This window comes from Lonchura striata, chromosome 6 (assembly GCF_046129695.1).
Source record: "Lonchura striata isolate bLonStr1 chromosome 6, bLonStr1.mat, whole genome shotgun sequence".
Taxonomy (NCBI): Eukaryota; Metazoa; Chordata; class Aves; order Passeriformes; family Estrildidae; genus Lonchura; species Lonchura striata.
This window is the reverse complement of record NC_134608.1, coordinates 42983237-43055060: the sequence shown is the minus strand read 5'-3', so window position 1 is coordinate 43055060 and position 71824 is coordinate 42983237. Positions and strand designations below refer to the sequence as shown.

The window sequence follows — 71824 nt, the reverse complement described above, 5'->3', positions numbered from 1 at the left end:
GTGACTTTGGATAATTTGTTTATGGAGTAATACTTGCAACACTTATTCCCAGGCACATTAATCAATGGTCTACTGATAACTGATAAGCACCATATGTTTCCAGTAGGAGGTTTCTAGCTATCATCAGTATGGTCTCATCCAGGCAGAACACATGGAATTATGCTAATGTCTTTTAATTAATACCTATAAAACACGTTCAAAGCTATCAAATGGCTAGACAAGCTGAGGCGATGGGAGAGTCAAGCAGAACTTGTAACTGCAAAAACGAAATTATTTCTTGTCAGCGTCTGCAAGCATGTTGCTTATTTATTTGAGATACAAACTTTCTCTTTTTCTAATAGCAGCAACCTTTCAGACATCCACTCACACCATTTTAAAATGTGAACCTAAAGACTTGAAAGAATTTTTGTTTGAGGCAAAACCAAACAACATTCAGAGATCACTAGACTACCAAGAGCTCCTGACTAGAGCAGAGCAGCCCTTAAGGGGGTTTCTGAACTTTCCAGGTGATCTCTCTTTATTTGCAAAGAATGCTGTCAGGCTTTAATCATATAAGTATTTTCATGCTTGAATGTTACTTAGGAGACTAGATGGTGGCACACTCACAGTTGCATTCATATTTTATCCTATTGAAGCCTGTCAAAACAAATTTAATTTTAGTGAGCAGTGAAAGTATACTGTACTGTATTTAAAAAGATATTCTATGGGTTTTTCCATAACCAAAAAAAACCAAACCCAGGCTAAAATTCCCTGAAACTTTCTTCAGTTTATTAACTTTTAGACAGAATTTGCTGGGAACTGTTCAGAATAACAAATACAAGGAAAGCACTGTTAGTGAGAAGAACAGTACTATTTAACTCTTTACTTTGGCAGTGACTCTGGCTTCTGTTCTCCCTTTGCACACTGAGAACACATTGAGATATGTATTATTCCTTTCTATACCCCTCAGTAGATGAGGGGTACAGAGAATGTAAGATGCTGCCCTAGTGGGGACAAAGTAAACACCCATAAAGCACTTCAAAAAACAGGCAGGGAGAGGTATGGGTGTGAACAAATGTGGTTTCCACAAGGCACAGGCTCCAGGCTACACTTAATTACCATGCACCTCTACAGGCATGAGGCTTGTATGGGGCATTAGTAAAGTGATCTGAGACCCTGGGAAAGCAAACAGTGAATTAAAGACGCATTCTGAAACAACTACATCATTACTCCTTTTCACTCCACCTTACATTTACTTCTGTTTTCTTTTTGAGATGCTTTATACCAGGAAAATCTTAATAGCCAGTTTTCACAATCTGGATCTAAAACTGTTCTTTTTTAACATGTGCTTAGATAATCTGTGCTACTGAGATACAAAAGTTACTCTTGACATAGTAAACTCATGGAAGTTCAGTGGGAGAAGAAAAGAATGCATGTTCACTTCAGGTATTTTTTCATGCTGAACTACTATCAGCATAGGTACCTATTGTGTGTCTTGTCTTTCTAAATACAGTAGCAGTTTTCTAAGACAGAAAGCAGTACTGCAGTGTTACAATACCACAAAACTTAAAAATACACTTATGTCTTGACAAGTTCTCATTCAACAGAGTCTGACTTGAGCTCCATGAATCTTTTACTCATTAGGAAAAGCTGTAGGTAATGTGGGATATACAGAAGAATTATGCCCAGAATGATACCATGAAAATAATCCAAGTGTTTTTATCACCATACTTCTGTGACTTTTTCCCCCGTTCTTGTACTAGAAGGAGAAGTTTTATGGCCTTTTCATTCTATGGGGAAGATAAAGCAGTTTGCTTGCAAGTCATTTAACAGCTGGTGAACACACTGCAAAATTCACCCAGAGCTTCAAATCGATACTTTATTAATCACTCACAGTGGTAGCGAAGACACCACAAATCTAGAGCTGAGGGGCAGCGTGCAGAAGGTGTCAGAGGCAAACATGGGGGACTACTTTCGGGAGCTTTAATGACTAGGTCCAAGGGATATAATTAGAACATTTTCCTCCCACTTACAGCCGAGATTTCCGTTTAAGTACGAAAAGGCTCAGCGCGACCTGAGCCACACGAAATTGATGGAAATTACTACTGAAGTCATAATTTATTACTCGTGTTAATAAAGATACCGTAAATATTAAATACAGTCTCTACTAGAAAAAAGGAGCTACCGGGTTTAGAAACAGCAACCCGTCTTGCAATTTACCCTTTAACGCGTTCCCGAATAATTTCCTGAGTGTCTCTGTTTCACAGCCCGAGTTCAGCTGATGACGCGCGGGAGCACAGCTCCAAGTGCCCGCTGCCCAGGCTCCGGCCGCTGTGCGGTGGCAGGACAGTCCGTCCGGCCAGGCTCCCACCCGCCGGGCCGCCGGGAGCCCCGGGCCGGCCGGGCTCAGCCCCGCTGGTTTCAATTCCGGAGCACGCAGCCCGGCGCGCCCCAGCCCCACCAGCGCCCGGCCCCGGCGCAGGCCGCCCTCCCCGGCACCCGGCCCGGCCCTGCGCCGAGCCCCGAGCGCGGCGGAAGCGGCAGCGGGGCTCCGCGGGGCTCCGCGGGGCAGGGCAGGAGGCGGCTCTGCTCCCCCGCCGGCAGCCCCGCCGCGGGGAACAGCGCTCCGCGCCGGGCGCCGCCGCAAGCCCGCAGCGGCCCGAGCCCGGCCGGGCCCTCGCTGCCCGAGTCCCCCGCAGCCCCCGCCCGGCCGCCGAACTCACCGCGACCCGCGGCCGCTCCCAGCCCGCCGCCGCTTCCGCTTCTGCCGGGGCCGCGCCGGAGCGGCCGCTCGCAGCGGGGCGGCCTCCCGGGCGCGGCGGCCGCTGCAGCGCCCTCTGCCGCCGCGGAGGGGCAGCGCCGGCGGGGCGGGGCCCCGCCGCCCACGGGCCCGTCCCCGCCGGCGGCCGCCTCCTTCACCGGGCCGGGCGCGCTCCGCGCCGCTGGTCCGTCTGTGGAGAGGCATTCGGATGCGCTCTGCTCCTCCTGAGCGCCGCTAAAAGCCGGGCGCTGAGAGCCGGGCCGTGGTGGGGCGGTGTGTGTGCTCTCGGCTTGGGAAAAAAGCCATTTCTCAACGCAAACCAAGTGCTCCCGAGAAGCAATGTCCTCTGCCCGCCCCAGCTGTGCCGCGGGGACTCCCGCAGGCACCGGGGCCGGGGGGATGCGCTGCCTCCCGCGGGGCAGCAGGCAATCGTCAAAGTGAAATACCGGGACAGCTTCATTTCCTTGGGAACGAACGAGGGGAATTTGGTTGGTTGCATTAGGCAGTTTTCTTGGGAAGAAATTCTGATTAACACACATTTAAATCCAACAAACTGTTGCCACTGTTTGGGGGGATATGAGTGGGGGGTGTGTGTTGTTTGCTGGGAGCCACAGTTTTCCAGGGATTTTCGGTGTTTCTGTCTGCATGCCATGCTCCCTGGGAGCTGCAAACCACTGGATTGTTCCATGGCTAGAGTACCTCTCCCTCTGCAGGTGCTGCTCCTGGATGCAAGGCCATGCCAGACCCTAACGCACCCCTCCGAGCATTGCTTGTGCCCAAAACATACCTACATTTTTTTTTTGTTAGGACATGCCAGGAAGCTAAAGAGGGAGAGAAATAGCTGGGCCATCAGATAGGGCTCCAAATAATCACAATAAAGAAATAACAACATTAAGGACAAATAAATAAATTGAATCTTTGTGGACCCACTCCTGGACAACTGGACAAATTTCAGAGCTACCCTTTTTCTCCTGCCAAGTGAACATACTGTATGCTGCTTTCATGAGCTGTAAAATGAGGAAGTTCATCACTGCATGGCTTTGTAAAACAGATAACCTTAGATGGAGGGTTTTATATGTCTGAAAAATCTTTTTTTTTTTTTTTTTTTTTTTTTTTTTTTTTTTTTTTTTTTTTAATCTGCAATCTGTCAAGGGCACTGATGTCCAACCTATTTTAACTGAGAATTCAAGGAATTTATCTGGAGTTTTTATTCCAAGAATAAATGAATTCTTTTATTCAGAAGGATTTCCAAATCTATAAGGCTTAGGCCCGTTATCACATATTAATTTTCATGCTGTAGCAGAAACAAATGCAAAAATACTTTTCTCCACTCGGTGGTGCCAACTGCACAGGGAAAACATTTTCCAGTACTGGATCTGTGCAGCTCAAACTGTTCGGCAATTGTGCTCTTACAGGCACAAAACACATCCAAAGCTGTAGCAATTTGAGATCAATTAAAATCTTTAGCTGCCTGCTCTATCCCTACAAGACAATATTTTTCCAAGGTGATTTCCTGTGTACTTGGAAGAAAAGCACTTGACTAGGCTGTTGTATGCTCATGTGGTTCCTTTGACAAGGAAGCTGGTGCCTGTTGAGTGGGGTTTTGCACAGGAACTCAGGCTCCTGAAGGGATGGGACAGGCAGCCAGCCACCCGAGTGAAGTTTTGAATAAGCACCCCAGAGGGAGATATCTGCTAAACTTCTCAAAGAACCTCAAACTCCTCAATCCTAACAATGCACATTGTGAGAAAACTGTGCCTGCCATTTCAAGATAAGAGAGAAAATCAGTCTGTGACTGCAGAGAGTGATTTTGATTGATATCTGGCATTGCAGCTCAACCTGATTTTTTTTTTTTTTTTGAAGGTCTCTTCAAGTGCTAGGGAGTGAATAGTAAAATAAGTATGTTGTTAAGAAGTTCAGGGAAAACAGCAGAGTAGTGAGCTCAGGCCGTAGCCATCTAATGTTCTCAGATGTCCAGAAATGCCTCAGTCATGACATCCTTGTCCCACACTGCCTTGACCTGGAATGACATCTAGGGCTTCTGATCTACTTTATCCTGAAACTTCCATTCAGATGTTTCTGATTGGGATTTATTTCATATTAGGGTTCTCTGTGTGTCAGCATCTCAGCAAGGATTTCAGCATTTGTCTCTAAAACCTTTTACTTTCTCCATGCATTGCATATTCCTTAAACACTTTGCTTCCTTTCTCCATACATTACTTGCTTTGGCATGAATCTTTACACTGGTTTGCAGGTGCTGTCATGTGGCACAAAGACTCAGGACTAACCACTTCTCCAAGACATCATCTAACAAGAATAGCTTGAGTCAGAATAACTGGAAAAGCACCTGGAGGTGCTGGTTGACAGCTCAAAACCAGCCAGCAGTGCCCAGTGGCAAAGAAGGCAAATTATACCCTGGCCTGAGTCAGCAATAGTGTGGCCTGCAGGACCAGGGAAATGATTGTTGCTCTGTACTGGGCACTGGTGAGGCTGCACCTTGAATCTGGTGTTCAGTTTTGGATCTCCCACTACAAGAAAGACATTGCTAGGGCAATGAAACTGCTGAAGGGTCTAGAAAACAGGTCGTATGAGGAGAAGCTGATGGAGCTGTGGTTGTTTAGCCTGGAGAAAAGGAGTCTCAGGGGAGACCTCACTGCTCTCTTCAACTGCCTTTCCTTCAAGGACATTGTATCAAGGTGGGCTTGGGCTATTTCCCAAGCAACAAGTGATAGGACAAGAGGAAATGGCCTCAAGTTGTACCAGGAGAGGTTTAGATTCGATATTTGGAAAAGTTCTTCACCAAAAGGGTTGAAGATATTGGAACAAACTGGTAACAGAAGTAGTTGAGTCATCATTCCAAGGGGATTTTTAAAACACATGAAGATGTGTCACTTAGGGACAAAATTTAGTGGTGGACTCGGCCATGTTAGGTTTGTTGGTTAGACCTAATGATCTTAAGAGCCTTTTCCAACCTAGAGGCTTCTATGATTCTAAGAACTGAAAGCATTGTAAGATGAGAGTAGATAAAAGAGTATGAGTCCTCTCACCTATTTTAGCTATAGCATACATCAAGTACTACAACTTTTGCTGGTTTTTCTCCTGGCTGACATCAGATGCTGTCAGGTAAGAGGTGCATTAACTGGGAGATCCTGACCACAATGTAAGCACTGTGGCCTCCCTCAGCCACCTTCTCAGGGAAAATCATGCAAGTCAGAAGTGGATTTTGAGTCCTGCAGGATCACAAAGTCTCCAGAAAAAGGGAAATGCTTGAGTGTTTATGCAGTTTTTCTCCTGTTGCAAATCCCTGCTTCTGGAGTGTGAACTTAGGTTCATGTTTGAAAGGACCTGATGGATCACTAGAATTTTTTGCACAATGTTGTGTGTAGAGACTGAAAACTTTCAGGGTGCTGTTATACAACAGCATCTTTCCACTTTGAATCAGTTTTTGAGATAGCTGCTTTGTGGAAACTAAGCATAGGTTTTCCTCTTGGGCTTTCAGGAAAAAGACTCTACTGGCTGCTGTTTGTGCTCACCTATGGGCCATACCTGCTGTAATACATACCAATTACTCAATAAGTAGGTAACTAACTTTTATATTGATGATTTGTCCTACCTGCTCAGGGCATTCAAGACCCTAGATACACATTACTAAAGAGGTAATAGCCATGAAAATTAAATACTGGTATCAGAAGCATGGATATTTTGTGATCCCTGTTGTCATTCACCCAAACTGCAGAAGGTTGGCTGGGGAAGTGAGACATTGGTCTTCAGTGAAATAGTTTTGATGTGGAGCACCAGGGTGACCAAGACTAGGTTTTCCTCTCAGAGAGTTAACAGTGAAGAAAGCAGTTATGAAACTATAAAGAAAAAAGCTAAAGGCAAACTTTGTGTTAAAAAACAGTGCAGGTGCTCCTCAGAGAGAGTCTGCATACTTATCTCAGAGCCCAGAAGTCTCACACAAGACGACCTTGTTTATATGAATTTTGTGGTTAAGCCTCATAAATTGCCAGGTGCCACCTGGATTTGAGAGTTCTGTATTGTGTTCAGTTCAAATAAACTGTGGTTAGCACCAGTGTTGTATGGGGAACTCAGAGGGAGAAGGATAAGTGAGATAAACAGCACTGCAGTGTCTTTAAAAAGCAAAGGGAACACAGAAAGAGTGAGAGCGCGCATAAGAGACAGCAAACAAGCCTGACATTTGGAACAAACTGGGCAGGCTCAGCAGCAGCTCTACAAACTGACAACGAGCTGAAGGTAGGCTAGCAGTATTAATGACAGCATCCTAGATGCTTGTAGGACATCCCAGTGTTGGTTCCTTATCCTGGTTTAATAAGCAGGTCAGTGATTTTATATGTGTTTCCTCACTCCAGAGGTTGTTCTGTTCATTTTGGTGAGCTTTATAAAGCAAAGTCTTCCTTGATGTGAAAAAAAGTATTGCAATCTTGCTTGTCTTCAGAATTGTATGAAATACTGTGATCTGGGGGAAAAAAGGGATTTCTTTTCCCTTTTCAAGAGAAAAAGAGGTGATACTGAACACAGCTGTTTGAGTTGATTAGATAAACATGGCTGGAGATTCATGCCTGGGGATCCCTCTATAAGAATCTGAGAGGAGTAGGCAAAGTGAAAAAAGATTGTTCAGCATGACCCCCAACAAGAATAACAGAACACAGCATTTTTCATGAGTAGCAGGAAATATTCCTAGCACTGGGAAAATTTCTTGCTCTCCCAAGAGAGCTGCTGTAATCTCCACTGCCTAGGAGCTAGACAATTCAACAGCATTTGATGAATAGCCTGTTGGCAACAATTAACCACTGGAAAGGTGAAGGTCTGGTAACCTGAGAAGGCATCCTTGTCATTCATTTCTTCCAGGACATGTTAAATGAAAGAGGAAAAGAAAAAACTGCTTGAACTTTCCTTTAGCATGGGTAAACCATGTCGGATTCATTTGAGCTGGTGATTAGTAGCAAGAGTCAGGTCATGGCTTTGGAGATGAGTGTGGCACTGCAGTGGTACTTACTCAAAGGGTCAGAAGAGCAGAGATAGTATTAAATATTTTGCATTAAATGCAGTCCATGCTGGCTGTTTCTTTACAATGACTTTGATGTCGTCCTGTAGAGACATTACTCATGGTTTAAGAGATTCTGAAAGTGCTGCTGGTGATGGTGAAATTACACAAAATTGCATAGGGTGTTATGTAGAAGAGAAGGATTTGTGGGCAGTATAGGGCAACTAGGTATTCAATTACTCTTCAGGTGGTACAGAACTATTCAGGGGAAATGGGTTACTGGTCAGAGCATAAATCTCACCAAGTCTGTCACAAGATGCAGACAAGAAATTGAGACAGTAGCAATGCTCTGAATACATCTGTGCACAGCTGCACCTCACAGATCTGTGAACAGCAGAATACAAGCATGCTCATTTCCAGGCTGGATCAGCAATGGACAGCAGGGGATTGCAGTGCAGACAGATATTCAGGAGTATAGGCAGCTGGACAGAACAATGTGGGCAGATGGGGACAGTGGTATGGGCAGCCTGTTCTCAGTGGGATGGAGTGAAGAGAAGCTGGGAAGAAAACAAACCTAAATTTTAGTTTCCAAACCTAATGAATGATTTTAAAGTAAAACTCGGCTCTTCAGGAAAGAGCTAATCAGACTGGTATGTTATTTTGGATGTGGAACTTAATTAATGCATGCAGTCCTTTCCCAACAGACTCTGAAGGGCTGTACTGAAATGATGCTTTATTGAAAGGTTATAGATGAAATTATCTCAGAAACCCTGGTCATCATCACTTTGGACCTTGACTTGGATGTATTACCTAATGAAGGAAATCTGAAATAGCAGCAAACAGATTTCTAGCAAGCTATAAGGATTACAAAGTGATGATAACATCAGTAACAGAAATCACAGCTATATAATTTCTAGTTCTAGTGCATTGTCTTAAGGTACAGTCTTCCTCATTTTTTATTACTCACACCTACCAGAGCAGTAAAACCAAAATAAGTCAGAAAACATAACTGAATTTTCTCTATACTGTTTGTTTACCTTGTGCACTTCTCATAGCCAGGTAATGACAAATAGGTTAGTCACTCTTGTTTCTATACAATTTAATTTTCTGGGTCTGATGCAGTAGCAAAAAGTTTCTGTGTTTTAGGTGAAAGTCTTGCATTTCTTTTTATACACACCGTATTTCCATGGAAACCACATTGGTATTACTTTTGGCTGCACCTCTATGAAAGCTAAAATTAGGGTCAAATTTACAGACATTTTCAGATTTCCAGTACCAGCAATCCTTATGGAGAGATCTCAGCAAGATACTTAATGAATGACAATGTATAAATATTCTCTTATTATCAAATCTGAAGCCAGTATGCATTGCTGTATCCCCTTTGGAGTTCAGGGAACTGTAGTGTAGACACACTCCTCCTGCCTTAATGGAGCTACTCATTAAGCACATGCCAATCTGGGGCCTGAATAAAGTCTACACTGGCACTGAGTAGTATGTGCTGCTCTGCCTCTGTGGAATGCCATGTATGAGACACTTCTGACCAGATTCAGAACTAACAAGGAACATGAGAGCAGTGGGTTTGCTGATTTAGATAATATAGCATGAACACACAAAGTTTTACCTTTCAGACACCAACTGAGTTCAGTTTCACATTAAAAAAATCACCAACTCTCAGAATGTAATGCTGTTGCCTATAGTAGCATTGCTTATGGTAAGCTCAATCAAGCAAAAGAAGGAAGGGGCAGATTTGGATGCTTACTACAGGATGAATAATGGCTTCATGTAAGGTGCACAGGTGAACAAATAGACATGTGATGCCTCAGGATCGAAGTCAAAATAAATTTGGAAGTTCATCTCATATATTGCGTAGACAGCCTTTTAATTTGGAAATTAAGCTAACTTACATCTTTCTGTTTCTCAGGTGATCTGGTTTCTGTGAGACTGCAGATGTCAGCAGCATCACAAATGGACCTACCTGAAGAACTTCAGCATACATATACAAAATTTTCTGAATGGAAATTCAAGCTCTTTAAATTGCGATCATTTGAAAAAACACCCTCTGATGACAGCCAGCACATACACAAAGACCAGGCAGAAGAGGCTGTTTCTTCAAACAAAGAAATCATCCTGCATAAAGACGAAGCAGTGCCAAGAGGAGAAAAGACAGAGTTAACAGGCAATAGGCAGGGACTTGAGGAAGATGCCCATGCCATGAAAACACAAGACATTAGAGCTCATCAGAACAATCTGAAACAACTCTGCCGCATCTGTGGGGTTTCATTTAAAACTGATTGTACCAAGAGAACTTACCCAGTGCATGGACCAGTGGATGATGAAACTCTGTGCCTTCTGAGAAAGAAAGAAAAAACTGCGACCTCTTGGCCAGATCTTATTGCTAAGGTTTTCAAGACTGATGTGCGAGGGGATGTCGACACTATCCATCCTACTCGATTTTGTCATAACTGTTGGAGTATTATACACAGAAAATTCAGTAATACTCTGTGTGAAGTGTATTTTCCTAGGAACAGCACAATGGAGTGGCAACCCCATTCCCCAAACTGTGATGTCTGCCATACTACCAGACGAGGAATCAAGAGGAAAAGCCAGCCCCCAAGTGTGCAACGTGGCAAACGTGTCAAAACCACTGTGGAACGTGCTCAGCTAAACAGAGGTGTAAAAAACCAACAACTCAAACAAGCACAGATAAATAACAAAAATTTAATGAAAGAGATTGTCAATTGCAAGGATATACATCTCAGCACCAAGCTGCTTGCAGTTGATTACCCAGTAGATTTCATTAAATCCATTTCTTGCCAAATTTGTGATCATATTTTGGCAGATCCAGTGGAAACAACATGCAGACACTTGTTTTGCAGAACTTGCATCCTTAAATGTATCAGGGTTATGGGCAGCTATTGCCCCTCCTGCTGGTATCCTTGCTTTCCAACTGATCTGGTAACCCCAGTGAAATCCTTCCTGAACATCCTTGATAATCTGAATATAAGATGCCCTGTAAAGGAATGTGATGAAGAGATCTCACATGGAAAATATGGCCAACACCTCTCTGGCCACAAGGAGATGAAAGAAGGAGAGCTCTATAGCTACATCAATAAAGGTGGCCGACCGAGGCAGCACCTCCTGTCCTTGACGAGGAGAGCTCAGAAACATCGTCTGAGGGAACTGAAACGTCAAGTCAAGGCTTTTGCTGAGAAAGAAGAGGGTGGTGACATAAAAGCTGTATGCATGACTTTGTTCCTGCTAGCTTTGAGAGCAAAAAATGAACACAAACAAGCAGATGAACTGGAGGCTATAATGCAAGGGAGGGGATCTGGACTTCATCCTGCTGTTTGTCTGGCCATCCGAATTAACACGTTTCTCAGCTGTAGTCAGTATCATAAAATGTATAGAACAGTGAAAGCTGTCACTGGGAGGCAGATCTTCCAGCCTTTGCATGCTCTTCGCACTGCTGAGAAAGCCCTCCTCCCAGGTTATCACCCATTTGAGTGGAAACCTCCCCTGAAAAATGTATCCACTAACACAGAAGTGGGAATTATAGATGGACTATCAGGACTGCCGCTCTCAATTGATGATTATCCAGTAGACACAATTGCAAAGAGATTCCGATACGATGCAGCCTTGGTTTGTGCCTTAAAGGACATGGAGGAGGAGATCTTGGAAGGCCTGAAAGCAAAAAACCTGGATGACTATTTGAATGGCCCCTTCACTGTGGTAGTAAAAGAGTCCTGTGATGGAATGGGAGATGTCAGTGAGAAGCATGGAAGTGGGCCTGCTGTCCCAGAGAAGGCTGTTCGCTTTTCTTTCACAGTCATGAACATTTCTATAGAACATGGGAATGAAAGCAAGAGGATCTTTGAGGAAGTAAAGCCCAATTCAGAGTTGTGCTGTAAGCCCTTGTGCCTTATGCTGGCTGATGAATCAGATCATGAAACTCTGACAGCAATCCTGAGCCCCCTCATAGCAGAAAGAGAGGCTATGAAAAACAGTGAACTGCTGCTTGAAATGGGAGGCATCCTGAGGACATTTAGATTTATCTTTAGGGGTACGGGATATGATGAGAAACTCTTGCGGGAAGTGGAAGGGCTGGAGGCCTCAGGTTCCACTTACATTTGTACCCTCTGTGATGCAACCCGCTTGGAGGCCTCCCAGAATCTGGTCTTCCACTCCATAACCAGGAGCCATGCTGAAAATCTGGAGCGATATGAAATATGGAGGTCCAACCCATACCACGAGTCTGTTGATGAGCTCCGTGACAGAGTGAAGGGTGTTTCAGCCAAACCTTTTATTGAGACTGTTCCCTCCATAGATGCATTGCACTGTGACATTGGCAATGCTACAGAATTCTACAGGATTTTCCAGATGGAGATTGGTGAACTTTACAAGAATCCTGATGTATCTAAAGAGGAGCGGAAGAGGTGGCAGTTGACTCTGGACAAACATCTCAGGAAGAAGATGAACTTGAAGCCCATGCTGAAGATGAGTGGAAATTTTGCTAGAAAGCTCATGTCCAAAGAGACTGTAGAGGCAGTATGTGAATTAATTAAGTGTGAGGAAAGGCATGAAGCTCTAAAAGAACTAATGGACCTTTATCTGAAGATGAAGCCAGTGTGGCGATCCTCATGCCCTGCCAAAGAGTGTCCTGAATTGCTGTGCCAGTATAGCTACAATTCACAGCGTTTTGCAGAGCTCTTATCTACAAAGTTCAAGTACAGATATGAGGGCAAGATTACAAATTATTTCCACAAAACACTTGCTCATGTTCCTGAAATCATTGAAAGAGATGGGTCCATTGGGGCCTGGGCAAGCGAGGGAAATGAGTCTGGAAACAAGCTGTTTAGGAGGTTCCGAAAAATGAATGCCAGGCAGTCTAAGGTCTATGAGATGGAGGATGTCTTGAAGCACCACTGGCTGTATACTTCCAAGTACCTCCAGAAGTTCATGAATGCTCATAAAACATTAAAAAGCCAGAGCTTCACCATTGATTCAGGGGGTAGTTTAGGTGACTCCTTGCCACTGGAGGTCTTGGAAAACAGTGATACAGCAGAACTCTAAATGTACAGCACCTTTGGTGTTGGGTTTGTGATGGTGTCTCCTTGCAAGGAATCAGATTCTTCAAACCTGTAGAGGTACAGAGAAGTCTGAAATTTTAAGGTGCTGAGAGGAGTTCATTTAATAAACACTGTGTGTGTTGGGCATTCTCCAAGAGGAAATGCACTGGTGCATTTACCAGTTGTTATATGAGATGAAAGCAGAAAAAATTGCAAAGAAGGGTCTTTGTTTTGTTTTGGTCATATTGTTTCTAAGGGATAAAATCAAAGTAAACAAGGTTTTAGAGCAAGTTTTAGTTGGGAGGAAATATGACTGTGGAGAGTTGTGACAGTTGCTGCAAAGGAGAATTGCTGTTTCTTTTGTTTGCATTTCTTGGAATATTTTGTTATTTACTTTTTAAGAGGGCTTGATGTTTTTTGTGATGGTTCTTTAGGTTTTATAAGTAAAGATTCATCAGTGAGACAGTTGGATAATTGTTTTGGATAAAGTTCAGTTATTTTTGTAGAAAATACTTACTAAAGATGCAAACTTTGATGTCACATACTCTACGAATATTATTATTTAACATATATACTGTAATACTGCTTAGGAACAGATGATGGTATCATCATGCTAATTTACTATATGATAGGAAAGGTAGCTGAAGTTTTTAGAAGACATTTTTATCACAGCCTGTTTACTCTGAAAGGCAAACTTGTGCTCCTAAATCAGGATTTACAGTACCTTGTGGTTATCTCATATAAAGTACATTCAAGCTCTGCTGTGTGACTTGTCGCTTCATGAGCATTTACTTCTATGGTAACTTCAGTATATAGTACAATTTGCATTTGTACAGTTTTATTGAATGAATTCCTAGCCTCACTGAAGTCACCAGTAAATCCTCATTAATACCAGTAGGTGCACAGTTTCACCAAGTGACTTTAGTCACAGCAGTCCCATTTCTCAGGAGATGGTTATTACCTTGATCAGATACATGCCAGTAGGATATTTCCCTGACTGCTGCTGCTGTACTCCAGCAGTATCTGGATACCAAACTTTTTCTCACCTGGGATATACCACATGCACAGCTTCATTTTCCAAAACTGCAAAAGAGGGATAATTTTTATTAACCTCAAAGATAGTTGCTTACATAACTAGTTAAAAAGCAATCAACTCTCTTGAGCATTCTGTATGCCATATTTTTCACTATTACAGCAGTGTTTAGTTGGTATTTGTCTTTCTGAAGTGATATGTAGTACATTCATAATTCATAAAATTATGACTTTAATTCACTGACATATTCATGAACATACATAAGTACCTGAGATGCCTCCAAATCATCCAGCCTTTCAGATCTGCATCTGTGGCTAGGGTGTTACTGTGTTTGCAGTAATGTTTCTGAAACAAGATTAAATGCGGAAACAATCAAAGCACGGATCTAAAAGAATCCACTTTTTTTTTTTCATTTTGATGTGGCAGAAGTTGGTTTCTGAGTGTAAGTGAACAATGAATTTAAAAGAATTAATGGTCTGAGGTTTGTTTTGCAGTATCTTGTTCCTGTTGTTTAGTATATCTTTAAGGTCTGGCATTTACCATTTATGGACAATTAAAAATAGAATTAAGAGCTAGTAATTAGTACAAATATTAATGTTATTCTAGTTATGCCTTTCTTTTGGTTTCAGCTAATTAAATCACTATTTTTAAAATAGTCTAATTTAGGATTTTAGTTTAACATGATTTTGTTAAACATAGTTTAACACAATGTCAAAATATGCAGTTGGAAATAATGTCTATTCTGTAAGCAGTCATGAGAGCTACAGAATTTTCTGTATGGTGTATCATGTATATCTGCACTTACTGAGTGTTCATTTCTAGATTAATATTTTTTTTTAATTTCTTTGAAAACAAGTATTTGTTATATAGCATAAAAAATAGTTTTGCATAACTATCATTCTTTACCAATAAATGCAAACCACAAATAGACTGGTTTCCTAGGAAGTATAAATAGCAGGTATAAAGAACATTCTCAGGCAGTTATAGCTTTTCAAATACAGTTTTCATATTTGGTCAGCATATATTCCATTATATAAATAGTTGCACACTTTTATTTTCTTCTGTATGTATATTTAGGATAGATGTTTTACCTTGTGTTGTATTCTTGAGTTTTCTTGAATGAATTAGGGGTTTCTTTAACAATCTTCACTCCTCTCATGGTGATTTTCACTCCATTTAAGTGTTATATATAGTTCTCATTGCCTTTTGCACAGGAGTGGATTTCAAATAATCCAAAGTCATCCATAGCAATGGACTGTTACTGATACGCATTTGTGTCATGGAGTGATGGACCAGACTTTGTTGATTTTGCACATGTAATTTCAGTGACTCTAACTGAAACGTGGTCAAATTCCAAATTGAATTTAACAGACTGCTGATATAACAGTTCTCAGTGTCTATGACTGGGCTGAGTAAGTTTGATCCTTGTATGTATGGTTTCTCTAGACAAGCTTTACATCCTGGGGTAACTCATCAAAATGAACAAAATGTGAGTGGGGACAGAGGAACACAGTGCCATGTGGCAGCATTCTTTTGTGAGATATTTTAAGCTATAAAGTCACATTTCACCCTCTACCAGCTCTGGGCAGGATAGCTGACACAGAGAGGTACTACTATTTTTCCCCCCTTTTCTGTTTTTTGGGTCTTGAATTTAGTTTAACCTTCTATTTCCCCATTATTGACATCTTTCTGTGAATCAGTTGAAAATTTTGAGTTCATTAGAACAAATATTGAAAGGGTAGGTACCTGGAAGTGAAGCTTTTGTAAAAAGGGCTTAAATAATGATGCTGCATGCACACAGCCATGCACTGTAAGGCCAACAAATCCTGGCTGCAGACAGGTGCAGCATTTGGTAATGCAGCCTGTTGTTAAGCTTTCTGACTTGGAAGGGGCTTTAGAAACATGGAGAAACTTCTATTCATGGTACTCTTTCAAACCTTCACATTATCTTTTTTACATTAATAACTGGTACAAATCCTTCAGTAATTACAGTAAATAATTACCACCTTGTTCTGAAAGTGTATTGACTGTAGCTTTCATACAGTCACCTTATGTATCTTGTTTTGTTTGGTTTTGTTTTATTCCAGGGTTTGGTATTGCGAATTGCCTTGTTATAAATGATGTGAACTATGTGAGGAGCCACGATTCTGCTATCATATGTTCTTCTTCCTCACAGGAATAATTATATTGTCTTTACATAAATTAGCTTTGATTTTTAATCAGGTAGCTCAGAAACAAACTCAAGATATTTAAAGGATCCTAATTTCTGACTACACTGAGTTATTTGCTTTATTTCACTGAATGGCTTCATAATTTTACTTTTTCTTAATGTATTACAGTTTCTTATCTCATCAAACCAGTTTAAAATAAAGTCTTATAAATATTTAAGTTTCTGACTTTTTATTTCTTACAGTTTTTCAACGATGCACATAATTTCCTTGTGGTAGGCTTAGTTTTCATTTAAATTGTGGATGCTTTTCACAGTTAGGCTGTTCTAATACCCAGAGGCAGCTGTGATTCCAGCCCTCTTCTGGAAGTCACCAATTTAACACAAATGAAGATTGTGAATCTCAGCAGTCCTTTCAGCACCCTTCCTCACAGGCAACTTTTTGACAGAACACTAAACTGATATAAAAACAGTTTTATTTAGTCTGTAAATGTCTTTTGGTTCATTTGCAAATACCATCACAGATTTTTTTGTAAAATCAGCCTTGCACTGTTATCACTGTACTAATACACTAAGTATATTTTGCATCAAAGTTTGGCTCCTCACTAGAGATTAAGCTGTAAAGATTAGTTCCAATCTACCTTTCAGTCCATTATTTGTAGCTAGCTTCATTCTACTTCAGAAAAACCTTTCTTTCTTCCTTACAATATCTACAGGTTAAGAGATTTATGTGAACCAACTGGTTCAACTGGTTTGAATGGAACTAATGATGAGCAAATCAAGCTATCTGATTTCCTGTGTAATCAGATAACAAGACATCTAATATTTATCTGGACTTTATATCACCAACTCAGCTTTTTCATCTGGCCTCAAGTAAAAAAAATGTTGGATGGAAAAAAACAGAGCCCATATAAAGCAAAAACCTAAGCCTCAGCCAGTTTTCTGGTAAATTAGGATGATATAACTCTTTAACTCCTAAATCTGTAATAACTGACTGAATTTTATTTTCCATGTACTCCTGTGGAGAGAAGATGAAGAATAATGAGGCTTGCCACAGTTCTTCAGAGTACTGCTTTAGGGGACCAAATATGGTGTAATGGTCAAGCAGCTGACCAGCTGCAACTACTAAGTATTTCCTTAAGTGTTTAAGGAGCTTTTGTACATTTTCATCAAGCTTAATATTGTACATGATACAAAAAGACACATTAGAGGGAATTTAATTAGCAGCTTTTCTAGCAGCATCAGGAGAGAGGTCAAGAGGTGCATTTTTAATACTCCCCCTCTGGAGATGAACATTCTGGGCAAGTGGACAAGTAACTACCACCTCTATAAAGGAGGTCCTGCACATCTGTGAAATGGCCAGAGCCCTGTTCTTCCTGTACATGTTTATGTATTGAGAAACTGGAGAGTTTATAAGGTTATCCTCTTGCTTTCTTTTTTTTTCTTTTTTTTTTTTTTTCCAAAGTAAAAATGGACTCTACAGTGTACAGTTTTTGAAGTAGAGACAACAAATTGGGAGTTTGACTTTGAAAGGCTCAAGCCATTCCCAAAAGTTAATCATGTTTGAAATGGAATAAGATAGGAAATCAAATATAGAGGGAGCTGAAGCCACCAATCATGAAAAAAAAGTAAGCCAATCCTTCTGTCTTTAATACACAGGGTTCAGCAGTAAATAACTTAAGAAATTCCATATCAATCTGAATTCAATATTTTCCTTTTGCTTTTGGCTCTCACTTGCATTATTTCCACTCCTTTCAAAGGTCCATTGGTGCAATGAGTCACTCTGAACTAGAACACATACTTTAGTGCTACCAGTAAAGTTTGTGCTGTGCTTTTCCTGTAAATTAATCAGGTACTTCAAGGTCCAAGCACCTTTCAATAGCAGTAAAATCCATATATTCTTCTCATAGAAGCTGATAATAGCAATACAGTTTTACTAAAATGTGTCTGGGAACCATGATGCCTGCTTACTGTGGTTACAAAACACACAGGTCAATTGGATGCAGCTACAATAGAGATTTATTTCTGCACTTAAATCTACTTCATCTTATCTGTTAATTCTAACCTGCCTGAGCAAGAAACATCTTGTATTGATTAGCTGGTTTTGAAGACAATGAATGCTTTTGAAGTACCTGACTCAGGAAATTAGGTGCTTTCTGCTGTCTTGAATGTTATGTCAAGTGTCAGGCTGAAGTTTGTTTATCTCTTTATGTTCAAGTCCTTTCAAATATTTTCTGTTTTACTTACTACTTCTTTTTCCTGCAGTAGCTACAGTCTCTGAGATGTAATTTAATGCTGCTTGTACAGCCTTTCACTATGAAGCAGGGACATGCTTTAACCAAGCAATTTTCCCCTCCTACTCAAATAAAACATACATTTAAAAAAAAACAGTTCAAATGCACAGTACACTTATGTTATGGGCCCAGTGAGGTATAACATAAAGTCTGACTGTGAATTGCTTTTTTTCATAGCCACAGCGTTAAGTAAAGAACAACAGCTCAGGTAAGAACTGGAAGGGACCACAATATGTGCCTGTTCTCCCAGGGATTCAGGGAGTCACTGCAGCTGCAGGAGTCAGTTCTGGAAATTCAGAGTTGCTCCCAACATCCTGCAAGCACACCACCAGTGCCTGAGCCACAAGGCTTTATCTCAGGCTACATATCACTTCTCCCAGGCCAGTGTCAAGATTTCCCATTACAAAATATTTCAATTTTTTTTGTCTGCAATAGCAGACAAATTTGTCATACAGTGTGCTGTCCAAGGAACTTGAGATAATGACAGTAACTGAGAAAGGTAACAGGTAACAACTCAGACTGGGTATTGTTAGGGAATTCAATAATTATGGGCAGCCCAGTAATTGTGAGGAGTCAAAGTGGCAAAAGGGGAGTTTTGTTATGTGAGTATATTGTCCTTTTTTGTTGGTGTTGAGATGATGTGGCTTTAATATAGGTGTGGATTTTTTTAGTTGATGTAAAGAAGTGCATGATGAAGACATACTTTAATGACAATTCAGCTCTCTAAGACCTATGACTAACCTGCAAAAGGGGATATTGACTATTTAATCAGTTTGAAGGGACTTTACATGAACATGATATTAACTTACTCCTTGGAAAAACATACAGCACTATATACTCTGAGCTTACATAAAGTAACATAACAAAGGAAATGGGAAGTTGGCATTGAAATCTATGAATTTATACCCATATGCAGGCTGTAGACAGGGCAGTTAGGGTGATATACTTCTCCTTTAGAAGCTCAATCCAAAATTTAAGCTCCCTCAGCACATGAAAAGTTTGTAAATGGAAACTTTGTATGGTTGCCCTTTACTTTTCTTTGCTGTTCAGTTGGGGTACTAAGGCTTTAAGGGGAGTACTGTGCAGAAACATCTGTGTTGACAGGAATACTGTGCTCCACACACTGCTTTGTAAAGGAGTGGCTGCTCAGGGTCTGCACATAGTGATCAAATAGCTGACAGCTGCTCCTGTTTTTCTTTTTTATTCAGGGATCCAGCATGAGAGTTGGACTGTGAATACTGAGATATTATTGTTGGCTCACAAATGTTGAGCTGCTGGTATTGATTTTCTGAAAAGATGTTTGGAGCAGTAACAAAAATAAAAAATAATGTCAAGAATGATGAGGCTTCACAAATAGCCAATAAGAGAATCTACAAAAATCTTAGTAAACTCTTGGGCTATTCAACCTTGACATTGTCCTTTTCAATCTGAATCCAATCTTCCCGTGTTTTGAGAAGCCAACCGCATTTGTTTTTACCCTCACAGTGCCTCCACTGGCTCAATGAATCACTCTGAGCTGCAGTTTGCACTTCTAAACTTTTGCACTCTACACAGTCACCCTGGGAAAGCAGAGAAAGAAATGGATAGTGGAAGACCTGGAGTAAATGATAAAAGTCCTGTTCATCAGAAGGAATTTCTTCTGAAGTCAATGGGAGCTCACAGCATGGGCGGCTGTCAAGCTAGACGTCTCATCAGGCCTCATATGGACCTCCCAAGAATACGTGCTGTCCTTTTGTAAACTTTAGGATTTACAGTATTTGATTTACCCATGAATACATGAAAAATACTGCAGTCATTTTCATGATAAACTTTATTCTCTTACTACATTTTTAAAAATACAAAGAGCAGTTGATGATCACAGTAGTTTATAAAAAGCAATTAAATTTTTATTATGAGATTATTCTCAACTGTAGCCAAAACTAACATATAATCATTCCATAACTCTCAAAATAAAAAATTAATTATCCAGAATTAAATGCTCCATATGTAAGCTTTCCATAATGGAAGTCTCTGAAGAAAACTGACCCTCAGTATCTGAATATTTCATTATTTCTGACACAAGGGACTTAAAACCACTACTTTTGTTTAAAACCAGATTAGTCTCATTTTATTTCATTACACCAACATAAAACTAGAGTAATGCAGCTATAAATTAGGTCAAATATTTCTAGAACTACTGACTAAGATAAAAAATGTAAATGGGCAATATGTTCTTAATGGACAGATGGTAACAGCACTGACTACATGGGACAATGTCTTACCCTACCAGCAGTTCCGTTAAACATACTGGGGAATAAGTTATAGCCTAAAATTCAGCACACAGTTTACCAGCGTCTGCCTGTGTGTTTGCACAGTGCCCTCTAAGATGTGCTCCCTGTCTGGGTATTACAAAAATACACATAAGAGACAGAAAAAATTAATATGCTTTGAAATGTAACAAAAACATTGAGATAACTGAAATAAAAAATCTCTTCAAGCTTCAATAACCCACTTTGCTTCAAGCATTGTTGCCTTTGCTTGTGATTTCATTTCCTCCCAGGTGAATACAAATCAGCAGTGTAAATCTATTCAAACAGTCTCCGAAGAAAGGACTTTTTCGTCGATGTTGATAACTTCATGGTTTTCTTTTTGCGCAATGGTTTCATGGGTGTCTTTTTCAGGCACATCACTTTTTGGGGAGTTTGTAGCCCTTTATTAAGGTCAATGTGCTCATTGCAGAAATATTTGACATTTGCTTCTGAGAGACGTAGAAGCATGGTCTCTGAGAGATCCATACACTGCGCATGGACCCAGTGGCCAGCCCCACTGGAACACAGGATCATTGCAGGCTTGTTGAGTTCTGTCGAATAGAAAGGGACCCATGTGTTGATGTCAATATTGCAACTGGCACAGCAGGTGATCCAGTAGCCTGTTTCTGATTCATCTTCTTCATCATCTTCATTGTAAGTATCAGCATCGTCAGCATCAAAGCTATTGGCTTCAGCACTAAAAAAAAACTCCTCCGAATCTTCAAATGGAGTGGAGTCTCCAGGGTCTTCACTTGATGTCTGACTGCAAGTTTGTGTTATCAATTCTTCTTCCTTGTCCTCTTCTGCACCTTTGCATCTCAAAATGTAGAAATAGTTTGCATCAGGAATTATTTGTTTGTTGGCCCCTGGAATGCCCAGCAAAACAGACCCTTTACCCATATCACAGCCAAACCACATTCTGCAGTGTTTAATATCTGGTGTCCATTCCGGACCCACACTTTCAACAATCTCTATCTTACTATCTTCCAGAACTATGGTGTTACACGCCAGCCGTTTCTGGTTGTCTGAGTGGTAGCCACCGACAAGGACAAATTCGTTGTCACTGATCTGGGTCACTATAGCACTTGACACTGATATCCCCCCTGGCAGGATGGTGCAGGACACAGCTGGGCTGCCCAGGGGCAGATCAATTTTTAGCCTGTACAAGTTGGGGGACCTGGTGTTATTTTGAAGTGAGTGGCCTCCCAAGATGTAGATTGTATCATCTCTGGCAATCGAAACGTGAAAAGAAAGTCCATCTTGAAGCTCTGGAAGTATGTATGATGTACAGCATCCAAACTCAAAATCAATGAGAAACACAGATGGCAAACAGTCAACTACACTGTTCCATGTTTCCGTGGTTCTTTGTGCAAGAGGAGTATATGACCTCCCTCCAAAAAGCACACTCATGCTTTTTCCCCGGCTATGAACTACATTCATTGAATGCCCATATCTAGCTTCAGGGACATCTCCACCCAGGTCTTTCTCAATGCATTGGAACGTAATTTTCTTGCTAGTTTTGCTTACCAAACTTATAAGATAAATCTTATCAGAAAGGTCATTGTTAGGTGTTTTACCACCATGGATGATATAATGGTACTCATCAGCCCTTGCATCACTTCTGAACGTGCACAGAGCAGGGTAACGGAGAGGGGGAAGGTAACATGAATCTTTAGAGAAGAAGACAGGTTTCATTTTGAGCTCATTCTGCTTTATATCAAGGAGAAAAACACCAGTGGGGCAGGATCTCTTTGGCCATCCTTTCTGACCAAAAAAGAAAACAAGCCCATCAAAATTCAGGAGAGAGAAGCCTGGCTGAAGCAAGGACGAGTTACTGATGGTGGATACCATCTGCAGCGACATTTTGTCTGTTGACTGGGCCATACCGTGGCTGAGAAAATAAAAAAGACAAAACAAACAGATCAATTAGATCCTATCACAATTACTGTGATTAGATCCTATCACAATTATTTAACACAACTTTAACAAACCCTATGGAAGTTGCGCTGCAGTTCACTCTCTGAAACTCACAAAGGCACGCTTTTCTGCGTCTCAATACATGAATCAAGCACGAGGCGCGCACCATTTCCGCGGAATTTTGGGGATTTCGTGCACACCACGAGCTGCCGGCACACGGAGCCTACACAAGGCTGCGCTGCTGCGGCTTCCCGGGGCCCGCGGCCGCTCCCCCGGGCCCGCGGGCTGCTGGGGCCGGTAGTTCTGGCCGGGCGCCCGGCCCGGCCCGGCCCGCGCCTCCTTGGCCGGGCCGCGGGGAGCCGGGACCGGCGGGCTCGGAGAGCCGGCGGCGGTGAGTGCGGCCGCGGGGCCGGGCTGCTGGCTCAGCTCCGGCGCCGGGATTTCCTGCCCGTTTGTCGGCCCGGGGCGGCGGGGATGCCGGGCCGGAGCCCCCCGGCCGCGGCAGGGCCGGGCCCCGCGTCCGGCGGGTCGGGCTCGCCCGGGGCGGCAGGAGGCTCCGGCCGGGAGCCGGCCCAGGGCCCGCAGCCGGCGGGGGGAGCACGGCGTGCTGGGAACTCGAGTGCGCGTTTTGTTTACGAGGAAAACGCCAGCATTTGTTGAGTGCCTTTAGAGGGAGGAGGTGCCCTTGGTCTTTGCAGCCGTGCAGGATCTCAGGACAGCCCAGTCGGGATCTCGGGCTAGAGGGTGCCGTGCCGCGGGGCCTCAGGGAGCGCCCGTCCTTTGTCCGGCATCTCTGCGCTTTGCTCACGCCTTCGTGAGTAGGTTTCAAGGGGTGTCTTTTACTCTCATAAACATGTTTGTTTGAAAGACTGAAAGGAGTTTATGTAATCAGCCTGGATATTGACTGTGAAAGAGCTTTGAAGAGCAAAGACACCGAGGGGGAAATAACTGGCTGATTCATTGGCAGCATCCTTTGGTGACAGTAGGCAGATGCCCTTTAGCAAATACCCTAAGTTTTCTGTCCCAGCCTTTGCCAAATCCCCAGAATTTAAGGGTGTGAACGAAATATTTGAAAAAAAAACAAAACAACAAACCCACTACATTCTATATTTTAAAATGTAATAACTTAAAAATAATTAGGATTCATATTTTCATAGTTGCTGCTTTTCATTTTGCTGTGACAACAAAAACAAGCCACATAGCTGTTCCTTTTTAAGGAAGGATTGGTATCTTCTAATTATGTGATGTTAAAACGTGGGGGGATCTGAACAGCTTCATGTAGAGGAAGAGTTGCTGTAAAAACATAGGAACTGGTGACACTGACTACATCAATTGCTATGTTGCACCATATTGCTGCACTGCCTGCCTGCAAACTGGTATGGGAACTGCTGTGCTAAAATAGGGATCTCCCATGGAATGTTTTTCAAAGGTGAGATGTTTTCAGGCCAGAGCACACAGACAGGGTAGGCGTAGCCATTACTGACTCTATTTGAAAAACAATCCATGGAATGGCTGTCTTAACTTGTGGAATCATCTAAAGATCATGGTTGAGTTCTGTTCACTATATAGCCTAATGTCTCTGCCCTGAAGGTGCTAGTTTTTTCTACATTTGGATTTCTTTTTGAAGTACTGCACTTCTAAAGTTAAGGTTATAAGTTAATTAAATTAGTGAACCCTTTTCTGAGCGTGTCAGTATACACAGCAGGTTGTGTCCTTATTATGCATGGGGAAAGACCTATGAATTTATTTACCTTCAGGTGATATGCTAAACAGGAATCTGCTGCTTGTTTCTTACAAGCATTCAAAAATGGCATCATCAGAGGAGCTTGCACTAAGTTAGGTTTATTGATTAGATGTCATTTGTCTCTTCTTTCGTATTGTCTGGTTACTTAGCTGCTTTGATTTTACAGGATCTTTAGAAAAGTAACATCTTTCATACTGAAGATGCCATAAGAAAATTCCTGTTCTATGTAAGAAAATTAGAGTTCTTTATCTTCTATTTCTCCAGTTCTACATTTGACTGCTGCTTTATATTTGAAGTCTAACAACAGTATTAAAAGTGGCAAACAATTTAATTGGCATATTGGTATGCATCTTACATTTTTACACATACTTAAAGAATCTCCAAATAGGGCAATTATTGGTGTCCACAATATCACAAACTATTTCCCAGATATTGAGCAGTACTCACTTCTGAAGACCTCACTATCTGAAGAGTCTGCAGATACAGAGTGGAGAAAAAAATCAGTGAAAATTTTTTGATTCATAGACACATAGAACATACTGGTTAAGAACACTTAAACACACTTCCTTGTTTCATAATATTTCTTGAACTTTACATAAGCAAACAATTCAGTATGTAATGGAGGGAATGTTTATCTGAGATTTTTGGACAGAAGTAGCTCCTTAGGCACTGGCTGAAATTGCTTTGGCTTTTCACGTATTTTCCTGTTAATTACAGTGTGTCAATACAGTGTGGTTGCTCTTTGGCTATGCTGACCTCCAACTCTAACCTTCCAATACCACTGATTCCTCTGGGCCGTGCCTCATGTAGCCCTGAACAGCTTCAGGGAGCCCAAAAGATCTAACCTTATAAACAAAGAGTTTAAAGTGCTTTTTTGTGGCTTTATGCTCAAAACTGGAGTTGGATTAGCAGTGTAGCTAGTGCAGAGAGAAACAGACAAATGCCTTTGTTGTGGTGCAACACAGGATACCGGGGAAGAGACACTACAAAGAGTAAAGACAAATAAGAAAAGAAGTGGGGAGTTACATAAACAATTTCCAATTATGATGACTTGAGTCATGCTTCATCATATTTCGTGTTTTTTAGAAGGATTATACAAGTAAATGAGAATCTCAGCATTACTTTTATAAGCTCCCTATTTGGGAAGCAGTAGAGACTTGAGCGAGAAACTAAGCTAACAGAAAGAAAAAAACCTGATATTCTCTCTGTCTTTATTTTAAAATCAAACAGTATTTTGAGCAGGTTTTTCAGGTAAGAGTTGGTTATATGGTGAGATTATAAGGAATTCAGGTTTTGATGGATGCATTGGGAGATACATTTATAGAAGGATCAAATGAAGACAGAAGGTATTTTTTAAAAACACTAGTTAATGTAATTTGAAATGTGCTTGCTATGGAAATAGATGGACATAGATACAATTTTGGGTGATGTACCATTTCAGAAACCCTATTAGGTGTTCACAGAGAAGTACAAGATGAACATCTTTTAGAGGCAAGGGGTAGCACTGAAGGACCTAAACAGCAACTGACATTTCATATACCTTTGGATAGTCTTCCTTGTCTTCTAGCTTCTCCTATGGAAGCAAGTCTGTCATTGTTTTATATCCTAGACCCTAGTAAATCTAGGATTTATGAAATGTCACTAGATGACAGTGTGGCACTGAGTCACCCCAAACTGTGTTTAATAGTTACTGTCCTCTTTGACCCTATGAAGAAATGGTTTGTTCACCTATGTGCTTTGCCTGTTACCTGTTAGTTATCCAACAAAAATATTCTAATCAGGAGAACAATGACTAATCAGTGCTGCTGTTTAGTGTGACATCTCATATTTTTCAGCATTGGAAGTATTATTTGTAATAATTTCACAGTAATTTGAATGCTGCAAAATAATGAATGACTAATGAGTTGATCTTATGAACTGTAGCAAACACAAAGAACCTTTTTAATTTACACAAAAATAAGATATTTGAGCTGTACTGATTGGACACTGAGAGAATGAAATGCAGGATACAATGGAGTCTTAGCTGGTAAACACCCATTGCTGACCATTAATTAGTTTGCAGTTATTTTGATGAGAACACAGATACATAGTATAGAATTAAATTGATTTTGCAGTATTGTGTTTTCTTTTCTTTGACAGATCTGTTTTTTCATATCCAAAACAGAAGAGCATACCCCTAAAAGCAAGTGCTGTTTCCATATTACCCACTATCAAAATCATATCCATACACACAGAGAAGTTTGAAGTCCTCCATAAAGAAGCTTAAGGAAGGAAATCTTTTATGTAGCATTTCTCAAAATATTTTCTAAGTGTATCAACCAAGTTTGCTTTGGGCAAAACAGTAATTTAGACATACCTGGCTGATAGCAGTTTTTTGCGTCCTCCGCAATCTTTCTGTGTAATTGGGATTCAAATGTGAGCAATGTGAGGAATCTTCTGTGACAGCCGAGGGGTCTGTGGCAAGGACAGACAGCCTGATAGAGGGGATTCTATATGCTTAATTTGCAGATGTGCTCCTGAGAACTCTATCTGCTGTGGCTAACTGGCTGTGACTGGTTTGTTTTCTTTCCCCTTTTGTCTTTAGATGGCACAACAAGAAACCCACCAGCCTCCAGAAGCTTTAACTCTTTGCTGTGGAAGAAGCTCAGAGTGACAGCAGGTGCCTCTTAGGTTGTAAATATCTACAGCATAAGCTTCTTTATGGTTGAGTTTTTTTACGCTTTTTTCTTTTACACCTATCAACCTTGTGATCATCTTCAGAATTTTTCAGTGCTGTTTTAAAATGTAATTTAAAATAAATTTTGAGTTAAAAAATAATTTCAATAGGTAGTAAAAGAAAACAACTCTTGCTGATTGGCATACTACTTTCCCCAGGAATTCTCTGCTGCAAGTGGGCAATGACATTGAAACAGAGCAAAGGAAATGACAAATGCATGCAGTTCACTGAGTGAGGGCTGACTAAAAAGTCCAACTCCAAGTCCACTGAATTAATTAGAAATGTCTTTTTTTCTCCTTTGGTGGCCTTCTGATCAGACCTTGAAAGACTAATAAAACTTTGCACCCTTCTGTGGCATTTTTCATCAGTTTCACAGTGCTTTTCTCCAACACAAATAAATAATGAGACGCTGGGAAGTCCACTGGGAACATATCCTTTCTACAGCTAGCAGTGCTGGGGCACAGAGGATAAACCACTTGCATAACACAGCACAACAAATAAACAGAAAAACCTGGAAAACAATTACTCTTCATAGCTCTCTGCTTTTGTTTTCCTGGCCCTACTTCACCCACTCCTGAGTTACAACATCTGCTGCACAGTATTTTAGAAATATCTCAACTCCCATTTGAAACTGCTGTGAGAGTAGAAATAGAAAGAACTTGAAATAGAATTTGATTAGTACAGCAAAGCAAACACCAAATGTTTGTGAAAATTGTCTTGAGATGCTGAATAACTGTAATGCAGATAGGATGTGGTGATATTTCTCATCTGAAATACAGCAGTGTTAAGGCACTGTGCCCTGTGGCATCCATATGGGCCTTTTCTACTGAAACAAAGATAAAAGGAAGCTGTAGTGCAGAGCTGAATGCTGAAGGACTTCCCCTGAAGTTAAGGGCATTCAGAACACATTTATTTGTATTTTCAGTAGGGCTTAGATAATACTCAACAGCTTTTTATCAAAGTGTTTGATGTATTCTGACCTTTGTTTGGATCTGTGTCAAAGATCTACTGGCAAAAAAACAAACAAACAAACAAACAAACAAAAAAACCCAACCAAAAAATCCAAGAAATTTAAGTGAAAAATCCAGTCCCCCAGTTGTGTCACTTTAATATTTTACATTAATTTTAGACTTTTTTTTCTACCAGTTGACATGCCTTATCTTTAGAAATTATTTTTCCAATTACTGTAGTTGAGAAGATAGAGAAATTAATTTTTTTTTTGGCAACAGCATGTCATTTTTGGATGAGTACATGGCCTGTCTAAGCTGATCTTTGTCAATGACAAAGTGCTTTGGAGAAGCTGCAGCAAATAGCTTCAGAAAAACCTACATGGTAGGAAAATTATGTTCAAAACTGTCCTGGTCATAGCAAGAAGATCTTAGATTTCCATCCTAAATTTAACTTTATGTGAAAATGAATAGATTTTCCTTCACAATTTCTATTTTAATAACATGGACAGAGCTAGTATGTTTTCAGTGGATTGCTCACTGTTACGGAAATGCTTTATTTCACTTGGTTGTCTTCTTCTACAATTAATTTCTTAAGATAATATATTGTTTGCATCTTCTTCATCCCAAATCATTCGAAATTGCATTGAGATATTTCCAGGCTTTTCAGCATATTTTCTGCCAGTAAAACACAGTCGTCTCTGAGCTGAAATTTAGCTAGCTTCCTGTGGGTTGCAGTAATGCACTCCAGCTCAGCAGGGAAAGAGAAGACTGCCTTACTCATTTGTGTAGGGTTTGCCAGCCAGAATAGAAATATGCTAGATACTTAGCCAGGACCCACAGGCTGAAACCTGTAAAAAAGGGCACAGGGAGTCCAGCATCCTACAGTCTTCAATTTTCTGTCTCATCTGAAACTGACAGTAAATGGTATTTAACTTGTGAGGGAGAGGGCTTGATTTGGAGGGCTTATCAAAAATATCTGATTGAATCCAGCTGTGCTTTGACTATCAGATCCTGGACAATTGCATTCCAGGGGGCAGTGGCTGCAGCAGTTTGGATGAAATGTTACCCTTACCATGGACCTCCAGGCTGTCTTTAAAGGGAGCAGTACTCTTGAAGCCATTGGAAATTCATTAAAAAAAAATTCTGCTCAGGTATGGGACTGGCATAATAGCACTGAAATCCAAAAGGATCAACATGCTTGCTTGCAATTAAAGCCCTCGGATATATCCTTTAAAAGCTTATATGAGCTGGACAAGCGAGGCACATGTTTTTGTCCATCTAAAGGTCAGCTCTCAGGCTCAGTAATGCACTCAGGCAAGCAGATGCAGCTCCCATCCACACAAACTGCTGATGCATTAAGTGTGTGCCCTTAAGGCCTCCTGCTGAAGGCAATGGCAAACATCCAGTTGATTTTAACAGGATTAGCTATCATGGATCACATTTTCATCTCACATGAATTGTGAGATGTTGGAAGGAACCTCATCTGAAAGTTTTTGTCCTTTGTAACTTTTATGTTTTTTCCTCCAGCTGGGTTGATCTGCACCTGCTTGTGGCCAGAACTTGGTGCCTTTGTGTTTGCTCCTGGAGCTCTGCCTCCCTACAGGTGGTGGTAGCAGGGAGGAGGAGGGAGAAAAGCAGGGCAGTACAGTAGAGCAGGGAGAGCTTTCTTCTGTAAGTACACATTTGCAGATGTCTAGACAAGAAGGAGGCAGTTTTCTGTCTGTGGGAAAATGGGCAACTGCTTGACTCAAAATGTTTTATGTCTTTCTGAAGCAGGAATTCCCAGAATCACACCTTTCACCTGGCCTACTTTTAAGGCACCATCCTGGGATGTTTGTTAAGGCAGTAACCACGGCGCATAGCTAACAACAAGCATTTGTTAAGGACAGGCTTGAGTTCCAGCTTTGCCTGCCTCTTTGCACCATGGGGGCTGATGATCTGCACTGCAGGCTCCAGCTCAGCACAGTGGGTGTAGGAGTGCCCTGCTGACATGTGCTTTTGCAGTGTGGAGGAGGCACAGCTTTCTGGACCATTTGTGAGGGTGTTTCTGATGAGGCTGTGCTTTCAGGGTTGCGTAAGCAATTATGACAAGCTGCCAAAAGGGCAATCCTGTATCTTTCCCTTGATCATGCTGCACATTCCCACTGTCCCCTTATATGGGCAATCATGATAATATGGGTGGAAAGGCAGGTTGGAAAATATGTCTTTAATACAGAATAATACATACATTTGCTCTGTTTACTCTCAGGTTTTGTGTTGGTAGTTTATTTTGTCTGCCCAAGAGATGGACTGGAGTGGTAGACCAGGTGGTGTAGAGGAAGTAAAGGTGGTGGTGGCCTTTTTGGGAGCAGCCAGAACCTAGATAGACTTAAATTGATTCTGAGTGCACTTGTCTGCTAAAATCTCATTCTTTTTGCAAAGCTGCTACTTCATTGCTGCAACAATTTTGTTAAAGGTGTAGTTAATGTGATAGCTCTATAGGGAAAAAAGATGGGGCATTGTCCAGTGGTAATAGAGTATATGATTTAAAAATAGTGTATTTATGTTCAATCTGAATTTTGCAGATATAGATTATAAAATCTTGATAACAGGTATACCTAGTGGATATTTTCCATGAACCTATGGGCGAACTATTAAAAAAACCCATTTATTAATCAGCCTTTTTTAAAATTTGAGAATGACTTCTAGGAGAGAAAATAGTGTGAAAACCTGACTTGAACGTATGCTAGAAATGCTAGTAATTTTTTTTTTCACCAAAAAATTAAATTACGTAAGATTTTATTGAGACAATTAGCTTTACTGCTCTTTCCTTAAAAAATTCATAATCTTGACTTTTCTTTCATTGCCTCCATTGTATTTTAAAGAAACATAAAGCACTTAAAAATGCAACATAAACCAGGAAGTTTATATTCCACCACGTTTTGTGTTGTTTAATAGAATTAATCACTGTATAATTGAAATCATACTAATACTCACTTGACCTGCCTTTGTGATTCAATGCAGAGACTTCTGATTTGTCTTAAACTGCTTGGAAGAAGACTGTGTTTTAAGAAAGAAAATTGATTTTGCACAATCTGCTGATGATCAGCAAGGCTTAATGAGTGATTGCCTCAAGAAATCTCATTAAAGTAATTTGGATGGATGAGCAGGAGTGAATTGCAAAAAGAAGAAAGCATAGTTGCTGCTTGAATGCATCACTTACTGATATTTGACTCCTGAAGTATCCAAAGCCAGCAAAAGGAAAGGATCAGACACCCCTGCTTTACTTTCCTTGACACTTCCAAGTTAGTTTGATTCCTTTGGGGAAAAATGAAGATAAGTTTTTGATTTTAGTAGTATCTATTCTTTACCAAAACACTGCAGTAATTTCATTCCTTAAAGTGTATTTTTTCATTTTTTGGGGGATAATTTAAAGAGGTCATTTCCTTGAGGCTGTGAATTGGGTGAAGCATTTTATTTATGTAGAATCTACTGGTTAGCTTCTTAGCAAAGGTGAGAGTCTTCTGGTCAGCCTGGTTTCAGCTGTTCACCTCACAAAACTTCTGTGGCTGACGCAGTGTGGTGGTCATTTAAGAGAGACTCTGGAATAAAGTAGTGGGAAGCAGCAGAAAACAAAGTAGAATGAAAATGAAAAAAATACCAAAGCCTTGATGGATTGAGATAAATTTTGAACAGCCTTCTTGTTCCATCCATCCTAAGCACATGTTCAGTTTCAGGGGCAGTAGATATTGCCCACATACCATCATCTGCACTTGCTGTTATTTAGGGCCATGCTACCAGGCAGTTCTTGAAAATTGTTGCAAGCAGGGAACAGGCAATTCTGGTTGCCAGTCTCTCCTCTGTTGTTTGAAAGGGTGGCTGTTTTTCTGACAGAACCTAGGCTTTCATTAGGGCCTTGCTGATTTTTCCTCTCCATGAGGAGATGATTCTGTAAACCTCAATAACAGCTGTGCAGGGGAATATCTGAAGTGAAGTTTCCCACATTCTGTGGGAAGTAGAAGCTGCACAGCAGAGTAAGAATTGAAATACATGATTTTGGTACCACCTGGTCTGGGTGCTGAGTCTCGGGCTCATGATCTCATGGCTGTGATGGCTGTAGAGTATGGTTTTCACAGAGAAAGCTGTCATGCAGATGGTTAAGAATATGATTATGCCCCCAAAATGCATATTAACTTTCTAATTTAATCTAGAGCATTTTAGAGTGAATTAGTGTAAGACTGGCTGTCAGCCCTCCACTAACCTGTTTTTAAATAATTTTAATTCTTGGTGACTCATTTTTTTAATCTGCTATTTGGAATAGTATTTATTTTCCTTATGGGAATGTTTTTAAGTTTATTATGTTAGTGTTTGTAAAGGAGTTGGAGATCCTAGACACCAGACTTCAAAGAAAAAGTTAATAACTTTTTCTTGATTAGATATATATATTTGTTCTTTTACAGTAGCCTTACACATCACAGCGCTATTTCAAGTAATGGTTTTAATAACAATAATGAGGAATAGAAGGTACTGCTTGACTCTCAAAGCCCTGTAATAGACATAAACAACTCTGAGAGTCTGTTGAGTTACATTCTGCTTTGTCAGTCTACAGAGAGATTAGTAATGGTTGGATTTTTGTAAAATATTAGAAAACTTAAACTTTAGGTCATGTGGGTGTTCATGTATTTTGATATCTTCAGAACATTAGTCTTCCTTGGAAGCAGGCAATGCAATAAAATTAGAGCTTTATGTTAGAAGTCATGCTTTATTTTCTTTCTGGTCTCCAAACAATTCTTTGATCTTACTTAACTTCAGTATCAGGTTGGCAACCTTTCCTTAGTATTATTGAAGTTTTGGTGAGGAATTAAGCTTTCATTCCCAAAACCCACTTCTTAGTGTTGTGCTAAATTAGGAAAGGAAACAGAGGAACACATGCAAATCAAGGACTTCATGTATTATGTGTTCCTGCATCTCGGTTAGGTTTGTGTATGCAAACCAATTCTATTGGTGTGGACCTATGTGTATGAAAAAAAAGTAATATTTAAGTGTTTAGCATCATGCAGCTGTTAACATGCATTTAAACAGATTTTATGAGTTTGGGAGCAAGGTTAACTTCAGCAGGCTTCACCAAGGGCTGTGCAGGACCCGTAGATGAAGGTTAAGTGATGAAGGTGGGCTGCAGAGCTGTTGCTGTGTGGTTGGAGAGTGGAGCTTCCTTCCTTCAGCTCTTAGGATTTTTTCCCTTCTCAAGAATGGTCCTTGCTTTCCTGCATGGCTGTCCAGCTCCAGCATGCTCTCTCTGTCCTGTGTGGTGCCTCAGCATACCCACAGACACACTGGGATTTAACGTGTGGTCCAAAAGCTGGGTTTGTGGCTTTGATGGTACAGTGAGCGGTGCACCTGGAGATGATGGATTCATTCCAAAATTTGAATGTACAGTTGTGTCCTGGTTGTTAAATACAGCATGCTGATGTGGGGTGTCACTGTTTCTGGAAAGAAGGCAGGGTTTGAAAGACTGAACAACTTAAGGGAATTAACAACACCAAAAGAAGCTGGCACTTCTGTGGCCCATTATGACCCAAGGTCATAAATTTCAAGCATAAATGATCACAGTTTCTCCTTTTGTACTTAAAATTTCTATGTCCATGTGAATTTTGGGAGACATGTTTACTTGAGTAAAGTTCCACTGATGAGATCAGAACTTCACAATGAGAGAAGAAAAATTATACTTTCCAGTGCCCGTCTACGTGAACTAGGGATTTCTCTGTTGACTTGTTTTCTGTTGACTTGTCTTCTGCCTGCAGGTAAATATAGCTCTTCTCTTTCTATTGCAGAAGCAGCCTACAAAAACAGATATACCTAGTCGACTCTCAAGGTGTAGATGATCATGGGAGAACAACTGTTAAAGAACAGCATCCTTGATCAATTTATTAATAGCCATGAGCAGTCATATGAGGAATTTCTAAATACATTCACATATCTTTTGAAAGGTATGTAATTTCCCAAACCTCCTGTTAGATACCACAGACAGAAGGAAAGATAAAAGAGTGGTATTTAGTGTCATTGTGCTACTCACCTGCTTTGTGTCTTCGGGCAAATCTTTGTGATGCTTTTGTTTTTCCACTCAGCAGTGGGAGTCCTAAGGACAACTTTCTACAGATTGTTTCCCAGGCTGCTCTGTCTCTACAGGTGGTTAGCCATTTATGCTTGCTTTAGGGAGGCAGGGGAACATGCACTGTTCGGAAGCATAGATGTTTCCTAAGGACATCTTGCATTGTTTTGCTTGAGAAGTCTCCATAAAAGAAGAGCCTAAGGAAAGTGCTTAATAGTGTGAGATGGCCTGAGATTAGTGTGCAATTCGGGTACTTTTACAGCTTTACTAACACTAGCCCACTGTGCTCTGCCTGTGTATGTGCCTTCTACAAAGTGATTGTCTTCTATGATGAAACAGCTACCTGCAGGGATGTGGATGTTGTCTAAATTGATTTCAGCAAGGAAGGCTTTCAACACTGTCCTTCACAAAATCCTTGTAGGCAAACTCAGGAATTGAGAGCTGGATTAATGGACAGTGAAGTGGGTTGAGAGCTGGCTGAGTGGCAGATCTCTGAAGGTCATGATCAGCAGCACAGGGTCTGGTTGGAGCCCTGTCACTGGTGGTGTCCCCCAGGGTTCAATACTGGGCCCAGTCTGGTTTACCTAATTCATCAATGACTTGGAGGAAGGGGCAGAGTTCCCTGCCAACACAAAGCCAGGAGGAGTGGCCCACACCCCAGAGTGCTGTGCCACCCTTCAGAAGGGCCTTGACAGACTGGAGAGATGTGCAGAAAGGGACCTGCTGAAATTCAACCACGGCAGGTGCAGGTTCTGCTCCTGGGGAGGAATAACCCCCTGCACCTGCACAGGCTGGGGCTGAGCTCTTGGAAAGCAGCTCTGTGGAGAAGGACCTGGAGGTCCTGGTGGAAAACAAGGTGTCCATGGGCAGCAGTGGCCAAGGAGGCCAATGGGATCCTGGGGTGCATTTGGAACAGCACTGCCAGCAGGTTGAGGGAAAAGATCCTGTCCCTCTACTCAGCCCTGGTGAGGCACATCTGGAGTTCTGTGTCCAGTTCTGGGCTCCTCAGGACTAGAGAGACTTGGAGCTCCTGGAGCAGGTCCAGCAGAGGGCTACAGGGATTATTAAGGAACTCTCATTTAGGAGCATCTCACTTAGGAGGAAAGGCTGAGGCAGTCTGGTCTGTTCAGCTCCAGAAGAGATGAATGAGAGGGGACCTTATCAATGTCTATAGATATGTGACAGGAGGGTGTCAGAGGATGGAGCCAGGCCTTTCTCAGTGGTGCCAGCAATAGGACAGGAGGCAATGGGCAGAAACTGATGCACAGAAGTTCCACCTGAACATGAGAAAGAACTTCTTTACTGTGAGGGTAAATGAGCACTGGAACAGGCTGCCCAGAGAGGGTGTGGAGTCTCCTCACTGGAGATACTCAAGATCTCTCTGGATACAATCCTGTGCAAGGTGCTCTAGGATGACCCTGCTTGACCAGGGAGATAAGACCACTGTGGTCACTTCCAACCTGGCCCATCCTGGGCCAAGCTAACAGGTAACTTGGATGAAGGTACAGCAGGACATCAGATAGATGATTAGGCTGAAAAGATCTCATGCTCTGCAGATGAAATTAAAAGTGGAGCTTAACCTTGATCTGAGCATTGCTGAATTACAGAAGTCCAATTCTGTAGCTCAGGTTCACATTTTTTAACCATGTTCAGACAGGTGTCATAAAAATAAGTGCAAGCTATATATTACTCACAATTCTCTTTACCACTGCTTTACACTAGAAGTGATGTCCTCATACTATTGCAGAAGCACTGTATTTTTCAATTACAGCATGTGGCATGCCCCATTGATTGGTACTCAGAAGTCTGTTCTGTCCTTATCCTTCAGGCAGAACTAAGTGTCAGTCACAAGCATTGAGCAGAAAACCAATGGGGGAGCTGAAGCTGCCACAGAAATAATCTTGTGGCAACTTTCTGTCTCTCCTGGCTATAAAATATAGAAGAGAAAGGAGACACTGGGGGATGAGATAAGAGGATTGAAAATCTGGTTCTGGTCTTATGTATGATTGATACACTGGGGATAGCTCCTATCATAGAGGCATGCTGCATGTCATGATGCTACTTGCAAAAAGCCTCAGCGTGTATTTCAGTCACTTTCACTGTCACTGTAGGCATTTGCCACTAAAATAATATAAAAGGTAGAGCTTTACCTGAATCAAATGCTTAGAAATGCACTTGTTTTCCTCCTACTTTCATTTTTCTTTAAAAATACCCAACATGCTGGTCTGCATTGTAAACTAGTAACCTGTAAAAAATCTACTTAAAGCATAAAACATACATTGTCATCTAATAGATTTTTGTCTGTCATAACATTGGAAACAGAAAACACACAAAACTAATTGGATCCCATTGATTTCCCAGAATAACATATTTACAGAAGGTCATTTTCACTTTTGCATGAATTTGTACTAGGTATAGCATTGCAAGGCTATTTTCAGCTGAAGTTTCCATGTTATTCTTGAAAGCATTTCATAAGTGATTTATAAATTTTTATTCATATGCTAAATTTACACACAGTGAAGCTGTAAAGAATATACCTAGAGTAGAAAGACCCAAGCATCCTTGGTTGTTCTGGCCTAGCTAAAAAGAGCCTTTTGAGGCTATATATAGCCTGGAGTGACCCCCTGTGAATACATTAGGACCTTCTGCTGAGAGTATAGTTTAATTCTTAAAAATGTGGGAAACAAGATTAATGAATTTTTACATTCCTGACTTCAATTTGGCTTTTTACGAATTGCTAATATCCCAATCAAGAAAATCACATTTTTAGAATGTTGTCTTTTTATTGTGTCTGAATGTGTGATATTACCTTCTACTACTTCTATTCTTCCTGTGCTATTTGGAAAGATACTCTCTTAGTTCACATACAACAAGATCTGGAATGAAAATAAGTCCTTCTAAATTCTTTGTAATTGGTTTAATTATGTGTGTTGGGTTTAACTAGCACAGAGATGTGTTATAATTTAGCTGGACCATAAAATTACATCTTTGATATGGGTTTTTAATCTTCCAGATTTTAGTATTCCTGAAAATCCCAGTGGTTCTGTTTTTTAAAATGTGCTTAGTGCAGTGAGAAAATGAGAGTTCATAGACTAATTGACAAGTAAATCCTATAGTAAGACTATTATTTAATGTCTACAGATCTGATGGAGAATGGATAAACATACGTAAATATATTTTTAAAACTCTGATCTCAGCATATAAAACATGAACATGACCTATACAACTTAAATAAATACTATTTTAAAATTGTAGGAGTACTTGCTCTGTAATGGAATTTTTTTAAAACCCTTTTTATTGATTCTGTAATGAATGGGCATTTGATAGCTAGGTTAAGATTCTAGTTAAGTCTCTTTATTTTTCCTATTTAGAGCATCCAAAGTGTGTTTTTTTGTCATAGGGATAATAGGAACTAGATGAATATATGGGCAGAAGGGCTGGTGACCCCATGGGAATCTAATTTAGTAAATTAGAGCATGAGTGCAAGAAGATGACATCTTCCATACTCGCTGTAAAGCTTTGCAGTTGAAGGAGCCTCAGAAGAGCTGAATTTACAAAGGAGCGGGTGATACAGATTTCTGCAGATGAGGTCAATGAGTGGTGTGTTCAGAACTACACACTTTCTAGAAAAACTTTGGACAAAATCTCATAGAAATCCATCCAACTCTGCTTTTGAAAATATTGCCACAGAGGACAAAAGCCTCTTTCAAATCTTAAGGAGAGTGTTTGAAATCTGGTGCAGAGCTATGATGCTCAAAATCAGAAGGCAACATCTGCTCAATTTTAAAACTCAGAGGAAGAACGGGAAATTCACTGGAGCATAAAATATCTCATTTGACCTTGTTAAAAAATACAGAAAAAAACCCACCAAATGGTCCAAGCTTCAAAATTTTCATATAGAAAATTTTAAATTACTCCTCTCCCACTTCTAAAAGTACAGGATTAGGGATTGTTCAGCTGGATAGGAAAATGCTACCATGGACAAAATTCTTACCCAAATCCAAGTTAAGATTTGCATTTTTTTTCATGATTCTGGGCATTTGACTGCTAGGATTAAATGAATTCCATTCATGCTGTTAGTTTTGCTGTATTTCATATACCTCCCACTGCTTGGGAGTTTGATGAAGTCCAGGGACCTTATTTAGACCCATCTAAGCAAGCCACAGCTTGGATTGAAACTTCTTAGCCTTGGTGCTGTTGTTTTGATGCCTCTGCTGAACAAACTGTCAAGTGGAGGAAGTTTGGAAGTGACTGATCACTTCTGTGCTTACAGGTGGCATGCCAGGGCCATATTCTGTGTTGTGCTCAGATTAACTAAATTCCCCAGTGAAAGCTGGGCAAGGTATTCAGTTCACAGTCCATTTGACTGTAGCTGTCTGCTTCCTTTTTACATTAACCACATTTAGGAAAAACAACAACCTTAAGCTTCCCATATAAGTGTCAGTGGGGGCACTTTACAAATGTCAGTCTTCACAGCAGAAAGCATACCAGAGAACTATATGAGAAGTGACAGTGAATGTGCTTTTATTTAAAAATGGACCAGTAGGACAATGCTAACCCCAAGAGAAATTTCAACCTATGAGTAGATTTGCCAATAAAAGCAACTAGACAGTTCAGTAAAATGAATTAAATTAATCTGTCATCCCCAGGGAACTTAAACAGGGCATGAAATAGGGAAACAGCGTCAATTCAGAGCTTTTTATTGATGTGTTGTGCTGGATCATTTGAAAGAATTGGTTGGGAGACAAAATTTGCAATTTTCTATTGATCATAAATTCAGTAGCTATCTCTTTGTAGCCTTTATTCAATATAGTATAAAATCAAATGCCATACAGAGCCCCTAAATGTAAAAAAAAATCCCAGACATAGAAATGTAAACTTAATAGATTATTTTTGCAATAATAACTGATCTGTTTTATGGATATTTGTTGTCCTGGTATTTGCTCTGCAACATACTTCATCTCAATTGTATAGACAGATAAAAACAGGCTGAAAGAAGGGAAATGACTTGTGCATTTGCAGAGTAGCTCAGTGCCAGCACCAGATAAGTATAGAGTCACTCAGCCTCCTGAAACTGGAACAGCCTTTGAACAGTAGTGCTTCCCTGATAGCAATTATTTGTTTTCTGTGATGCCTTTATTACTAAACAATTTCTGAAGAGTATTTCAGATTTAAAAAACCCATGTATTTTCATTCTCTTACATAACTGAGATTCTTTAGAACATCAAAAGGGAAATATTTAGTAATTTTCTTGTTGATCCTTTGCTAGAAGTTCTATCCTACAGGGGCATATTGGTAGTGATTGAACTCTGATAATATAAAAAGTAGTAACACCAAGTGAATTTTGCTGTACTTCATTACCTTGTCTAGAAAAGCATCAAAGTGCACTAAATGCAGCTCTTGGCTTAGTTTCGTGTATTGCAGTGAGCTGAGGAAGCCTTTCCACATGTGGGAAGGACACAAAGTAAATAATGTCAGAGATCAAAGTTATGTATAAATGACTCAACAGGACAATCAGAAAGAGAAGTACCAATTTAGTGCTGAACTCTTTGTAGAATTAGGTACTTTTCAGTGTTCAGTATAAAATTAAATAGAAATGCCTAATTTCAAGAAAGTAGGCACTTGCCTTTAAAAAAATGGTAAGTCAGGTCTTTTAGGGATGCCTTAATGTTGTGATTATAATGTCCAAATTCTAGCATTTTCAAAAGTCTTGGGCTTTCTGACAGTAAATTTTATTCCCACCTGCTGTCATCTTTTTTACATTACTTGTTAAGAAAGGAATACTTTGTATGAAGATGTCAGATGCTTTTCATTATATGCAATTTGCTTGTTTCTTACAGCGCTTACTTACTTGCCTCTTAGTGCTGAATTCTTCTAGGATGCAAGCGCACAGAAAGTCTTCAAGATTGATTCTGCCCTGATTTATTAGTACATCACATGCTCTTTTAAAGTGCTCCCAACATATGTATTTAATGTCGTTTCTTTGTGCTGAGGAGGTCTTTAAGCAAATTTGCAGTTTCTTTGACTGTAAAAAGAAAAATCAAAAAGCCAAGCATTTAAGACATAAACTCAAAAGGTTCAAAGTATGGCTTAGTATAACCCAAACTCAGAAAGAAGTCCGGAGTTCTTGTACATCTGTTGAAACAAGATTTTGCTTGTACAAGCTACTGAAATGATAAAGTGCACATTTGCCTTGCTATTTAATTCACAGCATTAGTATTCAAATGGAGAAGGTATCCAGCAGCAGCACTGCTGAGCTGTGAAAGAATTATATGATTTTTTAAATGATCAGATGGAATGAACGAGGAATAAACAGGAAATACCACCCCTTTTCTAACACTGAGACTATCAAAAGCATGACAGAGACATAGATATGGATACATATAAACACTACATAAAACCAGAACACATATGTTCTATTAAGTACAAAAGGAGAGATACTGGTACAATAAAAAAAACCCTAAATTTTTGAAAATAAGGAGCTCAGTTAATTTTAGAGAAGTATTGCTCTACATTAACCTAGAGCAGGTCTGTGAGAGTGGCTGAAATATACTTGAAGGAGCAGTCATTCACCATTCCCCTGAAGGAGCACATAAAAAAATCCTTTCCTATCTTATTTTTAAAACATACTACAATAATTATCCAAAAATGGCAGTCAAAAGTAACTATTCGGACTTAAGAGTTTACCCTTTTAGGTTACAGTTAGTCCCACTGAAATTACTTGTCCCAGTCCATGGAATAGGTATTTATCCTGGCTGAGGAGATAATACAGTGAAATTTCCTTAAGAATTGGGTAAATTTAAATTAAAAAATCAAGCCCATATTACTGATTATAGTAAAACTTGACCTTCCCTGAAGGGGAAAAAAGAAAAGCTAAACAATACTTTGTGCTGATTGTTATTTAATCAGGCTAAGATCAAAGACATTAGGGGAAATGGCTGCACCAGCTGAATTTTTGTGTTACAAATATTAATTTGCACACAGAAGTAAATGTTTTAGGCAAGTTATTTGCTGTAAAGGAGTTCTGCTTGCTTAGTACTACTCTGAGATCACTGCCATTGAAATTAGTGTCGATTTTGATGGAGTAAGATTGGAATGTACCTTACAGGAGTTCAGATAGTAATGGGATAGACAATGCAGATGCTGAGTGTGGGCAGATATGGTACAATATCTGGAAAACATCCACTGCCTTTTTGGCTGACATCAGGAGGCTGAGCACTTAGACTCTCAAAATATAGCTACATGATGAAATTTAGGTGCCTGAATTACACCTGAATCACTCTTAATTTTGGACAGGCATGGAGGATTCTTATACTGAAATCCTCCAGGTACATACTATATGGAATAGTTCTTGTGTTGAAAAGTCAAACTTCATTGATATACAGCAATTTATACATAGAAATATATGGAAACAGAAAGGTATCTGGTTGACATAAATCAAAATGTCTTTTTTAGGCGTTTAGGCTAAGTAACTTTAAAACACTATGTATTGTATGTTGTATTCCCAGCAGGACAATATACAAGCATAGGGAGGCTGCAAGTTTTGTTAGGGTCACTGTGTCATAGAGTTACTGCAGAAAATGTGGGAGCTGCTTTGAGTTAACAAAAATTAAGAAAAGGTTCTAAAAAATATCTTCTCAGAAAACTGGATTTTTAGCCTTGAAATTTCTTGTTTTCCTCTTACAGCTTGTAATTTAGGGTAAATGAATGCAGTGCTGTACAATGGTTAACATAGTCGCAAATAGTTAAATACAGGTAGTTCTAGAGTGTGTTACCACCTGTGAACATGTCAAAGTGGTATTTTATGGAAACATTTCAGTGACAGCCTTTTCTTGTTTTAAAATGTTTGCTGATGGTGTGTTTGAAGAATGGAGAAAGTGAATGAACATGACATTTGTATTTGTTATCTCTGCTCAAGACAGTTATTATCGTACTGTAATTTTTTTTTTTTTTCTGTTCAGGAGTTCTGCAGAAAGACACTGTAATATTTGAATTCCAGGTTTTCAATCAAAGCATAATTTGGAAGAGATTTAAGGGATTCATAGGCCTTCTGCTGGCCCTCAGTCCAGGATTTGAGGACAAAAAAAGTAAACTGGAACTTAAAATAGTAGCTTTGTTCTATGTTGTTTTTTTTTTTTAATAACTAAAGGGGCCTGTTTCTAAATCTCAACAAGTTTGTTTTTGAAAAGAATTAATCCAATTGAAAAAAGTGGGAAGTACTTGTTAGTTTGAATTGTTTTGTCCAGTGTATTATCCAAGCCAGGTATTCTATGGTATGTGATTGATTGCTGTGTCTGGTCTGGCTCTGAAATGCTTCAGGCCATGAGAATTTTATCATTCTTCTGGGGCTACTATGTCATCTGAGAGATTTCACTGACAGTAAGTTTTTCCTGATAATACAGGTAGCTCTCTTCTCTGGTTTTGTGATAAGTGACTCCATTACTCTTTGAAATATGTGGGTAATCACTAGACATTCTCAAAAAATTCCTGTCCAGATTGGAAGACAAAGAGAATTTTAGGCAATATATAGAACAGATAGCAGGAGAGAAAATAATTTATCAAGTTGGATATCCTTTTTGATTGAAACATGTTTCTGAAGTCTGCACCATACTTGTAGTGACACTCAATTATGATGGATACTGCCCTTGAGAGACTCAGATGTACTTTTCTAGAGATCTAAGTTGGCTTGTTATTTCATTTTTAAGATACTGACAGTGAAATGACTAAAAAGTGAGACAGAATCTGTCTGCAGAATAAATATGTGAATCTTTATATCATTTCAGCTTTCTTCCTCTGCTATATTTTGTTGTGTTTGTATCCCTTATTTTTGATTTTTATCACATATTGTGAAGACCAGTGTTCTACAACAGGATCCTGGCAGGTTGAGAGCTGTGACTGTGAATAATTAGTCAATTATCACTTAGTCAGGAGAAAGGCAGAGTGATCCTCTTGCTGGCTTGAATGTGAGCCTTACTTCTTCCCTTTCTCTTCAAAAAGTAAGGACAGAAATGGTTGAAATTCAGAACACTATCACAGAAATACACCTGTGATGCTTGTCTTCAGATTGTAGTTTCTTTAACTTCAAAACAGCTTTTGTGTGGCTTTTTAAAGAATATTTTTTAACTTCATGACTGTTACTGCTTCAAAGAGGCCAGTTATGTGGTGCATGCATTGAGAGACTGTAGGTGTCAGGAGTTGCTTTGGGCAGCTGAAGTTGGCTCTTACTGGTCCTGTGCTCAAGGCTGGCAACAAAATGTTTAAATCACCTGCCCCCCTTTAATTTATATGGCATGGCCTCATTATGCACATGGTTGCATAGCTGACATTCTGTCCAGAGAATTGCATTTAACAGCTGCTTTGGGTTGCTTAGACATTTTTCTTCTCAATTTTTCTTCACAAGCAGTCATGAATCTAGTATCACATTGCAGTGCTGAATGTTTCATTGAATGTATTGTTTAATATTCTCTAGCCCTATAACTTTGCAATGGTCTTAACTAGAAAGAGGTTTCTGTCAAAAGTTTATGACTGATCTCTTAGGAAAAGGGATAGTGCTTCTAAGCTGTAGTCTGGGGTTGGTAAATGGCACATAAATACTCTGAATGCACTTGATTTCTTACTAGCTCATTTAATCTATCTAGCGTTTTAGCTGTGACAATAGCTCAGGTGTCCAGAAAATCCATAACCTAATAAAGCAAGTTTGTCAGCTCGTATGTGTGCCTAATTATAACTGCCCAACTACATGTCATAGGTCTTTTGATGCTAAACGTGGTATTATTTTCTCTGGAGAATTCAGAACCTATATTTTTGAGAAGGATGATCCAATTTATAGCCCAGAAGAATGACCACAGCGGTATACAAGAAAAACATGGGCTAGTGCAGGAATATCATGTTTACTCAGAGTATTTAGCTCTATGAATTATGCTTCTGATCATTCCAGTGATGATTTCTTTTATATCTCTGTTGGTCTGGTGAGAAAAGTGTTTGGCTTCCAGAATTTTTTTATCCCTTCTCATACGGAAATGCTCCTGATGTGCACAGGGAGGACCCTGGGTTGGTTCTCAGACCCTGTTGGCACTCTGATGGTCTGCAGATGTTCAGCTGCATTATTTGCCAATACACATTTGCCCCGAAATACATTAATACTCTTTTGTGGCTTATCAATCTTTATGATAAAGCTTGCAAGTTCTTAGGGTAAAACAGGAAGCCCATCATGTTTTACTGCTAAAGTAAAAAAAGATGGAAGTCTTTTGAGCTAGCCATCTAGTTCTTCCTGTAGAGTAGGATGACAATAAAATTATTTTCAAATAGTGCTTGACCATTTTACCGGTCAAGAATTTAAAAGAGAGTTTCATGTCTAATATTGCCTAATTTCCATGGCTTAAAAAGAGAGTAGGTTGGGAAAAAGTGATGGCTCATATATAGTGCTGTATCCAAATACTGTTTTAGGAAAGTACTTGCAAAAGACTCAGGGAGAAGCAAGATGTTACAGAGACCTGGGACTTAGGAATTATGCAGAGGATCCATCTGTTATCTGAGCACTGAAACCTGTTTGCTGGATTGCTTTGGTGTGGTGCAGTTTGCTTTCTATGAACCCTGACTCTTGTAAGTGTGGACTTCAGGTTGTGCCCAGCCTGCCAGCCCTTACTGCGTGTCACAGTAACTGCAGCACAGAGCTGTACCAGGGGATTAATAATTCTTTGCTGTATGGCTCAACATAGCAACCCCAAAGGCATCATTAAAACTCTCCACAAGAGTTACTTCAATGCTTATAATACATAATTATGCTTTAGAAATGCAGTGCAGTGTTTCTTATTGTTGCAAAATAAATTTTTCAAACTAAACCCAAAAAGCTTAATTAAGGGAGCATTTATTTTTCATTAAGAACATGTAGTGTGAAGTTCATTTTAATTGATTGACCTATAACTGCTCCTTATTTCATAATGGGGCTTTTAAAATAAAAAGTACTGCATTTTTATTTTGGCTATGATTATTTTTTGCCAGGTTGAAGGAAAAAACCCCAACTATTCAGTGTGGTTTTGGCAATCCATACTTCCAGGTGCATAGCAGTCAGCTTCTAGATGCAATAAGGCGTAACCTTACTGTCCTGCTTTTTGGGATATTTATATTCTTGGTTGATTTTATGAAGTTTTTTGTATCTTGCATAAGCTTTTGTGATAATGAATTCTTCAGTACTGAGGAATAGGTGGGACTCTGTGCAATTGAAATTCAACCTGCATTTTCAGTTTTATGGTAAAGTCTGGTAAGGTTTTATGCTAAAGTTTTATTTTATACTTAAAATAAATATATATGTTGTACAAGGAAGCTTTCATGGGAGGAAAAGTGAATGTGTAAAAGTATTAAATTTAATTAGATACATGCTTTTCTTTTTCTTGAACTGTGCATTATGTTATCTGATCTGGTGTGATTCTGCTTGCAGAGAAAGAAGGAAAGACAGTTCAGGGAAGTAAAGTGGACTCCTTAAGAAAAAAGAGTTTTACTTCTGAATTACCAAACAGAAATAAACAGAATGGCTCATCTGAAAGAAGCAAAGAAATGTGGGTGTCATTTCCAGCAGAGATGCCAAATGAGAAAGAGGTAATGAGTTAACATTTGTCCATGTGGACAAGCACTACATTTAAACAGATGAAAATACAGAGAGGTACACTGTCCAAATGTTAGAGGCTAGTGGTATTTATCCTATGTGAGGCAAATATTTAAAATACTACCTAAGTGTTAAATACTCTAAAGAGGCACCTGCAGAGATCATGTTTGGCAGTGGCATTTGCCCTGCTGAAAAGCTGCCATAATTTGACTAACAAATAAGGCACCCTGCAATGAGCTAAGTAATGCTTTCACTGAAGACTGCAGTTTGTGGTAGAGGTTGGCAAAATGGAAAAAAAAAAAATCCTGAAAGTATGGATGCCACCAGCATGGACAGATTTATTTGTTTCTTGTAGATTTTAGGAAGTACGGAGTTCTATGTTCCTGAAACTATGTTACTGCCTGAAATAAACAGTAGGCAGGCCAGAGGCATTTTTTATCTTCTGAAACATAAGGCATTAGGGATTTAATGTGTAGGGACAAGAAAAAAACAGACATCATCTGGAAGGGAGGGAGATGGAAATCTGAGTCAACTTGTTAAGAATTTCTGCCTTCCTGTCTGAATAACAAATAATTAGGCTGTGATCTAGTCTGTACTCAAAACTGCCCTTCATTAAAGTTTTATTAAAAAAAGAAGTAGCAGGTCCTTTTGTGAAATACACGGAGCAATACACCGAAGTACTTTCAAATTATGAGCCTGCCAGGCCTCAGAGCACAAGCTGCCACTTTCCTCCTTGCTAGGACATGTCTTTGAGGTAGAATCAAGCAAGGCTTTTAAAAAAATTATGTTCTGTCAGTTTATTGTGTAATAATAATGACAATATTTTTTGCCATATTTTTTCATAAGAAGTATTGTTTCCTCATGGGTATTAATTTGTCTTTGTGTCTCTTACTTTAGCCACATCAAATGGTCTTTCTGTCACATAAAGCAACATACAACTTCCATTATGTTTTATGTAATGGAACTTCCATAAACCTTTATGTATGTTTTTGTTTCTAAAGAAGAAAAAGCTTCAGACATGCCTGCACATTTTTGTCACATTAGCAGTTTAAGAAACAAATACAATAACACTAGAATGCTGCAGAAAATTGCAGTGTAGTAACAGGAAGAGGCCGTGATGCATTAAGTTGACTGCTGTAACCTGCCCTGAGAAAGGAAAAGGGGGAAAACACTGCTGTTGAAAGCAGTGCTACTATTCTAAATGTTGCTTTTTAAGCATGCTATGATTACTTGCACTGTTGTTCCAATTGAATCAGTCTGGTCCCGTGTAGGTTTTCAGAGTATTACCTGTACCTGTTCTGCTTCCAGGATCATTCCATTAACTTCTTAAACATTTTTATATACAACATCTATAGAGCTGAGTAATGTGTTCTAGGGGACCCTTCTTGAGCAGGGACAAGGTGACCTGCAGTGGTGCCTTACAACCTTACCCATTCTGTGATTCTTTGAACTAGGTATAAATCAGTAGGAGCTTTGGTTGTGATTTTGATTCTGTTTCATGCATGTAAGTATTTCTTCCCATCTATCTACAGACAGTGATGAGTGAGAGCTCAGCAGCTGGTGTTTCTGATGCAGATAATCTCAGTTTGTCTGAAAGAGTGAAGGTGAGGTTTTTTTTGATTTTCTTCAAAGTGGGGATTATGAGCAGAACATTACTGACTTCTCCTGTATTAATTTACAAATTACTTGCAATTTGTTTATGTATTTCCCATCTGTGGGAAAGAAGAATGAGAGCAGTCCGAATTTTTTTATAATGTTTTGTACTTTTAAAGTGTAAAGGTTATTTTCAAATCAGGTTGGAAAAAATTATCTGAGAGCATCTTTAATTACTTAATGAAAACACAGAAGAAAATCCAGGGCATGTAGTCAATCCTCCATGGTAACACTATTTGCAGATAGGCTGGGAAAAGCCTTTCATTGTCACTCTGTGCATCCATTCAGAGTGACACCTGAAATGAGAAATGTCTTGTCTTTGAGTATGGTTTAAATAGTTTAGATTGTTCAAGGGACATCAGCCTGAGAAAACAGTTGAGTAAAGCCCCAGGTGAAGTACTAGAAATGAAATAATTCTTAGTTTTTTTTTTCCTAATCAGTTCACCATTAGTCTCAAAACAGAAGGATCAAGCTCTAGTTTGCCTACAGCATGTATTCTCTTTGTGCCATATGAAATGAGCTTTCAAAATTGCATAGTAACTTATGCATCATTTTCCTGTGAAAATATTTTACTTCTACATCTTCCCACTAACTTCCTGAGAAAGTTACTGTACAGCTTGAGCTTTCTTTCCATCACTTAAGTTGATACATGGTAATTTTGGCAGTAAATCTCTGACTGTACCTAAAAGTATTTCCTTTGGGTTACACATTTCAAAGAAAACTCATATGCTTTCTTGGAAAAATGCAGGGGAATATGGAGAAGATGAAGTAGACAATTTAATTCATTTTCGCTATGCTGTAGATTGTACTATAAGGAATGGAACTGATATATTTTTATCTATTTTCTGATTTGGGTTTTCATGGCAGGTGGACAAGTACTTAGACTTGGAAGATGTAGACACAGATGAAGAGACTTGCAATGGTAGGTTTCCCCCCTTCGTATTCACCATCGTTTTCTGTCTTTGAATGTATGTGAACATTCATTAAAGAACTGCTTCTCCCCTAAAAGAGATGATCTTGCTCAGTTCTTCTATTGCTAGAAAATTCCCCACATTGCCCCAGTTCTCCAGCTGAAGTACTCATTTCCCCACTCTTAAGAGGTAATGAAACAATAAATTAAGGGGAATATTTATTGTACTTTTTCCTGGTGAAGTTTTTTTTTCAAGCTTTTCTAAAAGTGCGGAGAGCTTCTTTTTAGCAACATCTCTCTATATTAATGCATTTCTATTTTATATTGAAATTACTGTCATTACAAATTTTTTTTTTTTTTTTTGTAATGTGGGTGCTAAGAGACAGTGCTGTAATGTGGAAATATTTAATGAAAATGCTGTCCCTACCTATTAAAACAGCTTCATCCTGAGCTTAAAATAGATTAGTCTAATTCTGAATTCACGGTGAACTTCTTTAAAAATTCCAATTAGAAGCATTTTGAGTCATGTTGAACTGTTCTGTACATCTATAATAATTTTAACTCTTCCACCTCCAAAAAGTAAATGGAATGCTAATGTCTATAATTATCTGTCTATCATAGGTCCTTGTATGGTCTTTATTACAACCAAAAGTGACAACCTTTTAGTGTTTAAATTCATTTTCTTCATCTGTACCTGTGACTGTACAAGGTATCAGCCCACCCAGATGAAGGGATTTACCTGAGGTCACAGACAGAAGCTGCAGGGCTTTGATGCTTGTTTTCTTAGTTATTGCCACTTGATTGATCTCTCCACAGTAAAATTTTGATTAGTCATTCCTTTCCGAGTGTCCTGAATTCCTGTGAGGTCTGAGGGCTTAGAGACTTCCCGTATCTCACAAGAAAATAATAAACCAACATAAGTCAGGTTTGTGGCAAATATTCTTTCTCCAACCTTTCAGAAAGGAGGGAGTAAAACAGCAGTCCCAGATCAGGTACAGGTATCAAAGATTTTTTTTTTTTGAGTGCAATGTTCAAATGTGCCCATTTTTCCCTTTGGAGGGCATTGTTCTGTGTTTATGTCTTTAATTCTGGCATTACCTATTAAAAAGCCCCTGGAGTTTACTGGTGGAAGCACAAACCCACATTTTACTTGTGTCATAATGAAAGGAGAAATGCTTATATCCAGTTCATTAAAATATTGTTAGATATCTTTAGTTCCAAACAGGCCTCAAATTGGTTGATGAGAATAAAGACCAACGCTAAAATACCAAGCAGGACAGTGAGGAAAAAGAACTCTGCTTAAGCTTGGGGATAATTTAGTGCATTCAGTACTGTGACAGACCCTTGCCTCTCTCCAGCTTTTGGGCCATTTCTGTATATTTGTGTCCAAGAGTAAATGTTAATCACATACATATGGAAAACCCTGGCAAAACACACTTCATTTGAGGTAGACTGCCTCAGTGAAGAATGAGACTATATCAGCAATGCTTACTAACAACCTTAGGCTTTTAGATTGTATTTTCTAGCATTGAAACACTGCCTAGCCAGAAGTTAATTTTTCCTTCTAAATGCTGCAAGGAAAGTGAACAGCAAACAAATTTATACCTGGGAAACCCACAGCCTGCGTCTTTGAAGATAGTGGTTGAGTCAGGCTAAAAAATTTCTCCTTGACTCCTAAGTGCAGAAAATAGCACTTATGGTTTGATAGCTGTCTTACATGTCAAAATTCACTCAATAGCTTCATACTAGGAGAGGTAAAATCTTAGTCCTGTAGAAACCTTAGCAACAAAATGCAATTTAAAATATGAAATTATGTCACTTCTGTTGCTTGTAATGTTAAAGTAATATAGAATAATATCACTAGTGAATATGTTAATGAAAGATTAATTTTGAAGAATTCTAGTTAGTTTATAAATGAGGTAAATTGTGGCACAAATTAGAGACATTCTGTTGTTGACCTTTTTAAATGCTGCCACGTTATGTCAGAACAAATGATTGATTTAAGACTTTGTATTGTCAAAACAAGCGTAAAAGTATTGTTTATTTTACCCAGTAAAAAATACCTTGCTAGTAAATTGCAACAAGCCTTTATCTCTCCTTGTTACTGGCAGCATTTCAATATGTCTGTGCTTCACGTAGCTCTAAAGGGCAGATCAGTTAGCTGAGTTAGCAACTGTACATTAATACAATAAATATTCACACTTAAGGGCAACTGACTCAAAGCTGACAGTATGAGAAGTATGACAGAAAATAGGTGTTAAAACTTCCTATCCAACCAGTGCTGTTTGGCAGATGTCCTGGGTCATTCTAGTCAAGTTTTGTGGTTTGTTTTTTTTTTTTTTTTTTTTGGGTTTTTTTTTTTGTTTTGTTTTGGTTTGGTTTTTTTTTTTTTTTTTGGTTGGTTGGTTGGTTGGTTGGTTGGTTGTTTTTTTTTTTTTTCCCAATTAATCTGGCAAGTTCAGTGTCTTTTAGGGTGTGAATGAATGTCACTGCTTCTTAGGAGTAGGAAAAGCAGCCCACAGATTTGGCCAGTATGCAAATTCATTGTAGCTGCTTTTGTTTGTCAGCACTGGGCTGAAAGCTTGAAACAGGGGCAATGCTTTGCATGGTGGGACTGTAGCACTGTAAACCATGATTGGCGAAGTGGAATTGCTGCCCTAAACCACAGCCTTAATGCATCGTGTAGAGACAGCATAGGCATGGTGTACTGTAATCACTCTTTCTCCCTGAATTTAATCTCTGACTGTAAGGAGCTTAAGGCAACAATAGAGATGATCAGGCTTTCTCCAGGGATGGATGGATGCTGCCTAGTGCCTATGTGTTGGCAACAGGATTTTCCAGGATTGCTTACAAATTTCTTACAGCAGGGCTTGAGGGGTAACTTAGTAATAATAGGTAATATTTGAGTAAAGTATCAAATATGTTAAATAATGTCTGGAGATCTTGAGTGTGCAATTGTTTAAATACAAGAGAAAATGAAAACAGGACTAATTAAATGTGTGTGTGAGGCTTCATAGGCAAGGATATAACTGTCTCATCCTAATCCAGCATGGAGCACTGAAGCACTGCAAACTTGTCTTTTCAAGGTCCCAGCTGTCTGTAAGCCCCCAGAGGCTGAGGAGAACCTGATTGATTCAGTTACTTTGAAGCTGAGGCCAAGCATAATGTTTGATTATTTAAATAATTTTTTGGCAAATTATATCACCATCTGTTATTTTTCTTAATCTATGCCTCTCCATTTATATTTTGATCCTGTCCTTATAGCCAGAAAAACCGTGTTGAGGAAGAGGATTCAGAGTTAAATGAGGTGGAATTTTTAAAGTTTGGGACTCTCCCCCAGCTGGTGAATCCCTTTCTTGTTTTTCTTCTCTAGTCTCTGCAATCCATTTAACACTGCCTTGAGATGATTTCACACTAGGCAGCTCTTTGGGACTAACAGCCTGAAGCATGAGAGTTAGGGGAGACTGCAAAATTTAGCTTTTAAGCTTTTTTTGTTATCACTCTCTTCTCAACTCCCCATCAACAGCATTTTTGTGAAATGTAGTGTCTGAAAGTGGTAAAACCTGTGTCAGTGTATATATAGCTGTCAGTGTATATATAGCTGGGCATCATTTGGCTACAGTAAAGTTATAGACAAAACTTTGAACTTCCTCACTCTTGAAAGTTAAAAGCAGACTTGTGCCAGTAGATTATTTTTTCTGTACTCAAAATTGATGTCTGTGGTACACAATAAGCAAAAAACTCCAACTCAGCAGTGTTGACAGATTTAGTAATCACTTTCTGGGATGTGTTAGGGAGGGACTAAAGAGTGTTGTTCACTTTCCAAATATGCTGTTATTAAAGTATGCTGGACTTGAGTAAAATTGTCAGCCATATCATCCAGGGAGTTGATTCTTCATGGTGTGAGAGGTGCATTTCAAAATGTCTTCTCAGTCTTTTTGGTATCACTGGCTGCTCAGTTATCTCTATATATGGTGCTGTTGGCAGTATCCAAGGCTTTCCTGTTGCTAATTAATCACCTCCACAGAGAACATAATTAGCAGCTTAATTAGGATCATCATCCAGTAGTGCTGTAGCAGCAGCTTAAACAAGCTGTGAGGTGCTGGCTAGAACTTACAATGGCCTGGAGTTCCTTTGGGTGCCCCCACTGAGAAGGATGACTGTCAAAACTCTCTAATTTTTTCTCACTGAAGGGGTTTCTTTATTAAACATTATCAGGGAAAGCAGTGTTTACCAATTAGACTTTCATATGCTGTCACACAGCCAGCATAGAGAGAGACAAAGCTCATTTCTGGCATGTCTACTGGCAAACAAAGGTTGATTACATTCTTACAGGGTGATTGAAGGGAATTTGAAACACTGTTTGCATTACTAACAAGCCTTAAAAAGTGGAATTGACGTTCTGAGTATGACAAGCACTTCTTGCTAAAAGCAAAAATAAATTTCCTTCTGTTGTCCTAATTCTTAAAAGTTATCTTTCTGAGCCATTGCCAGGTTGTTGCATAACAGTGCTTCCTCCTCATCTTGTCTCTGCAGATTGGTCTGTTGAGGGGGAGAAGCTCTTATTGCAGAAATAATCAGTGTTTATATCAGTAGGTGATAAAAATCTCTTGATGTCCAGACTTGCCTTACTTTAGTAAGGATGTAGATCTAGGTTGCAAATTTGAAACAGTAGTGGAAGATGCCATTGTCTTTAAATGAGCATTCATATCTTCATTCTGTCCTATAAATACTTTTGGCCCAAATGATGAAAAAAGCAGCTGCAGAGCATGTGTAGACATAGCCTAGATACCTGTGGACTGTACTGTCCTATTCAGAAAGTTTTCTCATATAACTGGTGCAGAATCTGAACAGATGCTAATGCTGAGAACAAGGACTGAAAGCACTTACATGGCTGGAGATAGAAGCAACCAAGAGAACAGGGATGAAAACAAACCCACTTATCATGAAACAAGAGACAAAAACCCAGAAATTAAATACTCAAGGGAACTAATTCAACTCTTTTAAAAAGAACATTCTACTTTGCAATTCAAAGCCCTGCTGGCTTTTAAATAGTATACTATTCCCAGAAGAAAACGAAATGAAGAATTTGATCATGGATTTTTTATGAAGATCTAGCTAGGAAATCTTTATTTCCAAATGTAGGTTCACAGGGGAATGAGAGGTCCATAACTCCACTACTGTGGTAAAATTGTGCAGGTAGAGATAAATAGACACTGCCATTTCACCCTGGATATATGTACTGTTTTGTTGCTTCCATTAAGTAACATTGAAGCAGTGCTTTGAAAATTTATTCTGAGATTATAAGATAAATGTAAATGTAGTATAAAACTGTAAAGAAACTTGTGTATCAGCTGAAAAAAAATAGTAGGTAGATTTACATAATTTTTTGACTAAATTGCAAGACATATGGTCCCCTTAAGTTCTTTCATAAAAACATTACTGAGACTCAATGGACACATCTGTGCTGTGGCAGAGCTGAGATTGATTCATGTTAGAAGATATTTCTAAACCTAAGGCATATCCTTCTGATCTGTCACAGAATGCAAACCCACTGGTCCCCGTATGAATGTTTTGCTGAAGTTTGTAAAAGAAAAGTGATTCAGAAAAGCTGTTCATTTGTGATCTGTGGAACAAATCCTGGCTGTATGGAAAGGTTACATGTCACTCCATCCCAGACAGGGGGAAGTCCTCTCAAGTACCTCTTCTTGGAAAGCTCAGGGAGAAACAAACATTTGTGAAATACCCTTAGACAAGAGATTCATCTCGCACTGCAGTGGGGAATATTAGTCATTCTACCAGGTATTTTTACTTAATGTTTTGTGAGAGTCATACTAAGATGTTTTGCAATGATTCTTTATGCCCCATGTACAGGTGGTGAAGCTCTAGCTAAAGAGAAATGAATGAGCCTGCTCAGCTCATCAGTGGCAGACATGGTGTTTTATAACTTCTACTGCAGACATCTCTGCGAGGACCTTCCATCTTTGTTCTGAAAGAAAGGAATGTAATCCCAGGTGCTCTCTGAGTTTAAGAGCATCTGCATCCAGATTTAATTCAGTACCTTTAAGAAAGAAGAGCTACCAGACAAGTTTGATTTTTCCTTAGTGCAGTATTACTACCTAGATTTTATCTCAGGACAGTGTGGATCTGTTTTAATGATGGCTTATGCAACAATAACCACATCACATTCTAACAAGCTACTGCCCATGTCTGAGCACTACAGGATTTTAGCAGGATTTTGCTAATTTATGCATTGAGTGGAAGGTTAATGTTGACTTCTTTTTATTCAGCAGGATCATTAGTTCTTCCAGGAGAGGTGGAAGAGACAGTGGCTTGCTGTACACCCTTCTTTGATAAGCCTATTCAGCCAAAGTTCAGAGCCTGGTCAGATCCCCAGCCATCAGATGGCAAAGCCCAAGAGGTATGAGGTCAGATGTATTCATTCAAACTTTGGGGGTTTGGCGTATTGTTATTTTTCCTGTTGGCTTCTACTGCTATTTCCACAAAAACAGAGGGATATAGATATAGTATGTTGTGAGTTAACAAGTCATATTATTAATTTTTAAATGCATAATGAATTCTTAAATATGTTAAGAATTGAAATAAACACTCTATTTTATCTTGCACACTGTTGCTATATAATCTTACATTTTCAAAATGTGCATTTCAATACTTCAAGTGGTATGTGGGCTTTTTAATATTTAATTTGTGTAATTCGCAGAATATTCAAGTAAGCCTTTGCCCTTTAAGCGTTTTAGCTACCCTTGCTTATGTAGAATGATGGACCATTTAATTTTCCAGTGATCTCATGATCTTGTGTCATACTCATTGGCTTAGTATAGGAGCCATTTTTTGCAGCAGTGAGGTAGTGAATGATCCCTTTAACATGATGCTTCAAAGAAAAAAAAAGAGATTTTAGAATATATTGTGGTCAGAATTAAGATCTGGTCCCTTGGAAATGAGTAGTAGCAAGATGCTGCTGAGAAACTGCATTGTCAAGGTCTGATGTGGAGAGGTTTGCTTTATGGCCTCTGAGCATTTCAATCAGACACAGTCAGTGCAAGCTTTAATTTAGAATTGCTGTCTTCCTTCAGAAATTCAGTTCATCTCAAACTGCAGCAGAAGGTGTGGATCGCTTACAGGCTTATTTTAAGTCATTAAGCTTCCTATCCAAACAGTCTGTGTGAGCATTAACTTTGGGGGTGTTTCTATTGCAGAGGATTCTTCATTGCTCTTTTCCCCTGCCTGATCATTGCAATAGAAGCTGAAGTTAGCTTCCAGCTAAAGTGGGCCAGTTTTGATAGTTTCATATGCTTATTGATGTTCCCATGAGGCTTAAATCAAGTTTATAAATGACGCGTGACCAATGGAGGTTTGGTGTTATAGCACTGCATATGGTGCCTCCTTTCCTGGGCTCAGTTGTGTTTAGTTCCTTGCAATAAACTCTTTACTATAAGGAACAAGTCTGCTTTGGGAAAAAGTAGATGTTCTAAAATGACCTTTCAAGCATTAATACCTACCATTCTGTGAAAAAAAATACTCACTCTTTTCCCTAAGGATTGACATAATTCAAGGTTTTGCCTTTAGATGTATCCATTGGACACAAAACAACACCCAAAAAACTAGAATGAGGCTTTATAGCTTTCTAATTTCATAACTTCTGTAGAGAAGAAGGAGGGTTGTAGCAGCCTGCAATGTTCATAAAGGACTGCATATGATTCTTTAAACTATAGTTCATGAAAAATAGATAAAGATCCAACTGCATGCAAAATTCATTTCCATTTGAGGGAAATTTGGGTTATGAAAGAAACTGAGTATTATTACATTGTCTATGAGTTGCTGCATTTTTCAAGAAGAAAGACAATTTCCACAACCATTTGGTTGGTGCCAGGCTACTTAAAATGAAGGCTTTCATTTTAAATTATAAACATATTTTTGCCTTCATTTAGATAATATAACTGTGGCCTGATTTTTAGAACCGTCAAGACTGAACAGGTCCAATTTAAAGTCCCTCAGTGCTTCAAATTGTCATTGCCTTGAAAATTAAGTCTTGCATTGCTTATGGCAGGACTAGTTTAGAAAGAGAAAAAGATTTTCCCTGGAGACATCTCTGCTTTAAAATGAGACTGTTCTCTGTCCATCGAAACAAATCTGTTAGGGAAGGGCAACATAATGTGGCTGCCTAATTGGTTTTCTTAGAGAATGGAAGACCATTCTGTATGAGAAACAGCAGGATGAGAAATGTCTATGCTATGGAAACACTTGTGAAGCACTTTAGGGTAAATTGTGTGTCTCTCAACATATTGCTAGGGAAAGTTAAAAAAAGAAGCTCTGCTAAGACCCAGTTTATAACTTGGATAATTGTTGAAGAACAACTTGTCTCCCTGAAAATGTTTTTCTATCAAAAGGTGTTAGGAAGTGGCTTAGTGAATGACACAGCAAATTATTTGTGTTGTCCACCAGTGTTGCTTCATCTTTCTTTCCTCCCTTTAAACATAAATGTATTTCAGGATTTCACTATTGACAGTGGAGCATACATAACTCCCACAGGCCACTGCAAATTGAACCAGCATTCATTTTATGTTTGAAGTACATTATCAAAGAATATTTCCATCTTCTACCCAGAAATTTATTTTCTCCTTTATTTCTACTTAATATATTTTTTCATAAAAGATACCATAGTATTTTTATGTCTTAATTTCTGCTTCTTTGTGTCTTTATTCATTCTTACTTCCTTCTCTGTGTACACATGAGTGTAGTTGATGCATAGTTTTCATACACTTGCTACAATCATGCATTCAAAGTGGGATTCATCTCACCTAACTTGGGCTTTAAATGTAGTTTTAGTCCTCCAGTCACCAAGAGGCAGAAATAATCCAGAAAGTGATTAATCCAAATTGCTGTAGGAATTTGTTGTAAAATGTAATATATCTCCATCCACAAGCTCAGGCTGGGCTGTTTTTGGCTAATTGACTATCTTAGTCTAGAAACTTAATTTTTGTATGGCTCAGATTAGGAAAGAAGAAATCTGCCCTTTTATTCTCCTTTATTTGTCTATAGTTTCAGCATTCAAAAAAGTACTTAGCATATCCATAATTTTATTTTAACCTGTGGCATGGCAGTATTTATCCCCTAAAATACAACTTCCATTGAGTTCCTTTGGTTAAAGTTTTACTGCTAGGCATCACCTGAGGTTTGTTTCTGCTACATGCTATGCATAAATGCAACAAGAACACAGAAGAATTTAAAGACAGCTAAGTCAAAGAAGATGGAAAAGTTATATCTTCTCAGAGGCCAGTAAAGACACAGAGATTGAATGACTTGTCCAGAATGATGAAGCAGAAGTGGAAAATTGGCCAAGATTTATTGACTTCTAGTCCAGTGCCCCAAGCTCAAACAAGCTTTTTTTCTCCCAGGTACTCCAGGATATACTAAGCTTATATGAGATCATAGCATATATGCCTTCCCCCCACTTCTTTTTTTTATTTTATTTATTGTTAGTGAACTAGTAAGTTTTCCCTTGAGCATGTAATGAAATCACTGGTGAGTGTATGTGCAAGCTTTACATAACTTGAACAAGTGAATTGTAGAGTGCCATAATTACACAGAAATACAAGTTTTAGAAGGGTAGAGACAAGCTGTTCAGCTAAGTGTAACTCCTCACAGATTAATAAAAGAACCTCAGATTAATAAAAGAATCCTCACAGATTAATAAAAGTAGCCAATTATTAATAGACTTCTGAAAACATCAACTTTAAGGCATTTTATTTACAATATTACTTGGTAGAACAACCTCTAGCAAAATATTTCATTTCAGAATATTGCATTCTTTCCCTCCTTTAATTTGGACATGCAGGAACTGTAAATGAAAGTGATTTCTTTTCTTCAGAGGGTAAATCACAGAAGCAATCTTAAGCAAACTGGCAGTTTTCTAATAGAGCAGGATTCTATTCCCAGAGAGTTCTCAAAAAGATTTCAATTAGATGTTAAATTAGACACCTGAAATTTACATATTTCTCTCAGCTCCTTAGGCAAAAATAACAAGATAATAACTTGATCAGCTCAGAGAATTCAGTGCTCTATTGTAAAATGTCTTCCTTTTGACATAGAATAAAATTGCAGTTTGCAGTATATAAGTTTTAGATTGCTTGTCTTCATGGAAGTTTCAAGTCAGTGGCTTCTTGGAAGAAGAAGAAAAAAGGAATCTCTAATGTTTTGAATATTCATTTGAGAGATGAAGCACACTGATAAATATGCGGTGTATATAAACTTTTCAAATGTGCAATGAGTGGGTAGCAGAGAAATTATTAATAGAGTGAAGTTGGGTATGTTTTATTTTGGCATCATATTTCAGTTAGCACTGTGGGGTCAAGTTTTGCAAACAAAAGTTTATCCAGTATTTTGCTGTGTCTGCATAAAATGTTCATGGAATGATATGAAGGCCAAGATAAGGTCAGAGTGAATGTGTGTATACTTTTTGTAACTCTACTGAGAGAGGAAAATAGATTTGCTTTTGTAAAATCCCTATAAAGGCTTAGTGTAGTTTGAACTCTTAGCTCAGTTACCTTAGGTGTGTGTCGTGGTTTAACCCTGGGCAGACACCAAGCCCCACAGCCACTCACTCGCTCTCCACCAGCAGGACTGGGAGAGAATCATAAGGGTAAACTGGAAAACTCATGGGTTGAGATAAAGACAGTTTAATAGGGAAAGTAAAAGCCTCACACATAAGCAAAGCAAACCAAGGAGTTAATTCATTGCTTCCCACAGGTGAGCAGGTGCTCACCACCTCCAGGAGAGCAGGGCCCCGCCACACGTGACAGTCACTTGGGAAGGCAAAGAATATCACTCCAAGCTTCCCTTTTCTCCTTCCTCCTCCCACATTATGCACTGATGATTCCACCCACATGTGGTGTGGAATGTCCCTTTGGTCAGCTGGGGTCACCTGTCCCAGCTGTGTCTCCTCCCCTGCACTCTCAGCTCCCTCACCACTGTGGCTGTTCAAGAAGCAGAAAAAGCCTTGGCCCTGTGTGAGCCCTGCTCAGCAATAGCAAAAACATCCCTGTATTATCAACCCTGTGTTCAGCACAAATCCAAAACACAGCCCCATACCAGCCACTGTGAAGGAAATTAACTCTACTCTGGCCAAAACCAGCACAATGTTGTAAAAAATATTGTTACAACCAAAATAACTGAAAAATATTCATGCATTGAATTGTATTTTAGAAGAGTGCTTTGGATTTCTGCAAATGAAAGACAGGTAGTAGAACCCTGGTTGCTGCTACCATTTGTTACACAGTTGCTGGTAATCATACTGACAAGGAATTCTACAAGCTAAGCCTGTGGAAAATATGGAAATGAATGTGAATATGCTGAGGAGGTCAAGGAGTTGGCTTTATCTCTAATAGTGCAAGCTTTATCTCTTGTAACATCTTTCAAGTGGGCTTGAAAACCACCAGGTTAAGGGTGGTTTACCTGAAGTAGTCTATGGACATAAGCAAGATAATCTTTGTGAGCAGAATGAATAGTTTTTTCTAGACCAGCTCTATCTACAAAGTTTTTCCCATTTATAAATGCCCATGGTCTACTCATCTGCACCCAGGATTATTTGGCAGCTCCAACATGTGAGCCAGTTCTCTAGAAAACTGAGCAATATAGATGATTCATAAAATTATATAACCCCATAAAAATTATTTCCTGATTATTCGTGCAAATTACAGTTTATTAATAAAGGATGTAGATACTACCCAGATGCTCTCTGCCATGTCTATTGAGTACTTGGTCACCAGAGAGGAATCCAGTTACTAATTCTCTGACTTACTAGGTGGCATTAACTGTGTCAGTGCTTCTTCTTACCAAAATGTCACATCAAATTGTGCAGGATTGTGCCTTCAAAACTGAGCAGTGATCATAGGATGCTGAGTTTTCTTCCTGCTTTTCAGCAAGTACATGTATTCATAATTTCATATACATCAGTATTCATGGGCTTCATCAAAGACTTGTCAAAGGCTTGAAAAAAATAAGCATGTGTTTAAACATTTTGCTGATTTGGTGGTGAAGTACTTAAATCTTTGAAACACATTTCTAGACAATTTATATTAACTTCTGAAGGGATAGGGAGCATTCCTACACAGTTTTAATATTGAAGATATGTCTCCTGTGTTGTCCCGGAATTCATTTTATGTAACTGTTTACCATAAACCTTTCTTGTTGTGGCCCCCTGCAGTTTCTTATCAGCATGGAGTCTGCCGTTGTTATTTGTTTCCATTGGTTTATTTTATAGGCAGAGTGGTTATTCTAAGATATTCCAACCAGAAGCAATGCAGAAATGCTATACAGGATGTCAGCAAAGCACATATTGGCAAATGCAGTAAGATTCTTATGTTCATCATGCAAGAAATGCAAACTAGCCAATTCAATGTCTCTGAGATGGTGAAGAAAAATTATTGGAGTCTGAAAATTGATTATGTGCCATTTTGCTCATTGCAGGCCTTTTCTTCGCTGAAACTGTGTTCAGCGAAGCATGTTACATTAGTATCAGATGCATGTATGCTGCAGCTTTATGTAATACTAACCCAAATTTTGATGATATGGAATGTCTTTGAAATTTAACATAGCTGCATACAATAAGTCCATATCCCCACAGCCTTGCTGCTACAAGTGTCAGGAATATAATAGATGTGTGCAAGGGAGTTTTTTAGGTTCCTTGCCTTGAGCAAAATTAGTTAATGATATTCATTCAGATACAGTACAGTACAAATGGGGCACATTAAATGGCTTAAATTAGGTCAAATTGAATAATTGAATTTATTCTTTTACTTAAAAAGAGCTTAATCAGCTGAGAATGTTAGAGTCAGAAAAAATAGTTTAATTAAATATTAATTAGAAGTTTATATTTTGAGCTTCCTTGTTATCACTTGCAGCGCTATTATTTATGTATCTGTTTTTCCTCATTACAGCTACAGGGCGATGATGTTCAACCATTCTCACTTGATGAAGAATTTGATTATGACAATGTGGCACTGACCCCGAAGTTCTCTGAAGCTGAGCTGAAGGCCATTATAGAGTTGTCTAAAGAGAAAATGGGTACAGATGTCAAATCAGCACAAGCTGAAGACTGAGTCAGAGGTGTTCTGTGCAGGGCTGTTGGAATGACCTTTTTATGGGAGGAATGTAGCTCCTTGTTGTACCCTTATTTAGTGTTCTTATCTGTGTGGCCAGTAAATGGCATCCCTGAGATTTGTCATTTTTTCTGTCAAGGTGCCTTGGATCCTGTACTGGCTCAAGGTAGGTCTGCTGGAGTAAATTTTCCATAGGAGCAAAACAAGCTGGTGGATTTCAGAATAGCATTGTGGCTGCGCTTGCTTATATCTGGTACTCACTTGGTTCCTGAGTAGTACAAAGCTGGTCCTAAAGCTGCCTTCTACCTTGTTCTTTCAGTAATGCAGTTAAGAGCTTTTTTACAGTAGACAAAACAGTCCATGAACTCTTTAAATGCATAGAGATATATGAGTGAATAAATCTGGGAATATGTTTTTTTTTCTCTGTCTTTTGAGTTACTTCAGTTCTGCAAAAAATAAACATTCCTGTTTCCAGCAAACTTTTTGTGTTGATCAAAATTGACATGGTACAACTCCTAAAATTAAAACAGTAACTGCTCAAACCACTCCCCCCCCACCTTCCACACAGAGGAAAAAATAGCAATCTTATCCATTAAAGGAATTGGCATTGAAGGGCTGTCAGATTTTAGATTTTTTTCACAGGAGATTATTCCAAATAACAGTTTATAGTTTACACTCTGCATCACTGAAATACAGCAAGCTGGAGTTGAGTAAAGGTCAGCTATCTGGGTAGTAGAGAAGAGTGTGGCACCTCTGACACAAGGTAGTATGTACTCCTTTTCTGAAGAGTTCAGAATCCTTTGTTTTCAGTAACTGTAGAAGCTTTGTCAGTTGAGGCTTGGTTTAACATCACAATGCTGCATTGTATTTTTGTTTGCTTTCTGATATAACTGCATTCACTAAAGCTTACTGACCGGCATCTTGTCCTTGACCTCTATTATTTCTGAAGTGGGTGATTAGCATGATAAATATGGGAAGAGTGCCCAAGCAGACCGACAGGGCACCAAACCATAGGTTTGTTTAAAGGCTGTGGGTGAATTTTCTGTGGCTAGTGGGCTGCTTCATTGTCAGTAATTTATAAAAACAAAGAAAGGTCTTCTGATGTTCCAGAGAAGATTTTATGGATTAGTGATTTTGTAAACCATAATCATGCTCCACTGAAATCTGAGTAGCATTGGTTTTGAGGAATGGTATTTACCTTGATTAGGGGATATAATTTAAGAGTGAGATTCCACAAAAAAACCAAAAAAACAACAAACCAAAAACACCAGAAAAGAAAGAGCTCTCACAGAAGATATTTAAGGAGACTGATAGAAAATTACAAGTATGTTGTAAAAACTGATTTGTACAGGACCTTGCTGGTAGAAGGTAATGAGAATTTTTTTTAACATTCGCACTCAAAAAAATGTCTGTGGCATAGTTTGAAATGTTGGTGTTTTTTTTTTTTTTTTTTTAATGTAATTGGCTATGTAGCAGATTCTGGTGGGTTTTCTGCAACTTTTTTAAAATGTGAATTTATTTTAATTCAATAAAGTGTTTTGTTGGACCCAAGGTATTTTAAATTAAATGGTTTAGCTACAACTAGAGTTTTCCACTGAAACCTTAAAGTTAAAAATTTCTGAACAGATCCAATTATTAATTCATCTTCTGAAGGATACAGATAATGTGTATAAATCAGAAGGATAAGAAGTAAGTTCTGGAAGAGCTCCATAACAAATCTGGGAAAAAGAAATGGAGAAGTGCTGTATAATGATAGCAAGGTCAGCCTTTGAAAGCCTCAACAGAAAAATAAGGGAGACCTCATTAACATATGTATGTATAGGAAAGATAAAGTAAGGAACCTTCTGGCTGAGAGGCCTCTCTGGACAGAGTTTGCTACCCTGCAGACAAGGAATCAGCCATAAATGTGAACATTTGTGGCTTTGTGGAATGGTGAATTAGTTGCTTCTTGCATGTGGTTTTTTAGAAAGGTGTGAGTCACACAAACAAGAGATCAGTCCTGTGGGAATCCTCTTGCCTGTAGAGTCGATGAGAAAACTTATTGAGTGGTTTATAATATTCTTCAGGCCACATCAGCTCTGGAATCTCTTAAGTGCCTTTTCTATTCATTTCATTATCAATTTTTCACTGTACATTAGGGATACATCCAGCCATTCAGTTCCTTCTCTCATAAGCAGATGATTCTTACCAAATGTTCGGGGTACCTACTGTGCTCCATAAGTGTCATTCAGTATAGTCATTATATGGTTTCCTTTGATATAAAGAAACACTTTGCTGCAGAATACCCAGCAAAATTGGAACTCTTTAGTGACATTCATCTTACACAGAGAAATGGGAATAATTCACTTACATTTATACCACTCAGGAGTTAGATTTTTACTCTTTGTTAACAGGCATGAATTTCGCAGTGAAGATTAGGCAATATAGGCTACATTTTCTGTACATGACATTTTATTGGCCTGCCCCTGTGGTTGTTTTTGGCTTGTACCTTTCATTTGATTGCCTTTCACAGAGGAGGCATATTTTCCTCTTAGCCATTACCAGGTTGTCATTTTTAAGAACATACTTTATGTGCATGTTAAATTTTATACTTGCTCATGGAGTTACTTACCTGGAATTGTTTTAGTGTTTGTGAGATAGTTTGGAGTCTGAATAATATATATTTTTTTTCCTCTTGTAGCTTGTATTCTGTTTAATATTTAATATTTTCAGCAAGGGTTGGCAAGGGACATTAATCTTTTCTATTTATGGCCTTTTCTAAACATTTTTCCTGGTTTATGAAATAATTAAAGACAAAACTCTCACATGGAACAGGAATTTGGAGTGCTACTTGGGATCGAATTATGGACTGCTGCTGTAGGGAACAGCTTTCTCCCTACCACACTGACGAGGATTTTGAACTGCAAAATCTCTGACACTGAGTGAATCCCTGGGAAGTGAAGGCTGTGTGATGCATCTCCCAGTCCCTTTGTACAAATGATTTCATTGATGTCTAAAGTGCAGCAGAGATGTGCATCCTTATCAGTCAGTGAGTTTATCTGTTGAACTTGTGACTGCCTTTGGTGTTGCCAGATGGATACTGTTTCCCTCCACAGTCTTGATGGATCCTTAGTTATGGGAAGGGACTATTTGTTTTAGGAACTCTTTGAATTTTATGAGGAGTAAAATAATTCTTCCACTGGGGATGGAAACTGAAGAGTTGTTTCCTTGGCTGGCTGAGGTGAAAGCTTGGATATTGCTAATGTTCAGGGTTAATGTTCACTTCTCATGACTGTAAAGGGAACCGTAATTATTTGTTGAGATAATGGTTGTGGAAGAATGAGATAAAGACTGAAGAAATGAAAAGATATGCAGGCAAATCTGACTCAGACAGTTATGGGTATATTTCTATTAATGCACAGAGGTATCCTGGTATACACTTGTGTACACACAATGCTGCTGAAGGAAAATAATTTTATGGAGGATACCCACCAGATAATTCAGAATCTTGGGAAGAAGATGGTGTGGAAACAAATCCCTGCTCCTATGGAAAAGACTGATCCTCTGGCCTTCATTTTCTGCTGCTATAAACTGGCAGAACTCCACTGAGGCCATTTGTATGCATACAGAGCAGACAGGAGTCTGGTATTTACAGTCTTAACTGAAAGAATATGGAGCCAAATCAATTCCTGATTTAACTTCACTGAATATATAGTTATGTATATGACCCATTATCATTATGGGAAAAGATTTAAATGAAGAGCCAATGCAAATGAAATGGAAAAAAGGGTATCTTGTAACTGTTCAAATACTGCACAGATTCTTTTGAAGTTTCTGTGGTTGTGTGTGCTTAGAACATTGCTTTTTGCTTTAACAAAAATATATATTTTCAAGTCCTGTGCAAATCATGAACTTGTTTACATACCTAACTACTAAAGATTCTGATCTACATTAGTGTGTTTTTTTTTCCCCTCTGCATATTGACAAGGATTGGAAGTGGACTTTGCTTTATCTTGGAATTGTTTTTAAAATATCTGATGTCTTTTGTAAAAATATACAATTTCTTATAAAGGTAGATTCTCAGTTAGTGATTCTACTCTAAATGCAGAAGTAAAAATAGGACCAAATTCTTGGTTGCTCAGCAACTTCATTTACATCATACTGTGGGTAAACAGACATTTGGTGTAAAAGTCTTGGATAGCAGGCTGATTTATATCCTGTTGTCCTCCACCTTGAATTTTCCTTGGGAGTCTAAGCAGTAGCTCGGTCCCACCAGGATCTGAGTGTTCGCAGCCCTGCAAGGAGACGGCGAGACAATGCAGTGACACTGACCAAAGCAGCTGAAGCAGCAGCCTTGTGCTGGGGCTCCCGCTGCAGTTTAGCCAAGTGTGGCCGTTCAACTGTGTTCGGCGGAGATTTGTGTTCTGCAGCAGTGAATGTGCTGCTCCTGAGGACAAGGCTTGGTGCAGAGCTTCCTTGGGCTCCCTTTCGGCAGCTCACTGCCCTCATCCCGGGCTGCAGCTCAGCCCCTGTCATTCCGAGCTCCCAAGTAAAGCTGAACCCCCTGCCCAGGGTCCTGCTGGCCTCAGGAAGCAGCTCCTTGCCCGCAGGGCCCAGCGCTGCTGCCAGCCCAGGGCATTCCCACCGTGCAGCGGTTTCATGTGGCAGCTGTCAGTTAGCACAGCTGGGCCCCAGCGCCACATCTGGCCCGGGCTCCTCTGGCTGGGAGCCGGCTGCCTTCGCCAGTCCCGGGCATACGCAGCTCTCCCAGGTGCTGGATGTCTGCGCATCCCTTGGGAAAACCAGGCAGACAGTTTTCTCTGCCGTGGTGTTCTGTTGGAGAACATCTCAAAAGGTGATGAGTTTGGTACGTTTGTGATTGCTGGCTGTTGGAGGTGGCAAAACCTGGCTGTTTTGCTGGCAAGATACTGAAAGCCAACGTTGCAGGTGTATGGGCTGTGAAATACCACAGATTTGACCAAGAATGGTTTTAGTGCTTGTCTGTGACAAGTTTCTAAGAAGAACAGCAAGTGCTAAAAGGTACTGTCATTTTTATAGACAAGCTACTTTATTTGCAATTGCAGTGCCCCACAGTTAAAATGGAAATCAATTTTAATGCCTTATGAAAATGTAGAAATATTTGTCTCATTTACAGCACTTCCAGAAAGGACAGATAATAAAATTACCCTGATTTATGATCTATGATTTTATATACTCTGTGGTATCTTGTTCAGTACATCTCTCCACATAAACATTCCAAAAGAATGAGGAAAGATAGATCTGAACAACATTCCTGAATCTAACTTCACACTGAATTTCAGATTGTAGAAACTCTCTCCCTATATATTCAAAGCTCTCTTTGATCTGAATATTCCCAAATTTGGGGGAAGTAGATGCTTAACTTTAAAAATCACTAATCAAACATTTCTCTAGCAACCACATAGTACCGATCTGGACTAAAAAGCCCAAAGTAGTAAGGGACCTGCCTGTATAAAAAGAATCTATGAAATTTGAAAATTGGCATAATGCACTCTATATGAAGATAGTGGATAAAAGGACTCCAAAGATAGTAGAATTAAATGAAAAATGTTATTTTTCTGGAGAGTGAACCATACTCAAATATTCTGTTAACTTCATGCAATTCTTGGAAGCCTTTGAATAGCCAACTGAAAAATTAGTGTAATCATTTTGTAATTCATGTGGATATACAGCATAGTTATTTCTTGAGCCATTAAAACAAGATTAAAATTTGTGTGAGATTCTTCAGTATATTTTGTGGCAGTGCTGACACCATAAATAAAGGCTTTAGCCTCATTCTATCATATGTTACAACAAAGTTTGTTCTTCCGTGGCTGTTGTGGTTGAGGATTCTTGTGGCAGTTTCTGGAGAGCAGGTGTGAACTTGTAGCAAGTAAGCTCTAAGTTTTTTTGAATACATCTGCTTTTATGTCCAGGTGTGTAAAAACTTGAAAGGTGCAAGATGATGTGCATATTTCTTAGGAAGAAGCAAGTGTCATTTATGATGTTGCTTATGCTACTCAGAATAACTTAGCAAGAGGAAAAATTCTACTGATTACCTAAAGTCTTGATTCTGCCACTTAGATTTGCTGCAGATTGTACATTTGGTGTTTGAGAGAGAAATGCTGGAGTGCATTTTTCATCCTTTTTTCCTTATATTTGATTTTGTCTTTCCTATGTCAGTTTTGCAACTAGCTTTCCAGAAGATGACACTACATTAATCGAATGGGCTACTTTCCTGCTGGATAAAATTTTCAAGGAAAAAAGATGGAAGGCTGGTGTGTGGGCCAGGAAGCATCAAAGCATGGTTAGCATTTCATGCTCGAGCTTAGCTGTCAAAACAATCAGGAAGATACAAATAATGGTCAGCCTACTTGTTGAATGAAAATTTAATTCCAAATTGCCTTTGTTCAAATCAGCTACTTAGACTTTGTCTCCTCTGCTCACCAAGGATTCTGTTAACTAACATTTTTCAAAACCCAGACTGCCAAAAATCCTGATGGCTTTCATTAGCTGAACAACATTTCCCACAACAAAATTGTGATCCATTTAAGGCTCTTTGCTTCAGGTTGTGACACATTGCCTGAATTCCATATATTTATTCCCCATTCATGAACATTGGTGATGTAAGCTGCACAAACCCCCAGTGGCTCAGTGGATACCCTTCTGCTGACAGCAGGAAGAAGAGATGTGGTAGGAACAGAGATTGGCTGAGCAGCCAAATGTTGCTTGTGCTCCGAATGCGATGCTTCATATTTTGCTTTTGATTCTTCTGCAATGTGTGTGTGAGAAGCTTGGTTGTCAAAAGCCAGCTGAATAACACTCCTCCCCACTGCACCCCCAAGCTCCCCTGTATGAAGGTGCTGGCAGGCAAGCTAACCAAATTCAGCTGGCTACTGTTTCAAGGGTGATAGGGTTACATGCATGAACAGGGTGTGTTTTACAAGGTGCTGGCAACCAGTAGCATTTCCTAACTATCAGCACTGGGCTCTGCTCACAAGTGTGCAAATGAGTGTTTATCTGGCACTGCTTGTAATCCTATGCTTCCCAAAACATAATTTTTGAAATGTATATTCTTTTGATACTTTTGACTCACTGATCCAGAATCAACAAATCAAGGACATTCTTCAAAGATAATGAGTTTGAGTGCTCTGAAGTGATGAAATTAAGAATGAAATAAAATTAGGTAATATTAAACTTAGGAAAAACATCATGCTGAAATTCAGATTCACTAGACTCTGTAAGTACTACAAAGAGAAATTGATGGAGCTGTTTTGCTAAGGTAAATTAAAAGAAATCTGGAAATAAATATTGGAGAATATGCTGTAGGGACACAGTAGCACATCATCCAGGAGCTGGATTTCATTAATATTTTTCCTCTAAGATTAAAGTACATGAGAATGAATGGTTGAGGTTTGAAGAATTTTGCTTGTTAAGGTTGTCTTGAGTTCCAATTCCTGTAATGGAAGAAAGGATGGTTCAGTTTAGTGAAGCAGGTTCAGTCTGATGGTTTTATTTCTGGAGCATCTCTACCAACTCTTGATTTGTACACAGGCTGGCAGCCCATTTGTGAAGCATCACTGGCAGCATTTGCAAAAATGAGCAATGATATATTATTTAAATATTATGCTTTTTTTGAACAGTCTCACTGCATTACAATTGCACAGTAAGATAGGATAAATGGCGCTTTTTTTTTTTTTATGTTCTTAAAAGGCAACTTAGAATAGAATTTAGAAGTGGAATGTTGGATCAGAACGCCATCAGGGCTTTGTGAAAACCTGTGTCTATATGTATGTCTTTGGTTCATGACTGCATGGCTCAGCTTTGAGCTCTTTGCCAAAGTAAATTACATCACATTTGATCTTGCTTTGGAATAAGGGAAGTAATTTTTTTTTTCAGAATCTGAAATGTCTGTCAGATCTATATTTGCAGGGCATTCTTCTTTTACTGTTTTCTCTACTTGCCTTTATTGGTCTCAGTTGCTACTATAGAGAAATCAGTATAATATAGGGTACAGAGAACAAGCCAAGGCATTGCTACATTTTTCAATAAGAAAAGGGAATCTTCTCCATATTGAGAGCTGAAGAAACTTTTGAAACCCTTTGGCTGACCATCTTTAAATTTAAATAGATGCACATTGGAGTAAGCTGGTATTTTTGTGAAGCATTTGTTCTGCCCAAATCAGGGAGGTGCTGCTGGTTGAAATAATTTAGAGCAAAACTCAGGTCAGTCAACTTCAAAATTGTCTTTTGGTCATTACAAATTTCTCTTGATACTCCCATTTCACTCTATCAGAATCCATACAGCAAACACATGGACACTCCCTGTCTTTTTCAGTTGGGCTATTGTATAATGCTACCAATTCCCTGGGACACTTCCAGGGAGCTGCAGCTTATCAAGACACTCCCCAGAGGAGCATGGAGTTTTTATTTATTTTCTGTTTCAAAAAAGCCTCCATGCAATCCTTCCTCACCCTGCCCTCCCTGAAGGAATGACTAGGGGAGAATACCAACATCTAGATTGATTACTACTTTTTGGTGTAACAGTGTTCAATTTTGCTTTTCAGTTCACCTTCCTCAACCTTTCCTTTTCAGATGGAATTTTTCCTCTGGTGCCAAGTACTGAGGAAATAAAAATGTGTGTTTCTTCAAACCACCCCTATATTATTAAGATTCAAAAATATGTTTCCTGATGTATTCAACAGGAGAGGAAACTGATTGCTCCCTCACAGTAAAGTTTCTCTGTTATAAATGTTAATTGTTTAAAGCACTCTGGAGTTTTCTGTAACCTCTAGGCAATTTTTTTTCAATGATTGTTGATACAATCTCTCAGAAGAAGGAGAGAAAAGAAGTGCTTTGCTGGCCTAGTTTCAGGTAAGCTCTAAAAATTCAAGTGGACCAATTACACATAAAAGAGCAACAACTTTTTTACAAAGCTTCGTTTGAATCCCAAAGGGGAAAAATGATAGAAAATCAATTAAATTTCCACATGAAAAAATAGCTCATATTGCAAAGCTTTCCTTGCATAGCTTTCTGATTATGTTTGGAAGCAAATTACTTGATTATACCTTTGACGGGAAGGAAAGTCTTTTAATTAATTTAATACATGCTATAGAAGTACTAAATTGTATCATGGAACAATTAAGTGGGTCTACACTGATATTTTTTGCCCTGTTGAAAATGGATATTGCTCACTTAGTGAGTCATGCTCTTGCTGGGTTGACGCAATTATCCATTCATCGTAGAGCATGTGACCAAAAAGTTATTAGGACCTTTTATATAGGAGAGAGGCTGAATGGAGTAAACAAAAAGCCCATTTCAGTGAAGAGTCAGTGAAAGTTCAGAGCCTGTGCCCCTACTGGAGGCTGAACCCAAACCCTCAAGCCCTAAGACAACCCCTACTTTGAGAATATTCAAGCTTCAGATGTATTTTCTGTCTTGGACTGAAATGAGGAGTAGAAGTGATTGTAAAGTACTGACATGATCCTCAAAATCATGTGCAGCTAAGAACAATTGATACCAAATTTGTAGTAGCATCTAGAGTAGTTGCTGCACTAGCTGCTTCTGAAACCAAGTTTTAGCTCAAGCTAAAAAACATTACATTTGTTGTGTTTGCTGAGAATAGGATTTTTAAATGACAATTTTAATTTAAATGTTCTAAATGTGACATGAAACAACAGTTGATTTTTTTTTTTGCAAATCCTGCATGTTCTTATAATGAAGTTACATGATGCTGTTGAAAGAAAATAACATTAGGAATCTTCTTGATATGTCTGTTTGATATTGGACACGTTCTTGTCTTGCTGAACTAGTATATATGTGTCACATCACTTTCCCTGATGGATCTTGTCTGCTGGAAATGTATTTGCCTGCATCCTGCTTTTCATGCTCAGGTGGGCTAGGTCTTTTCTGGTGAGCTGTAGAATCAAATATCCAAGAGCTGATTAATAAAGGAAAGACTCCATCACCAAAGAATATCTCATGAATTAACTCATAACTGTCTAAACTCAGATAAAATATTAAAATATTATTACAGATTTTTATAATGTCTCATGGCCATAAACAATGAAAAATAAAAAGCTGTACAAAAGAGGAACAGTACTGTCATTGCATGCTCTCTGATCTTTCTGTGTTCTTAGAGAAGGGCCAGCTGATGAGGGATTTGTTTATAAAAGGAAGCTAGTAACAATGGTTATGGAAAGACTTGGGATAAGAGGATTTCTAGCAGCAGTACTTGAAATGAATTTCAGAGGTGCAAAACTGTGGCTGTGAGCACTGTACCACAGGACTGTTAAGTTCTGATGTAGTATATTCTTCATTATTTAGTGATTTAATTTGATTATAAGTCTTAGATTTCATAATTAACATTTTGAATTGTGACAGAATTGGGCTGGAAAGCAACAGTAAGCAAGGAGTGCCGTCAGATTCGCTTTCTAGTCTTGTGTACCAATAAAAATATTTAGTGTTGACCAGAATGGCAAAGCCAGGAACCACTATGGCTGCATGACATGCTTGGCATTAGGTAGAGAGGTGCAAT

At 39.1% G+C, this 71824-nt stretch overlaps 4 protein-coding genes across 15 annotated transcripts in view; 2 read left to right on the top strand and 2 right to left on the bottom strand.

Annotated features, from left to right (window-relative positions):
- The window catches only part of TRAF6 (TNF receptor associated factor 6), a 21679-nt gene extending 18901 nt beyond the window's left edge, over positions 1-2778 (bottom strand). Inside the window, exon 1 of the mRNA XM_021555077.2 lies at positions 2703-2778. The gene's annotated coding sequence lies outside the window, so the exon portion shown is untranslated. The remainder of the gene's footprint in view (positions 1-2702) is intronic.
- Positions 2779-9692: 6914 nt separating this feature from the next.
- Positions 9693-12815, top strand: RAG1 (recombination activating 1). Its single transcript, XM_021555100.2, has one exon. The coding sequence runs from the start codon at positions 9693-9695 to the stop codon at positions 12813-12815; it is 3123 nt and encodes a 1040-aa protein (XP_021410775.2).
- A 7998-nt stretch (positions 12816-20813) lies between these two features.
- Positions 20814-22816, bottom strand: RAG2 (recombination activating 2). Its single transcript, XM_021555118.2, has 2 exons — positions 22625-22816; positions 20814-22484 (listed from the first exon to the last, which is right to left on the bottom strand). Exon 2 carries the CDS (start codon positions 22475-22477, stop codon positions 20870-20872), a length of 1608 nt encoding a protein of 535 aa, XP_021410793.2. The 5' UTR covers positions 22478-22484; positions 22625-22816; the 3' UTR covers positions 20814-20869.
- On the top strand, positions 22807-62210 carry IFTAP (intraflagellar transport associated protein). Of its 12 annotated transcripts, none has more exons than XM_021555089.2 (9): positions 22807-22901; positions 26839-26913; positions 30924-31204; positions 33731-33886; positions 45446-45603; positions 47143-47214; positions 48131-48185; positions 54464-54594; positions 61130-62210. In XM_021555089.2, the coding sequence occupies exons 4-9, from the start codon at positions 33778-33780 to the stop codon at positions 61289-61291; spliced, it is 687 nt and encodes a 228-aa protein (XP_021410764.1). In that variant the 5' UTR covers positions 22807-22901; positions 26839-26913; positions 30924-31204; positions 33731-33777; the 3' UTR covers positions 61292-62210. The 12 variants fall into 12 exon arrangements, with proteins under 12 accessions (XP_021410764.1, XP_021410761.1, XP_021410754.1 ...); XM_021555088.2 differs by lacking the exon at positions 22807-22901 and adding an exon at positions 23041-23324 and having other exon boundaries at positions 26839-26924; XM_021555085.2 differs by lacking the exon at positions 22807-22901 and adding an exon at positions 23041-23328.
- The last annotated feature ends 9614 nt before the right edge of the window (positions 62211-71824 follow it).

Bases quoted from the DNA above. Each gene is read 5' to 3' on its own strand.
- RAG2 (XM_021555118.2), bottom strand. From the start codon at position 22,477: ATGGCCCAGTCAACAGACAAAATGTCGCTGCAGATGGTATCCACCATC.
- RAG1 (XM_021555100.2), top strand. From the start codon at position 9,693: ATGTCAGCAGCATCACAAATGGACCTACCTGAAGAACTTCAGCATACA.
- IFTAP (XM_021555089.2), top strand. From the start codon at position 33,778: ATGATCATGGGAGAACAACTGTTAAAGAACAGCATCCTTGATCAATTT. The intron at 33,887-45,445 runs GTATGTAATTTC...TTCTGCTTGCAG, and splicing joins ATTCACATATCTTTTGAAAG to AGAAAGAAGGAAAGACAGTT. The intron at 54,595-61,129 runs GTATGAGGTCAG...TCCTCATTACAG, and splicing joins CAGATGGCAAAGCCCAAGAG to CTACAGGGCGATGATGTTCA.